The 71,835-nt window shown below is 40.8% G+C and overlaps 2 protein-coding genes and 1 long non-coding RNA gene across 3 annotated transcripts; 2 read left to right on the top strand and 1 right to left on the bottom strand.

The window, feature by feature from the left end:
* The first annotated feature begins 5,926 nt into the window (after positions 1-5,926).
* LOC148594185 (protein shisa-1-like) lies at positions 5,927-6,904 on the top strand. The gene is made up of 2 exons (XM_088527636.1): positions 5,927-6,173; positions 6,423-6,904. Exons 1-2 carry the CDS (start codon positions 5,927-5,929, stop codon positions 6,902-6,904), a joined length of 729 nt encoding a protein of 242 aa, XP_088383762.1.
* A 29,092-nt stretch (positions 6,905-35,996) lies between these two features.
* On the top strand, positions 35,997-59,014 carry CUNH8orf48 (chromosome unknown C8orf48 homolog). The gene is made up of 6 exons (XM_088527532.1): positions 35,997-36,271; positions 38,026-38,151; positions 44,642-44,883; positions 47,562-47,714; positions 49,515-49,605; positions 58,952-59,014. The coding sequence occupies exons 1-6, from the start codon at positions 36,025-36,027 to the stop codon at positions 59,005-59,007; spliced, it is 915 nt and encodes a 304-aa protein (XP_088383658.1). The 5' UTR covers positions 35,997-36,024; the 3' UTR covers positions 59,008-59,014.
* On the bottom strand, positions 55,509-63,662 carry LOC148594184 (uncharacterized). Its single transcript, XR_015913537.1, has 2 exons — positions 63,597-63,662; positions 55,509-55,641 (listed from the first exon to the last, which is right to left on the bottom strand). It is a non-coding gene; the product is annotated as an uncharacterized LOC148594184 (long non-coding RNA).
* Between the last annotated feature and the right edge of the window lie 8,173 nt (positions 63,663-71,835).

The following is a 71,835-nucleotide window of genomic DNA, read 5'->3' as shown; positions in this document are numbered from 1 at the left end:
AGCCAGAAAATAGGAGGACAGCTAAATATTGGCACTTTTGCCACCTTTTCTAGCCAAAAATCATTACAAAAAGCTCTTATTATTCCTAATGGCCATGGAGAAGAAGTGCAAAATAGTAAAAACACCAAATGAACAGAACTTTTCTGAATTTATAGCAAGGTTTTGATTCTGTGAGGGCAACTGTTTAGTTTACTGTTTATCTTACCCACACATTTTCCCTGTTGAGAGGCCAAATGATTCATTTTACCTCCAGTACCACTACATACAGTTGGGCACCGTTCCTAGTCGTCCTCTCCCCTGATCTACCCACTCCGTCTCCCTTGAGCTGCACAGATCTTGCTGGTTTGGTCCACAAAGTTGTCGGCAGAGCAGAATGGCCCCCATAAAAGGGTTGACCCTTTTTGTATCACACGGCTTTGTATTCTGCTGAGACCTGCTTTTATTCCCATTCATGAGACCGAGTTGCACTTTGAAGCTGAAGCAACAAAATACATTTGGTGTTGCAGGTTTGGTGGCACCTTATTATGGGACAAATCAGGACAGGGAGCCTGGGCGCTGAGGGCCACAATCCCGGCATTACCTCCTGAGTCTTCCCTTCCTCCTCCATGCACATTTTTGTAGTTTCCAGCCTGAGACATCCCCATACTTGCTGCAGGATACCTCTGAGTGATAAATCCTGCCTGTACAAATACAAAAAGAGAAAAAAAAGAAAAGAAATTATGGACTGTGACAGGTGGTCCCCAAACCACAAGCCAGTGAAGATAAAGCCAATTCCACAGCGCATGGATGAGTGGTGCAGGGCCTGCCAGCAAATTCAAAGCAGTGATAAGTGGCTGATGGCATATACGGTTTCTCTCAAGTGTCAGAGCAATTGCAGAGCTGCCAAGTAGATCACAACTTGAATCTGCAGCATGTAAGAAAGCGGCAAGAGAGACAATCACAGGAGACATTCAAGTAATTTGAGGAAAGAAAGAAAGAAGCGGTAGCCAGAAAGCACTATGAAGACCCATAGCAAGAAACAGAAGACTGAATGGACATCTCCTAAATCAATATTTAATTTAATTCCCACGACAGTGCCTATAGTCTAAATGCAGCACTGGCATTGAACTGTTCTAGGTGAGTTTTAGCTCTCATCCAACAAATTCTACTGAAAAACCTTGGATGATATGGCGTTTTTCAAGGCATTGACTTTTTGCTGTTTTTCTTATTTTCTGTCTATCTGGCTTTCACTGGGGCTAAGTGAAGTCTGGGACATATGGCTAGGGGGTCCCAAATCTTTATTTACTATGTCTCCTTGCTCACATAGTAATATAGAAAAAGAAAAAAATCTAGAAAGTCACCTACCTTCTCTTATCTTCTTTAAGTGTAACTATGAAGGATGAGTTTCTACATTATATTATCTAATGATTTTCTTCTCTTTATTTTCAATGTCTCAATGTCACAGTTCTTATGGGAAGCACAGCCAGACTTTTAACATACCATGTTATGGTTATCACCTTGATAAATATAACCTTATCCCAGCTGTCTGCTTACCCATCTCTCTGAATTTTTCTTGCTGAGTCCTTATTCTCTTTCCCATGAAGCATAAGGCTCTCTTCTTCATTTTCAGCATCTTCATAGTCTTTCCTCAGCTGGTCTCCAGAATGTTCATGTCAAGCCTTCACCTATTTCACCCTCTCTCATTTGCTATGAGAATATTTCTTGCAATTCCTGGCTAGTCCAGTACCTAGTACAGTTTCCTTAATTGAGAGCCATGTAATACCCACACGGAAAGAAATACAAATGAAATTGCTGTTCCACAACCTAGCACGGTCCTCCAATTAGGACAGGTTCCTGACCACGCTCTAATGAACCCAGATGCCTGTGAAGATTTTGAGTTAAGTTTATGAAATATGATTCAATGTGTCACATCTCCAGGACTTCAGTTCAGGTATTGGTATTAATGCTAAGCTTGTCATAGCAGAGTTTTTTTTTTTTTTTTTTACATATTTATATGGAAAATACCCCACCCCTGCTACTACAGAAATATTCAACAGAAAATAATAAGAGCCCAAGGGGTCAGATATTTGTTTAATGTGGAGCTGGAGAGTCTAAGAGCAGGATTTCCTGTGAGATTTCCAGTGTTTCAGATTTCTAATCCCTTTGTGAACTCTGAAGCAGATGGATTTGAAAAAAGAAAAAGAAAGAAAACCTTACAACTAACCAACTAAAAAATAGCTAGACTTGTTCGAACTCCAAAAATATTGTGATTTGGATTAGCAAGGAAATTTTGGATTAACTCTTACTGTGTTTGGTTCTTAGGATGAATGTGCAGTGATAGCAATGTTCAGTCCTGCCTGAGCCTGGTCTTTGGAGAGCCTGAGCTCCTGCAGGTCTTTGGAGAGCCCAAGCCTGACTTCCAGGGAAGATACAGGGACTCTCCCCCTCTTGATAATCAGGCCTATTGTATATGGGCAATCAAAAGCAATCAAGCTGAACAGCCATTCAGAAGGTGCACTCCACTCCGTAAATCACCATCTCAATAACTCCTGCCGTCTTCTTTTCTAGGAACCTTCTAAAGGCTGGGCGGTCTTTTTAGGTGACAAGGGCCGCTGAGCTCTCCAGATTCTTTCTGAGGGCAGGAATTCATTAAAGAGCAAAGATTCCAGTAGGAAAGACACAGGCACCTCATTTCCTTGCTCAGAAGAACTATTTTGTCCCAGAAAAAAGCAGAAATGAGGTTGGCTTTTCAGGAAAGGGAAAACGGGGAGGTAGGCAGAAGAGGGGCAGAAGAAAAGTCACCACCAGGGGCTCTGAAAAACTAACTCAAGGGAAATGTTAACAGCTGGATTTCTGCTAAAGACTTGCAAATTGCAGATGCTGTCAAAAGAAAAGATGCCCCAAAGACAGACCTAGTGGTGCTTAACTGCCCCATGTAGGCCACCTCTGTCCTAGTCTCTTTATTGAGGAAGAAGAACAACAGTACTTATGGGATTTAATAATTCCTGCACTGTTCTGTTTTTAAAGGCTTGGCAACTGTGAAAATGAGAATTTAGGCTTAGCTTGTGGTGAGTAGGCAACTCATTGTACATGAGTCACCCGGCTGCCCCTTTGGGAAGTGTTTTCATGCAGCTCTCTAAAAACAGATCCTTAAGATGCTAGTATTGTCTCAAAAAAAAAAAGAAAAAAAAGAAAAAAAAAGCATTTCTGAAATTGAAATTCAGTTTAATTTTCAGTTTGTTTTGAAAAGACAAAAGCCAAACTGCCTAAAGTATAAAAATAACTTGGGGAGTTCTTCAGTCTGACGGAGCATTGGTTCCTCCAAAGCAGCACCCCACTGGAGAGCCAGCAGGCGCCTAACAAGCAGCAGCTGCTGCTGTATAAAAGATGGAGAGATCCTGTCCCTTCCTAAACTCATAGGCTATCGTCTCCTCCTTTTCTCCTGCAGCAGCAGGATACATTTGCACTGATACTAACACTGCTCGTTCCCTAGTTTGCCTCCATCTAAAACCTGACCAAAGCATTTACCAGAACAGATGAAGTCACCCGAGTCGCTACTTTCCTGATAGCATAAGGCGAGCAAGGAGAGGCAGACGAAAATCTGATGAGGATCAAAATTGTATATTCAAAAAGCAGTTGGTGCTGCTGCGTTTGCTTCTTCGTTATACAGAATATTCAGGTAATGACGAGCTACTTCTGCAGCTTCTTCCTGACAGCAGCTTGCATCTGCTCGGGCAGTGGGGCAAGGGGAGCAGAAGGACAGACGTCCCCAAGCAGCTTTAAAGGAGCCGCCTCGGGCAGCAGCTGCTCCCAGCCCCGGGCAGCACCGCGCGGTGCAGAGCAACCCGGTACCCGGGGCGGGAGCGTCACCGCGCCGGGAGGGACGGCTCAGCACCCTCGGCCTGCGACAAGGACGTACCTGAAAGCCACCTCCAGCAACGCAGATTCTAAAATACTCATGCTGAACAACCATGCCGCGGGGAAGGCAAAGCAGCTGCAAATTAGGAAGTTTTCAGTTTGTACTTTCTGCTTGAAATAGCAGGAATTTTTAATCATCTTGCTGCCCACATAAAACTCACAAGGGGCAATGCACATTTCCCTAAATAAGAGAAAACAAATCTCACATGAAAAAAAAAAAAAAAAAGGAAGAAAGAAAGAAAAAGACTTCTCTCCAAGGGCTATTTCCATGGTAACTTCTAAATTCAAAGCTCAAGCTGTTTTGGCTGTAGGGACACTCAGGAAAGGTAGCAAGATTGTTTGTTGTTGTTGTTAGTGGTGGGAAACCATCATTGCTGCCTTTTCATGCAAAATAGGACGGGTTGTTTTTGTTTAAAACTTCCCCCAAACCAGCAAAGAACAAGCAAGAAAAAAATTCACCCTGGAAAGGGAAAGACCGAGAAAGCTGAGGGTGACTGAACATAAGGAATCAGAATAGAAATGTATTTGTGATTTACCCAAACCGTTCAGTCTCGCCTAGTCTACCCACATGGGTCTTCTCATCCCCTGGAAACTCAAGGTGGATCAAATATTTTGTAATGACATACACAGATGCATATATATATACACATATGTATTTATACATAAGTTCATCCTGTTTCTGCAGCAGTTAAGTGAACATCAGAGCACATGAAGATGAGAGCTTTGGGGCCAGGACACAAATGTCCCCTGGATGACACACATGAACACTCACCCAGCAGGCATGGGACTGGCATGGGAGCTATCATTCCATTTTCAAGAGTTCATCCCTGTTAAGTGCAGTTATGTAATCCTGTGCAAGAAAATAAATCATATATGACCACATTGTTAAAGATATCAGAGAAAGGAATGATGAACTGGCAGCATTCATTCATCATGGTAATTCAATAAACAGGTTTAAGTATTTCCTAACATTTCAATACCTGACTTTGAAAGTTTCTTAGTATTCTTTTAGTGCAGAAAATGGAAGGAAGGGAATGTATCTAATTCCCTTTACTGAAGTATATATTGCAGTGATGAACTTAGCAAATGCTAAGCAAAGCCTTCCTGAGATTGCTTTGGGTTTCAAGTATGTTTGGGTTTCAAGTATGTTTGGGTTTCAAGTATGGCTTCAGGCATATAAAAGTCCAATTGAAGATATCGCATCATTCATCTGTAGCTCAATAGAGACTTCATTTAACATTTCTGCTACTAGGGGTCTATATCCATGTTTGCCAAGGAGCCAATACAAAAGTGATGCACGGGAGATGACTGACTGGCAAAGGTGATGGGCACTGATGTCTCTGGTAGGCTGGAAATACGACTCATCTGAATCTTTAAAATCATTAATAAAGCACAAATATGCAAGCTGCTATCTAATATTATAATGAGAAGTATCAGAAGGGATAAAATTCTGTGCAAATATTTCTAAAAATGTGCATCACCAGACAACGTTCCTAAAACCCAATGGCAGGTGTCCCCCAAAACTCAGGTATTGTCCATGTTAAAGAACACGTTTGGTGTCTTAAAGCAACTTGCAAAGAGTGCTATGGATTACTGAGATACTGGTTCAAAAGATGCTGCCTTAACTCCCTGCTTTTCAAAGTGGTCAGCCTGGGAGAGCAGCACTGCCAAGGACCCTTGGCCATTTCACCTGGGGGTTTTAGCTGTGCAGCCAGAAATCGGAAGGAGACGGAGCTTCTGCTATTAACTTCTCCCGCACTTGCAGACTAAAATCCCATCCCGTGTGTTTACGCAGCTGATCACCGGCCTTAACGAAGGTCAAAGTGCCTTCTGCCCCATCACTTTTCTTGCAAAGTGCCTTTAGCAGCTGGTACTGAAGCACTTGTCAGCCGGTGGTCGCAGGGATCACCGGGACAGGGGAGGAAGGTGGGGCTGCCCTGCGGTGCTGCCAGCAAAGGGGATTAGAGGCGGGCAGGGAGATAAAAGCCCCTGAACTTCAGAGGCCCGGGCGAAGCCGCCAGCAGCTGCCATGGCCGGGAGGCTCCTGCTGCTGCTGCTGCTGCTGGCGCTGCGGGGCGGCGCGGCGCAGGCCGGCGAGTACTGCCACGGCGGCGCCGGCGGCTTCCAGTGCCCCGAGCGGCACGACGGCGCCGAGGCCACGCTCTGCTGCGGCTCCTGCCGCCTGCGCTACTGCTGCGCGGCCAGCGCCGCCCGGCTCGAGCAGGGCCTGTGCCCCGGCGCCGCGCCGCAGCCCGGGCCCCGCGCCCCGGGCCCAGGTAAGGCCCCTCGGAGCGGGATGGGATGGGATAGACTTGTGTGTCGGAGCTGCTCCTGCATGGGCAGAGATGGCAGTTGGCAGTGAGTGTCCCACCCGATTGCCTTTACTTGGGCTTGCTGCTCTACTGCAGCAAGACAAAAACTCGGAGTAAAACAAACTGCCCTGGCTTGTTTTTGCCTCGCGCACTGAAATACAACCTGATCCCACTGTAAATGTTGGCTGCCTAATGTTACTCTTCCTTTTTCAGTGCCCGTGTACCTGCCATTCCTCCTAGTTGGATCCGTATTTGTGGCATTTGTTGTTTGCGGCATCTGTGTTGGAATCTGCTGCTGCAAATGCCCAAAATCCCAGGAGGAGGAGCAGCAGCGTGGACTTGCCCCTGGCCAGACTTGGCTGCTAGAACCTGATCTTCCTTCTCGGCTCCCCGGTTCTGGTTCTGCTGCCAGAAGCGCCCTGGGCAGCGCTCCTCAGAGCAGCAGCATCTGCATGAACCTCGCTCCAGCCCTTCCTGTCCTTGGCCTCACTGAAGATGCTCTGTACTCCAGTGCTCTGCTGAGCCGCGGGAGATTCCTGCATCCTTCCTGCCCTGGCTGCGGCAGACTCACTGACCACCCCAGCGGGACTCCCGCTTCCTTCCTTAAAAGAACAGCGTATGGACACGCTCCAAATGCATCCCCTACCAGCGCAGCACAGGAGGACCAGAAGATGTACCTGGGGGCTCGTGTCTGACAAGGTGACTCCTCAGCATGCAGCCTGATGTGAGGAGGAACAAGTGGCTGAGACTCTGTGTGTGCAAAAAAATTGGAACTTTTTTGGCCTGTGTGATTAATGCTATTGTAAAGGGCTAGATCCTGTGTCTCTCAAACCTATTAATGGAACAAGTGAAACCACAGAAATGTGTTCCACCCTTCCCTGGTTCCTTCAAAGCTGCTCTGCCAGGCTTTGGGGAACACGGTGGAGGACTTGGCTTGAACTTCTGTGTCACCTTCCAGGCCCTCTGCCAGGACAGGGAGGCAGAGTTATTAACCCTAGATGCTTGACAGCCTGTAATACGGGGTAAGACTGTTCTCTACCTGTCTCTGCCAGTGGTGCTGCAAAAGGAACAGCTTGTAACTCTAAACTCTGCAAAATGCACTTTTTAAAAACTTTCTTCTTGTAATTAGATCAACTGCATGAAGAAGTACAGGGGAAATGTGACTCCAATCACAATTTTCCATTTTCTGGGAACACGCTGGGAAAAGCTCCCCTGCTTTGACTTAACGACTTGCTAAGACGCAGACATCCCCTTCCCAGCAGGACACTTGAGAGGAAAAAGCAGTCAAAATACCCTACCCACCAGTGGGCTGTTTTAGCACCTCTTTCCAGCACAGACACCCGGGCTAAGGCATGTTAAAAGAACTCCACAGGTGTTACCAGGAGGAGCAGAGGCCAAAGATTAAAATCTTACATGTACAAGAAACAAATGCTAAAGGCTTTATCTGCATTTACTGCCTATTAGACAGAAAAGTGGTACAAAAAGGAGTGGTAGAGACTCCTGTAAATCAGTGGGACTCATATACTTTGTGCACCAACTTGGGAGCTTGGTCTGCTTTATAAATATTTAATGCTGTAGAATATTATGTCTTAATTTTGCTGGGGTGGTTCTGCTGAAACACTAAAAAGCAGGTGCTGGTGCCCTAGTTCATAAGGGGGGGTTGGCAGTATTTGGGTTTTGCTTTTTCATGAGTATAAATCAGAAATTTCATGGAATTTAGCTAAGCCAGACTTTCCCCTTACCTTCACTAGACCAATTTGCCTTAAAATTGAAACTGAAATACAGGCATGAGAATAGAATATGCTTAAAAATAAAAGCTTCCCAAATACATGCTGCATCTCAAATATTGTATTTTTTTTTTCATACTGAAAGACGCTAACTTGAACTTAATAAAAGCTGTGGTCTTTATTAAACTGAGTGAAAGATCACTGGGATTAATGGATAATTATGCTGATAAGCAGCGCTTCAGTGTGACTGCTGATCTTCAAAGCCAGGTTTCAGACTTGCGCTGCTGACAGCACCCTAGGAAAGGGTTTCCTTTTTGCAAAGCGACTGCTGTGCTTGCAGCTGGTTTACACTGACCCACTCAGTTAAGGTTTTCTATCTAGTTAACATCTGATTTTGGTAGGACATAGCAACAGGGATTGCAGCCAGTTCAGGGAAACAATATCAAAGACATCCTTCCTGATGGTGTTTGTGCTGGAAAACATCTAAGGATATTTTCCTTTTAGGAAGATATATTTTATTATTGGTAGACTTGGTAGACAGGCATTAGAAATGGAATATATATAAATATCATAAAATATTGGCAGATGTCTTCATTGATACACGCAAATATATTTTCAAATATATATTAAAATTAAAATAAGTCAATCTCTTCTTTAGCAAAACATGATTGCTCTCTACTGTAGATTTCCTGAACTAGAAAAGCGAGTGAATATGTGACCTGACAGCCAGGATACCTAAGCCTCCCTCTGCAGTGTTTATAGTTTTCCTGTCAACTTAACAGAAATGGAAATCTCTCCAGCAGGCAGCTTCAGAATAAGGTTTTAAATTAAGTAAGAGATCAGATAAAAAATATCTTCCTGATACTACAAAACAAATAAGGGTCAAGAGGCTCACGCATGACCTTAAATAATTAAAAAAAAAAACAATGTTCATTGAAGAATAGGAATTTCCCAATTGGAAAATGAAGACAGAAATCCAAAGGGGCTTCAGAGAGCAGACATAGGCAAAGGCAGTACCGCGACTCAGGATTTCCTGGACTCCTATCACAGTATTTTCTGTAGGGCTAAGACAAATGCTTCCTGCAGCGCAGCCAGATCAGGTTCCCCTTTTGTTTGCTCTTTCCCAGGATACCGTTCTTTAGAAGAAACCAATTTATTTCACTACCAGGTTGCAAAAGAGATTTTTGGAAGAACAGTTGGCCTTAAGATCTTCCATCAAGCACCATTGTAAACTAGGATTATCTCTGTGGGGTTCAGCATCTGCACTAAAAGCAGGATCAGCTCATGTAGGCAAAAAGCAGAGTCTCTCTTATGCAAATCCTATCCCTTTACTAATTTGAGGGGCCCCCCGAGTTTAGCACATCTTTAGATAGATAGGATATGTTCTTTTCTCCCCTTACTAACCTGCTTTTCCTGGTTCAAGCTAAAGAAGTACTTAACAGGACCTAATAGTCTCCTTACCACATATTGTGCGGGTGCTTGGCTTTGTTTGTTTAATGATGCTCCAGCCCCAAGTCCTCCAGCTTCTAATTAAGAAATGATTTACACTCCTTGCTCCTTAAGCCTTAGTAATGACACAGGTGATCTCAGTTGTTCTCAGTGTATTCTTTCTGGATTTAGGAAGAAAGAACTTTGTTAGAATTGAAAAGGTGAAGAGCAGAGCTTTAGCTCTCAAAACCATACAATGCTACTTGCAGGATGGGCTCCATGTGATGTCTTACGGGCTTTTCACACTGAACTGTGTGTGGCCTCATTCGTTGCTTTGTGTTTTAATTGTCTCTAGCTTCAATCTGTTCCTAATCGATTTAAGATAAAACAAACAAACAAAAAAAAAATTGGTTGATATTTTGGCCATGTTTAACTAAACCAGTCTAGGGCAGGCCTGTGTGTTACATGTAGCTATCTCTCCACTCTATTCCTGTTGTACTCCTTTTTGTTGCACTGAATTAATACACAACCCCAACGAATACGCTCTGTAGTACTAGAAAATAAAAACAGAGTGGCTTAAACTTTAAAGCACTGAATTAAAAAAAAAATTAAACGCTTTCTGAAAATGTAAGTATCTCCCATTTACCACTGGGGAAAACTAAGGCACAGAGAAGTTATTCGAGATAATTCATGCTATGTTAATTCTTTAGGCCATTTCTACAAGCAAGTGAAGCTACTTACAATGCAAGCTCAAAGCTGTAGTGAAAACAGCATGTTTCTGTTGATTCAAAGCTCTTTTGATTGCCCTTATAGAACCACTTTATATTGTATGTTGCCTGCATTGGAATTCAAATAGCAAAACAGACCATGTCTAAAGGAAGCCCCACATAGCTGGCAGTGTCTATCACAATCTCAGCATCTTCATATAAGTGAAAGAGGTTTGCAGGACAAAATGAGAGCAGGCGACAAAAAGGACGGGAGACAGGGGAGAGAGCAACAAGTGCTGCGTGCAGGAAGGTGCATCCGGCTCCACCAGGAAACCTGGCAGCCTGCAAAGAATTTTTGTGTGTACCAATAAAGACTGGTGCCAGTATTTTATTATACCAAAGTGCTATGAAAGGATATTCTTGGGGCTGATTCAAACCGACTTTCTCGGATACCAGAGCTTCATTCGCTGCTGCTGTGCCTGCTGATCAGCCCCCTTGAAGGAATCAAGGGAGGGTTTTGAGGGCTCCTCTCCCATGGAAAGCTCTCTGTCCCCCTCCTCCTCATTGTCCGTCTTCGATACATGAGGTGGAGAAGCAGATCGTGATGCAGCCCAATTCTGCCATCAGAAAAGCCACTACAACCAAGGAATTCTCCACTGAGCATCACTGTGATCTCATTACTTCATTTATTAACTCATTTGCTAAGCTGCCTCTACATATTCAAATATAAATTTCTTATAACTTTTGTGTTATGTATAGAATTCACTGGTTAAAAAAAAAGGAGGGGAAAAAAGCAACATATGTGTACCAGGTGCTGCTATTTTCCATATTCATGTGGGAGAAATTCATTTTTAGACCACATTGTGTCACAGCTGTGAGCTTGTCGCAGCACTTATATTAACAGCTAACAGACAAGAAGATTAAATCAGAGGAATTAAGGCCTAAATCTCCTGGAGAGCTTCCCCAGGGATTCCTGATACTTGAGGCTTTCTGCTTTGGGTTGTCCACTTTGTAAAACAGCGAATCTAAATTTCAGAGGGGCTTGAGACTAGAGTAAGCAGAGCAAGCGGGAGCTGCAGGTGAGCTGAGCTGCTGCAAGGCATCCACAGGCATCGCGGAGTCCAAAAGCTCCCCAAATCAGATAGGGCCTGTGCGTGTAGGACTTGAATAAGTTTCCAAGAAGAAGCAGTGACAAAGCTTTTAAGGCTCTTAAGAGCTGTTCCTGGCATCATCTCCTCCGTGCAGACAACATTACCTTGTCTTGGAGGTGATGGTTCCACTTTAACATCAGGCATATGGAGTAGATGGTCTGGCAGTACAAACGTGATTGAATGAGGCAGGAGAACATGATCACATTTTTTGATCGGACCAGGCAGAGCATGCAGTCTGGTGTCTTATCATGTCTGCAGGCTTTCTGCAAGAGAAATGGTACCTAAGGTGTCATAAAGTCTGCTGAGACAAAGTTCTTACCCAACATTTTTAAGCAGGCCTGAACCAGGAGGTCTGTGCTGGTTCAGTGCTTTGCTGCGTGTCAGCAGTTTTTGGCACAAAGTACCCGCAAAGCAGATTTACTCCCTCATAGAACCGCAAGCTTAAGTTACCAAATGAACATACTGCCCTACGAGAGTAGCTCTGAACGATGCTTTACAACCTACATTATTGACTTTAGTAGAAATACAGCTGATCACCATGACAGTTTTTTGCACATACTGTGATCAAAACTAATTTGTTTCATAATTTGGTGCGCAGGGGCAAGAGCCACCAGTGGAATTCATGAAAGCTCAGAGCTCCCACCCAGGCTTTTCCATCGACAAGGTGTTTCTGCAGGGATTGACTGAATGAATCCTAGAAGAGACTCACGCAGCGCGCAGGGGGTTCTGTGCTTATGGGAGTTCGTTTTCCTTCTGTGCTCATTAAGCAGGGATGATCGGTTTGCTGAAAGCAAAAAAGAAAAAGAAAAAAAGAAAAGCTGTGCCTCATATAGCACAGATAACTTAAAAACTAATATTGCATAGGACAGCAGACAAAGCAAAATAAAACAATGACTGTCCTTTCTAAGCAGGCTTTTAACCCATGAGACCTTCAGTTGAACACTCAGGAGAATTCTCTCGTCCTACTTAATATATTTATGCTTTGCTTCCACTAAAAGAGTTATTTTTGTCCAAACTCTGCTTTCTGTCATTTTCTTTAGATATTCTAATGTAGCGCTTGAATAAAAGAGCCGTGCCACCCCGCATATCATGACACACTGCTTAGGAGAGATGGGAGCAAGTAACTCCAGAAAAAAATATTCCAAGCAGCCCATTTCCAAGCAGTGGTGGCCCTTGGAGGAACGTTTTTAGGGAAGAAGCTTCCCTGCATGGCCCTTAGCAGAAGGTGACTCAGAAGGACTCTGAACACAAGCCACCCACTTGTACAACCTAAATACTCTCCATGGATGAGGTGAGACAGAGCGGGATAATCCTGCCAAGGAATGTGGCTCTACATCAATGATAGACTCTTGAGGCTCCAAACCTCAAAACAGGGCCGCTGAACCCCAAAATAGCCTAGAAGAGAGACTTTATAGGTTTAATACATAAGAAGTGGCTACCTTATAAACACGTGAGATTTGAGGAGCAAAATGGGCTCTCTAATGAAACGCCAGCTGAATCTCTGCCAGCTGACAGAGATGGTGAAGGCTTTATCTAGCATTTTTTGCATATTTTTCCTTTTTAACCAGCTGCAACCCAGATGCTTTACTTCCTTATGAACTCTGAAAATTCACAAGTGTAAGGACTTTGCACCACCAGTTTGCACACTATAATTTACATAGGGTAAGTGGAAATAAGATATTGTTCCTTCAAGAAAGTGCTTCCAAACATATTCAGGACTAGTACCAGGCACTCTGGAGACAGCTGCCAAGCGGAAAGACTGTGCAGCATCTATCTTGTCACAGGACAGGCAGTATTTGTCATGCCAAGCAGTAGTTTTATGCAGACTACAGAATTTTCCTCTTTAATTTCTTCTTTCTCTTTTGTTCAAATTAACATTTGGCTTTCAAAGTCTCCAAATTGATTTTCAAGCAACAGTAAATAAATACACTGCACTGCGAAGCTCTTCAAGCTACAGAGGTCTTGAGATCTAATTCTCTGAATCACTTGGCTTAAGAAAACAGGTTCCTGGCACTCAGTGTAAAGAGAATCCATAAAAACAGGCTAGAAACTATTATAATAAACAGATGGACAGGTTTGATTCCTTCCAGAAGGGAACAGATGTGCTTACAAGCACAAGCATACACATTCACCCAAATTAATCATAATATTCATTTTGTATTTATACCATAGTTTGTCTCAAATACACGAATTAAGCACTCTATTAATATTTTACATGCTGCAGTTTGGCGTGTTTTGGTTTCCAGACTGACTTCTGCAATAATGCCGTTAACATAAAATTGCATCCGGGCAGCTGGGCGGCACCTCCAAATAGCTAGAATTAATTTGCCAGGTTTTTACAAAGCCAAGTCAAACCAAAGTAACTCACAAAATTAACATCTGGCAATGGAGAAGCTGCAGTGTAAATTATCACTTGCTCTTGAATTTCAGCCAGAGCTGTACCTTATATATAAAGTCATGGACGGACATCATCCCTGGGACTTCTGTCAGCACTAGAGCAGTGAGAGTGGTACTTCATTCGCAGGTAAATTTCTCCCTGCAGAAATAAGAAACTCTAGTAAAAGAGAAGGGGAAGGAAGAGAATGGAAGGAAAGGGAAGGGAAGGGAAGATGGAGAGGAGAGGAGACTATGGTACTAGTCCTCCATCCCCTTTATTGGACCTTGTCTATACCAGACTATTATTAATGGCTGCTAGATGACCTCTGTATTCTTCCTGCTTCTCCAACACAAGTTTTCCTTGCAGTTATATCCCCTTTCCAGCAGTGAAAAGGGTCACGTTGCTCCTGCTCTGCTTTCTCCAGCCTCCTGTTCTACTCTCAGAAAACCAGCATAGCAAGAGCCGGTGGAGAGCTGCTGTTCACGTGAACATGTGCGGATCCTGGGACAGCACTGAGGGACAACGCAGGCCATGCTGGATAGGACACCTAGTTCCACCACGCTACAAGTCTGGGGAGGAGGAGAACTGGCACAAGGAGATGGAGACTCACTCCATGGCTCCCTCAGATATTCAGCCCGTTTGAAAACTTGGTGGGTTTAATCACAGTTAGGTTCTTCTTTCAGTGTCTAACCCCATGTGGCCACTGTGATATCTCATCATCTTGAAACGGCATTATCCCCATGGCCACTAAAAATGACTCAATCCATTAACGCTGTTAATCGTAGCACAGACTTTAAGAGATAACAACAAAAAACAAACTAGAATTTAAGAAATCTGAGTACCACAGGTTTTAAACTTACAAAGATCTTACAATTTACATCACTTTCTCCCCTATAAAGAATTGGTGGAAAATTTTGTGATAATTTAATCCAAGTAAAAAATAACAACACAAGGACCAGGACAAGGGAACATCAAGATCAGTGCAACTAGGTTTGCATTACAATTTTTTTACAGTCCAACAATGACGGTGGGTGAATAAAATGAAGCCAAATAACATTATGAAAAGGAATTCCTTACTTGACATCTTGTTTGTGGACCGGACACATCTCCCCTTACACTTCAGGGTATCCCACCAATTTCAGAAGGGTCAATTGTGCTGCAGCTTCAGCCACGTGCCCAGCTGAAAAGCTCTGTTTCATTTAAAAGTGCATCTGCACTGTAGAACTATACTTTAAAAAAAGCATATTTCAATATTATGATGATTTGTTTCTGCAGTGATGTGCTGAGGGAGGCCATGGTAAAATCTGAGCAGGGCAGATAGATTACAGAGGACAGTCCTCTCATTTGTGAAATGCTGGGGACTTTTTTGGCACTAAGAGATCAGGCAGCGGCTTCCTCACCCCATGGCCCCGTTGCGGTTTGGGTGGCTCTGTTTCCAGGAGACAACACTGAAGACTATCGAGCTCATGGGGACAGCGTCCTGGGCTGACCAGTTTGCGGGGGGAAAATCCCCCCGGATTTTATGCTTCAGGCACAGGCTCTGGGATTGCTTCCGCAGGTGCTGCTGGATACGATTTCATTAACCACACATTACACATCTTCCCTAAACTTGTTCCGGAGAAAAATGACAACACATTGCTGAGCTAGACAGCTACGACAGCAGTAAGGGGTGCTGGGAATATTTGAAAAGCAAGGGAAATTTCCAGCAGTATCTGTCATCAGTATCTCTGTGTCTGGAGAAAGACAGTCTGAACGCCCCAATCCGCACTAATCGATTAGATGGTTTGCATCTGTTTCTCAGAGATAAATCATACGTGATTACTCCATTTCAGTTACAGAATTCAGGTGCAAATATGCTCATCCAGCAATGCTAATACCTACCAAGGTTGCATAGGAAGGTGATTATGACAGAGCCGGATTTATGAAGGAAACAAATTTATTTCAGCATGATGACTGCAAAGAGCATAAGCAGAGGTCCCATATGTACAGGGCACATTTTGCCAAAGAGGGTGTGATACACCTCCTGGGATGTAAGTAATTTTTCTTCATTGCTTCCCCTGGTACTTTTGCCGAATAAACAAGCCCAGTTGATTTCCCTGCTCCAGATGATCTGTCCAAGCAAATCATCTTTTCATTTATTTTCCCCTTGCCTAGGAGGAAATGTTTCTTTTATATTAAAAGATGGTTGCATGGGAATACCGGTCAATGGTCTATGAAATGAGAGGAAGAGTGAGAGCGAAATTCATTGCTGGTAATTTAGATGAAGATATAGCTAGAGCCATTCTTCTGGGCTTCTCTGCTGCGTGGCTGTCATCTCACCAAACACAGAGGGGACGTCATTCGCAGCACGGTGCGTATGTGCATTGCTCCTTTCTGACACAGAGCACCACACTTGCTCAGCTATGTGTCACAGGGTCTGCAATGACATTATCTAACGGAAATACGTCCCTGGTTTATTTGGAAAGTTTCCCCTTTTGGGAACAAGGAGATTACTTCTGCCCTCTAAGGATGTAACTAGCCCCAGTGGACACACTGTGACATCTGTGATGCATCCAGGAAGCTGCAGATTTGTTTCAATGCAAATCCCCAGTTTGTAGAGTAAAACAGAACCGTGTGGCACACTGGGGTCATATCCTAAGAAGACATTGGGACATGTTCTGGAATGGTCCCCAAAGGAGTTGTGTAAGAGGCAGAGCAGAAATGGGAAAAAGCAGATGGGCACGAGAGAGCGGGGACCATTTAAGCAGAACAGCCAAGAAAGTCCTCGCTTTGCTGACCTATGGCTTCAGCTAGACACCTACCTCCTTTGGTTCTCTTTAGAGTCAGCTTAAGGAAAACAAAACCCCTAAAAAGGACTGAAGACATCCAGATTTCTTCCTGTGAAGAGCCCTCAGAGATCTGCCTACCCTTTGCCTACCTCGGAATATTTGTCAGATACTTCTCTAAAACGGGCACCTGGGGAAGGACTAAAGATAAGCCGAAAGATAAAACTCTTCCTCCAGATCGTGCAGCACATGTAGTATTGGTACAGTGCTGAGAGTGGAGGGCTCCAAGTTCCTTCACCTCCAGTGCTAGGAAGCTATTACCACATACCTATATATAGAGAGATGTGTATATATACATATGGCAAAACTCAAAGCTTGAAGAAGAGAACAATGTGTTTTGAGCTCAGATCAGTCCTGCATGAGAGCCCGTGTACTTATGGTTTCAGGGGAAACAGAAAAAGGCATTCAAAAGCACGCAGCTACTTCAGACCTCATCTTTTAACATATTAAAGGAACCCAGGTGTCAGAAAGAGCCAAATCTCCAGAAAAACAGGGTGTCTTTAAAATATCTCCTGCTAGCAACACAGAAATACATCCAAAGTCACTGCTGCAAGAGACATCTCTGCTCATGCAGAGATCTCCTCCCTGATGGCAATGGTTATGGGATTTTTACCTTACTTGTATACCAGTGATGAATTTATAAGCAGATGCGGGCAGCTTGATGGCCCGTCTCTTTTTATTCTACCTATTCTTATTCACATAATTGTTTAATCCTTATTTGAAATTCCCTAAGCTATTTGCCTCAATAATATAAGTTTTATTCATACTCTGGGGTTTGGAGAAACAGAGCGTAGTCACTCCTGCAAGAAAAATCCAAATGATGCTTCTTTGTGGCTGAAATTTAATCTATTCTAAGTGGTGCCTCCACTCCCCAGTGCTTTGCTTACCGGCGGTTAGTTCTCTGGTGCTGAAAATAGAAGATATTTTAGCATTTATGTGCAAGGGTGTGCATGGAGGAATTCAGATCTGTAAGAGCTCCAGAGTTCATCTATGAGATTTGAGAATTACAGGGTTCCCAACTTGACTAACATACAGTGCTTGTTGCTGCTTCCCAAACATAGGACGTGTAGTTATAGGGCTATCTCTTTTTGCACTGGTCAGCAGAGAGTGCTCTTAGTTTTGGGGGTGGTTATGCAAAGAAAATGGCCTTGAATTTTATTCCAAGGGCACTGCTTAAATTCATTTCCTTGATCTCCAGAGGAATGAATTTCAGGCGCGGGAGCTGTTGCTCTCTGAGCAAATTTAAACATGCATAGTTCTGCTCAGGTAACTTTGCATCCAATTTACCACTCAGAATATCCCTCCATATCCAAAATAGGAAAGAGACAAAGCCACACAACTCTCTCAGACATATTACAGCAAACAGGGGAATGGGAGACATCCAACGCTGCTTCCAATGAAAAGGAATGTGCCACCACAGTGGCAAGCTCGTCTCATGGCAGAAGGGGCCATGAGTGTGGGGACAGCTCTGGAGGGGAAGGGAAGGGTGGGCACGGAGCTATGGGATCCTGCAGGACACCTGGGAGCGCACACGTCACCCTTCCCGGGCGAGGAAGGGAATGCAGGAGCTTGTCCAGAGGGCTTCCATCCTGGAGGGCTTCCATCCCAAAGACGAAAGTATTCCTGAGACTTGCACTGGGGAACAGGGGCTGGGAAGGCTGCCCGATAAGCAAGTGCGCTGCGTGAGAGCAATCCACAGCACCAAGCGCAGCACCTGCTCTCTTGTGTTTGCAGCTGAAACACTCTGATGGCGCCTGGAAACATGGATGATGTTGAATGAAACCGTTAGTTCTCTCGGAACTGGCAGAACATCCATGGCAGCATCTGACTCCCCTTTAAAGAAGGATCCTGCAAGGCAGATTAGGCACTGTAAAGTAGGTTTAGCTAATAAGCATTTGAGGTGAGGCGAATTTTAGATCTCTCAAGAGGCTCCAGCCACATCATTGTAAATAGTTCTTATTTTACCTGAACCTCATAACTCTAACTTGCAGTGATTAAATGGAAATTCCCATCCCAGATCTGCAGGAACATGACTTCCAATAACAACTGCTAAATCACAACATCACATTCAGCCGCCTTAGAAAATAAATAAATAAATAAATAAACCAAAAGCAAAGATCTGCATTCACATTATCAACCAGCCAAGGGCCTGAAATCTCCTCAGGGGATATGCTCGATTTAGAGAGAAATTTTGCTTAAAAAAATGACACTTATGTCAACGGGAGGAAAAATCTCAACCAAAGAAAGCAACAACGTGCTGTAAAACCTAACTGCAGTGAACAACAACTTTCTCTGGATCTCTTTACTGCTTGAATAGCTAATGTATAGGGTATGCTTAAATCATTTAGCAATGAAAGAGGGGCTGGCTGGGGATTCTTCTCCTTCTATATGCAGAAGCAATAATGTAGTCCAGTGCATTATAAACAGAAAAAAAGAAGAAGAATGCTTTGGGTTTATCAAAATGAGCTTAAAAATCCTTCATTGTGGCAAACACAATCCTTATGTGGATAAATAATCAAAAATAATCTCTGGCACTAGCACAGTCCCCCAGATGCCACCCCGATGAAGGTCCCTATGCTCTGTGCTATGCCCTTTCACTCTCCTCATGCAACAGCAGCAGCCGCCTGGGTGAGGACAGGTTTTCTTCTCTACTGAACACCAGAGAAACCAAATGATGAAGCTGATCTTGCAGAACGCTAAGCAGAACGCCCGGGCCCTCACTCGTGTTACAAAACACCCCTGAAATCACAGGAGATTCACATGGCTAACAGTGTTGCTTGGGCTTCCATTTCTTTCTGTCGCGAAAAAGTTTCTTTGGAAAAACAACAGAAATTAAGCAGATACCAGTAACTGCAATCACTTTGTAGAGGCTGTTTTTGAGCTTTGGTCAGAAGAGGGGAACTCAACAGTAAGGCACCACCTTTCAGTGACTGTCTGTGGATGCCCACCCAAAAGTGGGGTAATGTGGCTTGGCTTGAACTAAATGGTTTAATATCAGCTGGGTTACTTCACATGAGGCATCTGGCAATGTAACCTCCATCCTGATCACTTCTTTTTTTTTTTTTTCCCCTTCCTGCTGGATGTTAAAGCAGCAGCACACAGAGTTGAGCGGGCCAGACTCATGCCTCATCTTTTGTTTTCTGCTTTTTGATAAATTACACTCACTAACTCTATCATTTCTTCTTCAGCATTTTGTTAAGGATAAAAAAAAGGCTTGGATGGTAAAACTGGGGCTGCAAAGCAGCTTCCCAAAGACTCTATTTTACATTTTACATTTTCTGTTGTTTTTGAGTGACTCTGAAGTACAGAATGAGGAGGCTCAGCCTAGAAGAGCCAATTTAAGCCTTAAGTGCATACTAGATTGAGCACAATTACCCACCAACTCTTCTGAACATTTATCTGCAGCTGGGCACTGATGAAGCACGGAGAGGAGGGACAAGAGGAGCTTTTTCAAGTAACAAACTTGAATGCTCTTCATTGGGTAGCAGTACTCCTAAGAGTCCCTTATTTCCCTCACCCTAGGAATGTATCAACAATAAAAGGGACATTTACAATTAAATAATATTATTAATATGTTGTAACTAGTAGGTACAATGGATTCAAGCCACAGCATTGAAAACTGGGTATGACAAAACATGGGTTGTTCGTGTGGTGGGTTGTGCTTTACCAGGATTAAAAGATAAAACTGATTTTGGCTTTCAAAGACCCTAAAATGTGTTTTTGTTTTGTTTTGTTTGTTTCATTGATCATTTCATTAACATAACCCTCTGCATAGAGCTCATGACTCCCGCCCAGACCAGGAGGAATCCACGTCCAGGTGACACAAGCTGCAGTTAGAGGACAGCAAAACACGGTTCTCAGAGGGAATACGACTAGACTCCCTGTTAAGAATATCAGCTCCCACAGTTCAGGCATGGCACTGCTTTGCCATTGGATCAGAAAAGCCCAGAGAAGATAACTTTTTGATGACTTTTTCAGCACTAGGACAGGACATTACATCCCACATGATGAATATACATGCCATGCTTGACTCCTGTGGCCCCCAAGACACCTGTAATCTATGTATATTCTTTCTCTCCCTAATTCTTTGGCAACTTGAGTCTTTAAACAGGCCTTCCGCCTTATTCCAAGCTCCTGTTCAGCAGGCATTGCTGCCCTGCAGGATCAAGGTATTCATGCTCCACAGACGCCACAAGGTTTCAAAGTCTCATTATTCTTTAGCACTGCAAGCCAAGATGGTTACAAAAAGGTTTTTTTTTAATCATCCTATTCACTGAGAAGTGTCTTCAGTCTCTCACTTCACAGAATCACAGCATCATTCAGGCTAGAAGGGACCTCTGGGAATATCTTGTCCAACCCCACTGCTCTCAGCTACAGCAGGTTGCTCAGGGCCACGTCCAGTTGGGTTTTGAATATCTCCAAGGATGGAGATGCCACAGCCTCTCTGGGCAATCAGTACCAGTGTTTGACCACTCTCAGTGGTTTTTTACACTCTCAGTGTAAAAAAAAAATAAAAAAGAGGTTTTTTTCTTATGTTTAAGTGTAATCTTCTGTATTTAAATTTGTGCCTCTTGTGCTTTCACTGGATATCCCTGAGATGAGTCTGGCTGTCTTCTCTGCTGCCTCCCACCAGCTATTTATACACGTTGGCAACGCTGTCCTGGAGCCTTCTCTTCCCAGGCTGAACAATCCCAGCTCTCTCACCTCTCTTCGCATCCCAGATGCTCCAGTCCCTTAAGCATTTTAGTGGACCCTCACTGGATTCGATCTAGTAGGTCTATATCTTTCTTTTTAATAAAATTATCAGCAAATAGTTTTTGGGAAGACAAAGTACTCCCTGACTTATTACTGGTTTCTTTGTTTTGAAAAACAAATGAGGAGAATAGTTTTTTTTTTTTTTCCTTCACTGTAATGATTACTAAAGATGGCAAGAGCAGTATTTTGAAAGGGGCTGCATCAAGTGCTTCTAAATCAGATCATTAGGATATACAAATGTGATAATCAAAATTGCAACTAGAAATTCCTTGGTAAACTGCAGCACACATTACAACACCAAATCTCTCCAACCTACAATCATTAAGAAGCTAGAGATTCCATAATGACATATATAAGCGAGCTTTGTAAGTGTGTAGGCTTATTTTGTGCATATTAAGTAAGTTTTGCAAGCATTTTAGTGTGTATTACGATTTTTTATTCACTTGTTCTTTTGCACCACAGTACCTATGGTGGAAATAAGTTTCTGCATTATAATTGTGCAATAAGGATTTTTGCAGACTGTGTAACTTGAAGATTATTGAGCAATCAGAAAGTGAGGATACTGAACCGTGATACTGGTAACAGCCATCAGCTCTGTTCTGGAAAGGCAGAACTGTGCAGGATAAAATAAAGACAGCAAAGAGCAGCTGCTTTCTAACTTTGAATTCATCGGAGTGCAGTGGTGAGAAAGATCTTTGCATTTTAAATAAGCTTTTAAAAAGCAAATTCATTCTGTCATAGTGTTCATCTCAAAAGCCAAACAAATTAGTGACACATCACAATGTTATTTAAAAACATGACAGATTTTGACCCATTTTTATTAACAGTTCCACAATCATTTATTTACATTGTGTGAATCTGAAGCTGATAAATGTGCTTGGGAGTTGAAGCCTATTCTTCACTGTACTAAACCAGCAGGAGCTCCAGATCTGTAGGTTCCCTCACACATTTGCACTTCCATCCTTCTGTGAACAGTTCTGGACTTTGAGGAAGTTTGCACTTGAATTTCAAGTTCTCTACCTACCTCTATCTCAACAACTTTCATACTTTCAAGTGACCATTAGCAATCTCTGTAGATAAAGTCCATCCACAGAAAACCCATCCTTGTCTGCAGTCAGGTGAGAAAAGTACCCTCCTCAAGCAAAGCCTGGCTTCTTAGCCACGGGATTGTGCTGCTACTACTTAAAAGAGGATCATCATAATCAATTTATTTCAAAGCAATGAGCAGGATCCCAGAGTACGTAACTTGCAATATTTATTTACGTTGCTTTTTACTGTGGATGTTTGGCATTTTCATTTCAGTGAAACACTAAAATGAGATTATCTCCCGACTGGTTTATTTTCCAATTTTTATTATTCTTTCCTTGTATTATAGGCTTGTCTCTGATACTCATCTATCTTACATTTAATGCAGACTAGTAGTAAAAGGGAACGGCACTTAGTTTCAACAGGTTACTAATACAATCCTAAATAACGATCTGCACACATTTTGGATACAACAACTTTCCCATCTCCTTTTTCTCCTCTACAGAACCTAAAGGTTAGGCCTGCAAGACCTGCAATCTGCAAGACCTTAAAAAGGAGAAACACTGTCGTGGTTTCCATTCACTATTGCGAAAAGAGGGGACTCTGCTAAGAGCCAAGAAGCATTACTAAAAGGGCAAAAAAATACTTACCTGAGACTGGCCAGCATAAAAATAGAAATTTCTTCCAGGCTGACAGAAAATTTAACGAAGAGGAAACAAGGGAACCCCAGGCAGAGCCCGAGGAACTTCATTTGCAATGAAGCAAGGCTCTGAATTATGTGACTTCATTAAAACTACCTCTGCCTGCTCTACAGGTAAAACGTGAAGGGGCCAAAAACTTCAGCGAGTTCTGGAGAAGCTGCAGGAGAGCTGCATGGTCACCGCAGCACTGGGAGATGCCCTCAGGTCCCCGGGCAGTAGAAAGGACAGGCATCTTTCAGTTTTGTTCATGAACATCACATCAATTTCCCCCCTGATGGAGCTCATATTGCACGATGTATAGAGGAAACGTGTTTTCTAAGTTATGGAGGTAATATCCTCTACCCTACTTTTGCAATATTTCCCAGATGTTCCCTTCTACAGGACAAGTTCCTTGAATCTTGAGCTTGAAACTTAAAATTTACCCCAAATCAGCACTTCCATGAATCTGCTCTGTGTTTAACTCTGGATTGGCTGACTATAGCCAACATCTATCACTTCATATCCAATTTATGCCAATATAAATTCTGACACGACCCATCTAATGGACAGCAAACCATGTCTTAATATTTTACCTTCTAAATCATTTGCCTAGGACATGCTGCAGGGTCCCATAGACAAGCAATGGAGGTCAGTATGCTGCAGCCCTGTTAATGTCCATGTGTGCACCTGAAGACACAGAAAAAAAGAGGTGTGATATAAGATACCCATCTACGAAAATATGGTAACAAAAATGATCAAACAATAATTGAATTTTCTCCACAAATAATACAACTAAAAATTTACAAACAGCAAAATGATTCACTGTTCTTCCAGGACAGCCACTGAATCAGCTTATTTTCTCCACTCTCCATATGGATGCTTAAAATCACAGCTGAAATCAGAGGCAAATAAATAGGAAATTGGCACTCCAAGGTCAGGCATTAGGATCGTCTGCTTCTAGCAACAAAATATCTACTGCTCACATATGAAGAAGTCCTGCTTTCTGAACAGCAGAATTCAATTTAAATTCCTCATTTCAGCATCTGGGCCTCACTAGTTGGGAGATGAGCTAAAATGCACAGATCACAATCCACAAAATGGTCTGTCCCACTTCTCTTTTTACCAGGGACTGCACAATGTTGATAGGGAAGTGTTACTGATCATCTTTAGCAGCTGTAGCACTATGCAAACTGAAGAGTAAATAAGCACCCAAAGCCATCAGAATCGCGGTCCAGGAGCAACACTGAATTTGCTGTGTGCACTGGATCTTTCAAAGTCTTTTCCTTTGTAACTGAAAGGCCTTAAAATGTGTTTCCTTATGTTTGTGTAGTGCTTACACTTAGGCTGCATATTGCAACTGGGGTTAAGAGGCCTGTGAGTGATGCAGGTCTCACAGGCTCACACTGGAGGGAATGTGTTTTAGAGATAGCTGCAAAAATCCTAAGTGCCAGAAACAGCAGCTGTGTCCCCATAAATACCTGTCCAAGTCAGCCTACCTGTAGGGAAAGTGGGCAAACCCAGCACAGCTCAGAGGGACCCTGCACTTACAAGTAATAGCTGTAAATGCAACAAGAAAGCTTCTCTGTTCAAACTTTCAAGCCATTTTTCATCCAGGTACTGAAAATAAAGGAAGGTTTCAAGGTCTTAAATTATTTCCATCTACATATCAAGTCAAAAACTTCCACAGTAACTTGGAAAAAATATTTTAAAACAGAAAGGTTAGGTTGAATCAGTGCTGGAAATTGTTGGCATCATTGAAGCCAGCCAGGAAATTCTGCATCTGGCATCAAAACAAGTATGGAGAGGGCAGTATTTGTGCTAGTCCTCCAGTCCTCTGCCAGGGTACTTCAAGCTCACTGTTATTTATGGCTTGCATGGGGCAAACCAGCACTGTTAGACTATTTTTTCTCTGCAGAAATTCCCCAGAAGGAAGCCAGTGAAGAGCCATTATGTAGAGCAAACTCTGCAAGAGGCTTTCTTGTAAAATGAGTTTTTTCTTCTAAGAAAACTCCAGAGATGAGCTGCAGGTATCTGGCCAAAAGTGACAGTCCTTCCACACAATCACCGGAATATATTTTCCTAATTCATGGCTTCAATTAATCCCAGACATCTGTCTAATAGGTACTGCACTTGGACTTCTAACTTGTTTAATTTCTGTAACTGAATCACTACTGCATCATAAGGATTTTAAATTGATACAGTTATGAATAAAAGTTCAACTAGGAACAGAAACAGAAGAGGTCTGAAATCAGCAATTATGCTTCCTAGAGCTGTAGCATACCTGTTATGGAAAGTCAGAAAAGACAGGCATCCTTCAGTCCTTACAATCCTCATGTGTAGGGCAAGAATTTTTTTAAACAGCCTAGTAACAGAAGCAATTTGTAGGAGGCACCAAGGATCTGGGAACATTTGGACTTACATATAGCTAAACATAAATAAAAAGTAGTCCAGGTGAAAAGCAGCCAACTTGGTCCTCCTGAGAGCTCCATGGACTAGATCAGGACCTCAGATAAACAAAGACACTAGTGACATATAGTTCAGCTGAAAGAATTTTGTTAATATCTGTTTGGGAAGGGAAATTAGATCAAGGCGACTTTACAGAGAGTTTTTTTTTTTTTGGTTGGTTGGTTGGTTGGTTTTTTGTATTTAAACACAAGACTGCTCTCATGTTCACTGTTCCCTGATGCTGCAAAGGACCAAAATGGCAACAAGACACTGGTGTAAGGACAAGCAATTTTACTCAAGCAGACCAGGCTTAAATATGTAACAGCTTTTGTTATATCCTAATGGTGCCACAGTTTCACTGCCTCATCTTACTCTATCAACTTTGTAGCTGAATTATGGTTTTAATATCTTAGCCTCTTTTCTGACTATTATTTCTTCTGGTTGTTTTTCTGATCTGCATTTCAGTGCAATATATTGGTGAGGACAATACAGAGAAAATCTCTTCACTGCCATTCAACAGTCACACATGCACATGTGTGTATATGATCTAAACAGACTCAGAATTTATGTATTTTTCAGAACACTGAACATAAAACACAGAAATATTTCTTTACACCTAATTTGTAAATTAATACTAGCAGCTTTCCACCTAATGCGTTTCCCACTTTACATATTTTCCATCCAGTCCTTACAACTATTTTGCTTTGAGTATTTAATAATATGCACACAAAAGACACATAAACCATACGCATGCATACAGTTTAACACATAAATATGCAGCAAATCAGAGACTACATTATTATTCATAGCCCAGACATGACTGTAAATGTAGATCCTGTGCTGAGCTGTCAGAAGAGTCAACAGGTTTTCAATGAACAAAGAATTTGTGAGTTCAGGGCCTCACAGCAAGATATGTTTCTTATATTAAAGAATTTATAAAGGTAAATAGGTGCGAGAAATAACAGTGGGAAATTCCACTTAATTCAGGAAATGGAAAAAAAGGCATAGATATATTCTTAGTGAATAGTGAAGGGAATAAAACCTGGCAAGGAGCTGACAGACCATCCACAATCCTCAGTTCTTGTAGGCAGATAACCTTCCCCAGCTGGATCCATCTGCTGATTGTACCAGTCGCAGTGGGACAAAAAATTGCTTTCCACCAAAACAAGTCCAGCACATCTTTCCAAACCCCTATTCAGACTTGATACACCCTAAATGCCTTCCCATATATCTAACCTTCATCTCCAACCCATGAGCTTGCCCCACTCTGTTCCTTCATGAGCATTTTGATAACAAACAGAGGGTTACGATGACTCAGGAGATTCATTTGTTGCCGGGATGGGATTTTCAAGCAAAGATTGCCATGCTCTCAAGTCTATAATTCAAAATGCACTCCAGTGTAAAGATACCTAATCCAATTCCAGGCTAGCAGTAGAGAGCTAAATCCTTTATAAGTTTCACAGGAAAATAACTCAGGCTTCAAGTTTCTATAGTTTTCCAACTCAAGCACAATTTTTGGTATCTGAAAAACTGAAACAGAATGATGCTTTAATTGACACTTTGCCCATTAGATTATTAAGAAGATCAGTCCATTTGCTTCAGTTGGTTTTAACTATCTTCTGTGGAGTCATTCTGGTTTTATACTGGCGCAATTAAGCACATCACATCCCATGCTGCTTAATTTCCTTAAAGATTTTGTTTGCCTGTTTTTAATTTTATAAGGACTTTAACTTCCAGGTGTTTAAATCACCAGTAAAAGAAAGCGAAGATCATCTTAGAAAGAAATGGAATCAAACCAAAATGTATTTTAACTTTATGAGTGTTCATTTTCTTACACTGGCAATTCCCGGACACCAATCTCAGATTAGATACCTTGAAATTTTTAACCATATAGATACCATAATTTTAAAATAACTATAGGCTTCTGCTTGTTGTTGTTTAAGATTCAACAGAGGATACATTGTAAATGGGGCTTTAAGGAAACTAATTCTATTATTCCAGCTAGTTGGGGCAATAACTGCCATCGAAGTAAAATTACTGCCATTATATCAAGAAGCTAATTAGAACCAGATCATTGAGTTTGTTGTCTGCAGGAGACTTGGTCTATCAGCATAGAGTAGAATAATTGACTCAGGAGTAGGTATCAAGGCTAAGCCATGCCTGTAGTCTTGGTATATTTGTGTTACTCAAGATGCATGAAAGAAGCTCAGTAGTTCAAGGTTCATGGGTGCCTCTTCTGGTAGCTAGAAACAGGGTAGCAGCTCTCGCTTAGAGGAAGACTGGGAACACAGAGATCTTGGAATCTAACTCAAGTCTATCTAGAAATCGAAGAGGAATCAGGCTCAAATCTTTTTCTATAATCCAGATGCAGCTGGAGCCTTCAGATGACTGCATCAAAGCCCAGCATAATGTCTTTTCTTTTTCTTCATGATCAAATTGAGAGCCTTATGGTCTGCTTGTGATAAAAGAGAATCATAGAATCATAGAATGCTTAAGGTTGGAAGGGACCTCTAGAGGTCATCTAGTCCAATCCCCCTGCACACGCAGGGTCATCTAGAGCACGTGGCACAGCACTGGGCCCAAGCAGGTTTTGAAGATCTCCAGAGAAGGAGACTCCACAACCTCTCCTGGCAAATCATGTAAGCTTTTACAAAACAAAATCACTTCTTACTTTATTAAGTTTCTATTTTGACTTTTTACAGAAAGAGGATACTTCTCTCTGGTTCACATAACCAGACATTAACTGCATTTGACAGTATCTGTGAGACACTCTTTTGTCATGCTGAAAACCCCCTTTCACCCAGACACTGGGAATCCCCTGTGCACGTCATCATTTAACCTGTCTGCCAAACTCAATATTTGCTTCCCACTGCCTACCTTTCCCTGTGGGTGGTTCAGCAGAGCAAAAGGCACATAATTATCCCATAAATACTCATCGGTGAGTTTATTAAACTGGGGAAAAGAGCACTAGCCTTGCTAAGTTCTGCTCTTGTACATACTTGTGAATTGCATAGGACAGCAATTCACCATATGTAACATACCCCATTAGACAACATTTTGTTATCAAAGGGCAGTAATGAAAGAGACAGTGAATAGGAGGACCTGCCTTGCCCCAGCCAGAAGTGGCAGGATTAGATTCCAGGAATCTTGGCTGTAATTCTGTCTGACCTTAAAGGAATCATTTATTGTCTATGCCTTTCTTCCCTCGCCTGTAACATGGCAGCACTAAGACTTACTTTATACGTCTTTTGAGAGTAATTAATGTTTTGAATGTACTTTGAAATTATATGATGAGTCAGTGCAAAACATGCTCCCATATGGACACTTAATTGCTTTTTAAGGACATTTTAGACATATGCATGCTAATATGCTTAATATGAATGCTTCCCAGCCTATGATAATTGGAGATTAAAGGAATAACAAAATCTCACATATATGAAGTTCCTTCTGCTAATGTGATCTCTGAGTTAAGATTTTTGCAATTGCTTTTTCTTTATATCCAATATGCACTGGAGGGAATGGTAAATTTACTCAATAGTTATTCAACACAAAGCCAGTGGAATGCACAGAAAGGGACCTGGAGGCACCAAACATTTGTCTGGTTGTCTCCAACTAGCTATCCTGCAGGTGCTAGAAACATCAGCCATGCTTCAAGTAAGCTACTGTCAAGAGTACAATAGCTTTACCAATGCAATAATGATCACTATTTAAGATTATAGTGGCTATCTTTATTAAGAAGGCCTATTTTAGTCTAGGACACAATAGCATAATGTCACAAACGGGTTGCCAAATTTTAAGATTAGTTTCAATTTACGGAGTTGTCAAACAGCCCCAGAAAATTGAGAAGCTCCTCCTTCATAAATATGATTATCTGAAATCACTCAAAACCAGCAATAAAAGGCTCAGTACCAGCACTGATGTACCTTCTGCTAGGACCATTAGATTTCACAGAAATAAGTCCATCTTCAAAAGAGATTACAAAGAGTGTCTTCTAAAAACAAAACAAAACAACAAAATAATTCCATCTTCTCCAGTAGAAATAATATTCCATCAATAGTTAGAAGAAAAACAGACAGAACTTCCTGATGTGACTTACAGCATCTGTAACACGCTTCAATAACACAATCATTAGCATTATAAAAGCCATCTTAAAACTGAATATTGTGTTTTTACATGTAGCAGGATATATGATCAGTTAAACAGTGTTAATATAAAAGTCTGCAATTTCTAAATGAAGGAATTTTCTGAGGTGTCGAAATGATTCAGCAGTTTGAAATAAATTCTGAAAGATTCCCAAAAGAGTTGACCTATTATTTTAGAAAACTGATTAATAACTCTAGTATTGATCTGTGGAGAGTGCATGAGGAATTGGCCTTTCCCTTAAAAGCTCTGCTCACAGCAAAATGCTGCAAGTTCTTCAGGATAGTCTACAGAGACATTATCAAGCAAAAATAATAAAAAGAGAAAAGAACATGAAGAAAATTTCAAACATGTACCATAGAAGGTTCTGAGTTCACTTCTTTCAGATGAATTAATGTCATGTTCAGAAACGATTTCAACCTGTCCCTCTAAGGGAAAGAATTAATGCTCACAAGTGGTCACGGGTCCGAAATACCAAATATCTAAATGAAGGGTCTCCTTAAGGGAACTTTCAGGACAGCAAAATAAAATAAATAATTTATATAAACATATTATTATATTATAAACCTGTATATATATATACAGGTATATGAGAATGCAGATCATGCTAAAAAACACAGTGTGTCCCTGTAGTAAATGAAAGTAAGAGGATCAGATACTAGAAATTTCTCATGCTCCAGCTGCAGCACTGACTCCATCCAGACAAAAACAATCCAGACTCTTAAGAAAGACATGATTTAGAGATTCAGTCCCAACTCATACTGTCGTATAACTGGCCAGTCTCCACTCTGTTCTTAATGCCCTTATTGGACTTACACTCTTGCTTTGTGTCTCCTATTTGTTTAACTACATTATAATTGTAAGGAGAAAGGACTCATAAAGCATTCTACAATCTCTATATGCTGTTTTCATTAAAATGTGGCCAAATGTGGGAAGGTGCAGATTGCTATTTAACAGCGTATTAGGACAGAGTAAGATTATTTCTCAAAATCAAAGAAAAACCAGGAAGCCAGAGTGCAATCATGCTAACTAGAACCTAGCATTTGCACTGCATGCACTGAGCGTAATGCCAGCCCTGAGAAACAGCTGTGACTGCTTCGCAATCACAAGTGGTAATTATTGTTTTATGTTCTCATCCTGAGGGCCACCTTTCCCCAGGAATACAGCACTTTCTAGCAAATCACAGAAGCAACAGATGTGTACAAAAAGCTTGGCACAGAAAAAAAAAATAAAATAAAACCCCACTATTTACAACCTAGTTGTTCGTTGGATGTTTCTCCCCCAGGTAGTTATCAAGTCTGACAGAGATAAAAGTATACTTACCTGAAGAAGTCATAGTGTGACTAAGGGCAAGATATAAGAGACAGTTTATTCACAAAAGCCTTTTAGCCCTCCCTTCTTCACCCTGAAGCTTAGTGAAAATGCACCTAATTGCTGTTTCCTACAACGAAACAGAATATAAGTGACAGCTACCTGTTAGTCACTCTCCTATTTTGATAGTGCAAAATTAATAGTTTATAAGCACTTGTTTGTAACAAGAGTATGGTATGTTTTCAGCAGGAAATCTTACTTTTCCTTGTGCCAAATTCTCCTGAGTTGGAGAAATATTCTGACCAAGACTCTATGAATGACATACGGGGTTTTTTCCTGTGTGCAAATAATTCTTTATCAGTAAAATGCAAAAGTTCTAAAATTTATCTTCTGGAAAGGTAGTATGTACAAGTCTGAAATATATTTTTTCTGTCTGAGAAACTCAGCCTACAGCTTTCATTTAATTTATACTTATTTAAACTTACACAGTGGTCACTTTTAGCATTTCATTTGTATGCACACTTCTGATCTACCATGGACACCAGCCAGTCTCTAACAATGTTAAGCAAAAGATCAATCTATTTCCTAATTAGAGATGTGAATTAATGGAAACAGAAGCCACCATTTTAAATACAGCAGGTGCTAAACAAAAACTGCTTTAAGTGCCCCATCTCCCACAGCATTCCCTGTGTAATATTTTCAAGTTATCCATTCTCATCAATGATTTATGGCATCTAGATGCTACTTGGCAGTACTTTCAATGTCTGCCTGATAAAGGAGAAAACCTTTATTGTACCTTGAAATGTCAACAGCTTGTTTCTGAAATTTTCTAAAGTTTTAGCATTTGTCCTTCATATGTAGAAAGCCATTTTCCAAGGGGGAAAAAAATAATAATAATAATAAAACTGCCCGCGTTTTCACACATAAGGATACTTTAGGAGCATCTCATTAATGAGTTGCATCAACTTTACCTGTCATCAGACTATGCTTAGTTCCATTGGCCTCACACCATAATTCACCAACTGGTACCGACCCTCAGTGTGACAGCCCAATTAGTTCTGGTAGCAATGTTAATGAGATTATTTGGGAAACACACTGAGCAAGTGCAAATTCTTACACTGCCCTTTGGTTAAAAGGCACATTACAACTTTAATAGAAGGAGACATCAGAAAGCGTTTACCCTCACAAAGGCATTCAACAATTGTGTTCAAATGTAATATAACATATAATAAAGAGCTGTGCTTCAGTAAAAACCGCTGCCACTGCTTTTCACACAATACTATTAATGCTCTCTATTCAAACAACTATAGGATACTGGCAGAATGAAATCCAGATACCTTCTGACACAACAGGACTGGGGCATTTATTATCACTCATGAACACTTTAAAAACAAATATGGGTTCAAATAATTATTCTGTTCAACATATTAAATTCCCGGACACCAACCAGGGTAAGTATAATGATAAAATGACCTGTTCTAGGGAAGACCATGAGAAAAATTATCTGTATGCTGATCTTAAAATCAAATGCATTTAATATTAGCGCCACACTTTCCACAAATAAATGTCAGAGAAATAAACTTGACAGAACAATATATTTTCCATGCTCTAAAATTATGAATTTTAAAAAGAATTGAGCACAAAATTGTGAAGTATTTAACTTCTAGGGAATAAATTCAAATACCAACCAGGTCAGTAACAATCTGATGTCAACTACTACCATAAAAAAATGGACAATGATAAATAATGAAGTATCAAGCTGCCAGAGAAGTATTTAGTGGAAACTGTGAGGATCTGTGTTATTCTTTAATATTCTGTGTTACACTTTCTGTATCTTGATTAGAATTTTAAAGAAAAGGTAATGTTTCTCCCAACCCTATTGCATGATCATTTATAACTTGGAGCATGAAAACTATCAGCCTACCTCTTGAGTTCTTCCATAAACTGTTCTTATTCAGTCTGGGTATTTGCTAGCTGGTCTGCAATATTACCATCTTAGGAAGGAAGATACAACACAGAAAAATCAGTAAAACGTGAACCCCTAAGTTACAGAGGTTTAGCAGACACTGTAGATTCTGCTGATCTAAATGGCATGTATTTTCTTAATTATATTTTGCTCCCTCTATAGTGCTGTCATCCTAAATAAAAGCCTGTTTTGTGCAGATCTCTCCCTCTCATTGGTATTCATTTGACTCCCACTTCTTGCAGTATGGATAATTTCCCCTTCCATTCACAGCTGCATACCTCTCTAATTGCTATCATAATTTGTATAGATGGAAAATATAAAAGAAATATTTACCATGCATATATTAATTTTTTGTAGCAAGCTTGATATGAAAGTAAAGGGCCAGCACCACATAAGCAGGCCACTTTCTGCAGAAAGCAATAAAGCACTGAAGTTTAAAGCATCTAAATGATATGTAGGCAGAACTATTTAATCAGCTTGGCCTTACACTCTGCTGCATCACGGAATTTATTTACTCTTCTGCAATCTACCTCACTGCACTGGCCAAAAGTGTTTTTTCTGCAATATATGAGCAGCATATGGATGTCTCTTTGCAGGAAGACCACAGGGGCTGCCAGGTTCTACCTGATGGATGATGGGGGAAGGCCAGACTCTCCTTAAGAACCTCAAGGCCAAGCTGAGACCTGGACAGCTCAGTCCCGGGGCAGCCTGTGGCAGTTATCATAAGAAAAGCCCTTAGGGACATACACATAAGGGTAAACACTACGTGCTGCAGGGAGACTAGCTGCTGCCATGTGAAAATAAGGCTGTTTTTTTGGGTCATGTCCTCCCTCGACTCCCATCGAGGGAGGACTCTGCCATGTCACCTAACAAGAGCCTCTTGCCCCACCATGTTGCCACACCAGCTCTCCTGCTCTCTCATCACCTCACCAGGCCATTTTCTCCATCACGTCACCACGGGTGAGACTCCCTCACCCGCCATGTCGCCTCACAAGATGCCTCTGCAAGCCCCGCCATCTCAGCTCACCCGCGCCCCTGCACCCCGCCATGTCGCTCCTCGCTCGCCACCCCGCCCGGCCCGCGCGCGCCATGGCGAGCGCTGCGGGCGACGGCCCGGGGGGAGGCGGAGCCGCGGCCGCCCCGGCGCCTTCCCCTGGGCGGAGGCGGCGGCCTTTCCGCCCCGTGCGGCCGCCCCCTTTCCCTCAGCGCGGAGGGGCCTGGCGGGCTCGGCGGCTGCCCGCGCGCTCCGAGGCGCCCCACGGAGGCCGTGCTCGGCTCTGCCGTCCCGGCGCGGCCGCTCGCCTCGCCCCGGGGCCTGCGGGGCCTCGGCAGCCCCTGGGCCTCCTGCGGCGGTGGAGGGTAGGTGTGATGAGCCGCCCGTCCTCGGCGGGAGGGCGGCATCCCCGAGCGAGCTCTGCACAGAGGAGAAGTGTGCGGGGGAGAGTGTCCTATCTGGCTGCTATTTAGTGTAAATACAATTCCACCCCCCTCCCCCCCCGCCCTCTTGAGGGAAAAACAGAGCTGCTTTTCCTCACGTTTTCCTCCAGGGTGCTTCCCGATCCCCTGGCTGCATATTTTGCTCGGCGAGGAAGCTTTGCTACCATGTCTATGAGCCAAGTTTTCTTTTGGTGAGGCCGGGGGGAACAAAGGAATTGAACCAGTTCGGTAATTTCTCCCCTTTCCTGAAGGATGGAGCTTGCTCCTTGGGCCTCTTGAGATTTATAGCACCTCATCCTCGAAGGAAAAGCAGCTTTGTGTTGACTGTGGCATTAAAGCAGTTTCTAAACGTGCTCACTTACAGGTCTATTTATTCCCTGTAACAAGCTTTTATCTTTTAATGTTATAACAAATACCTGCTTTTCCCTGTGGCAAATCAGTTTGTATCAATCGTAGCTGGCATTATAAAGTATCTCTAGTTCAGCAGGTCTCACTGTTTGCCAAAATTCCTGTCTTGTTCCTTTTCTACCTCAAAACCTTCTATCCTTTTCAAGCCGAGGAAGAAGTGCCACAACTGCAAATGTGACTTCTGAGGTCGGCCCTGTGCCGGAGAGCTAATTTCTCTCAGTTTGTGTTTCATGCCATTTTTTCTCCAGGAGACCTGATCTTATTAAAAAGATTCCAACCTGCATTAATGTTCCTGCAACAAACAAAATAATTGCTCAGTGCTTATTAATATTTAAAGTTTAAATCAGTTTTGATCAAACTTTAGATAGAAAGTTTAGGTTAATGTTCTTTAATTTGGGAGCATTATGCTAAAACAAAAAGAAAGCCTCCAAAAATCAAGAAATTTGTGGCTGCACTTGTGGTTTGGGTGCCCAGCGATGTAATAGAGATAGGTGCAATAGAGGAAATGGCTAAAGTCAACACCTTTAAAAAGAAATTAACTTAGAAATGACCAATAAACACCGAGTACAGCATTATGCCAGAAATTGAGGTGTCTTAGTTGAGTATAAACTGTCTTTATCTACTCAATATCATAGTGTTGGGGTGCCCTCCCTTCTGATGGAGAAGCTACCACAGTCATTGCTAAAATCATCCTTCCAAAAGGCTATTTTGCACATAATTACGCTCCTTTCTCTATGGGTGTAGGGAGTAAAAATAGCACAGTGTTATTTAGGGCAAAGTTATTTGGGTCCTTAAATTCAAAGGCAGATGGGCTATAGTGCATCGTCATAATGGCAGACGGCAAGATAAGTAGACTCTGTTGAGGGTTGTACTTCTTTTTTTCCTGGAGTTTGATTCTGGATGACTTTTTTTTTTTTTTTCTCTCTCTCTCCACCCTGAGAGTAAGACTGTTAATTTGAAAGCATAAAGTGGCTGATGCTTATTACATTTTCTTTCTAATTTTCTAGACATGAAATCTAAGTGGAGATGCTTTTTATTTCTCAGTGGTGCAGAGTTTAAAAGTAATAGCAAAAAGATCCAAGCTGTCTTGTTTTCATGAGTGATTTTATTCAAATATTACCTGTAATTCACCACAAATTTGAAAAGAATGGTGCTCAAGATTTGTTGTTATTGTTCAGTATTGTTATTATATGCTTATCCTGCAGAGATTAATGATACACTACATTTATCAGCAGTAGTGCTTTGAAGAATGTTGCCTTGATCAGCACATTGATTAAGTAATTTCAGCCTCCTGTTTTGGCAGCTAAATTTGGTTTGAGCTGTAATCATTCTCCATGTGAGCCCCAGGACTATAAATAATCCACTTCTTCCTGTGTAATTGAAATTGCTGTGTACTTTTTTTGTTTCTTTTTAGTGGCAGAGCTGCACCCTGATGACCACCACAGCTGATAACTTTCCTGACTATGAAGAGAGGCAGGTGGAACTGGGCCAGAGTTGTAGTAGCTCCGTTTCGGACTATTCAGAAGATACATTTGAGCCATTCAGCGAGGAGGAAGAAAGCTGCTTGCAATATGAGAGTGAACCATTTGAATCTTACTGTTCCACAGAAGATTTAGAGAGTTCTGCAGTATCAAATGTGTTGGAAAGGCTATCACAGCTGGCAGACAAAAATCATGCAGGTATGCAGAGTTTATCATGAATGAGACCTGTCCTTTACAGTTTTGCATCTGTGGAAACTTGAATCAGCAAAAATAAAGATGTAAGAATCACATACATCGTTCTTGTTTTTCAAAGTAACACAGGTTCAGTATGTTCAGACTAGTTCTGCTAGGTATTTTGCCCTCCAGAACCCCTGTGTGCACAAGGGTAATATTTAGCCATGGAAATTCTTTTATAGCAGTCTTATGAGGTTGAAATTCCGTTGGTATTTTAACGAACTGCAAAATACTCTGAGTGAGTTACCATACGTGAAAAGTAGCTGGGAAGTTAGAGGGTTTTTTTACCTGCCTCCCTGCCAAAGGGCACAGGGGAAGTTCCCAGACCTGAAACATTTGAGGGTATTTAATACCTGAAAGCTGCATCAGGTGAATGATTAAGAACAGGCAACAGAGTATAAGTTAGCAGACCTAACTTTGTTTGTTAGTTATTTCTTTTTCCATTTCGGTGGGGTTCTCTGTCATTGCTTTTCATTTTCCTTTTCTCCAAGGCTGGTCTGGAAAGTATAGGGAGTACTTGAAGATGCTGTTATTTTTAAAAAGTCTATCTTCAGAATAAGGGCTTGTCAGCATGTATAAAGGGCATAGTTTTAAAGATTATCTGGGACAGCTTAATATATTTTTCAAAGTTTTGTGTGTGTATATTATAAATACATAATGTATATACACATTATATATAAATGTATAAAAATGTATATATAAAATGTATTTTAATGTCTATTAGCTATTACTGTTATAGTCTCATTCTTCTGAATTCAGCTTGACCAATTGGCTTTTATGTGATAAGCCTTGTCTATAACAGACTTTTAAAATTAGAAAACTTTTCCTGTTACAGACAAGCCAAGTACTCAAGTCTCTTCCTTCCCTCATCCACACAACACTATTATTTAATACTCCACAGTAATAATCAAGACTGTTACTGTTAGGAATTGAGATATTTCTATAGTATACATTTTTTTTTTCTGAGAGCACTATTTATTCATAATAATAATAAACTACAGAAAGCCTGTCATGTTGGTGTCTGATGGGGACATGTTATTTCTATGTATAAGCCTACTGAATTTCCTGTCTATTCCTGAAAACAGTTGAGAGAACTCCACTGTTTGTTCAATGTGCTTAGTATGTTGAATGGGGACCTTGTCTTGTGTATATTGCTGTCACTCCCACTTCTTGGCAGTTTCCTCATTCACTGCAGGACTGAAGTTATACTGGAAAACCCTGCATAACAGGGAACCGATGGGAAAGGAAAAGAAACCAAAAGTTGTATTTTTCCCTTGGTCAATTCCTGGGTACAGTTCACTTAAGCTGTCAGGAATACTTGTGTGTCATGAAAAAAGAGGCCATGCGGAGTTGAAAATAAGTGATGGGACTGAGGGAGGAGGTAGATTGGTGTTAAGGTAGTATTGCAAACAAAATGGAGTATGTTAATGGCCCTAAGCATTAGTATCTGCTCTTCACAGCATATCCGATACTGTCTTTCAACGGGGTGATTAGAAATGACCAATATGAGATATTTTGTGTGATAGAAGCTTGCTCAGTACAGATCACACCCAAATCATTTATGTGCTCTGCAGTCATGTTTCTTGGGGTTTCTCTTCTTTCAGTGGAGAAAACCCAGTCATTTGGGTGGAGAACTGTTTTCCTCCTCTTTTATTTCTGTTTTGTCTCAGTCTTGCTGTTGTCACGGTGCGTATTCTGAGCTACCCTTTTCCTTGTAGATGAGCGACCTGAAGTAGCAGAACCTGCAGCTGTAGAAAGAGATTTCTTGGGGAAGTCTATTGACCTTATAAGAAATAAAGAAGTTGGCATTAAGCAAGACAAATCTGTCTTCAGATCTCAAGCTGGTGAGTTCAACAACTCTAGTAGAAGTTATAATTCTTTTAGAAGGTGAGGTATTTTTTTAACTGGACTTAATATTACATACAAGTTATTAAAGTCAAGCGAAGTAATTAACAGTGTTTTTCTCCTTTATTCTTTCTGAGAAAACAGTCCGTCTGCCATTGCTCATATTGCTTGGGAGCCCCTGATATGACATCGCCCTACTAATATCTAGGTTGTCATAAAGGCTGGATAAATGTACTTTAATAAAAAAGTATTGATGTTATAAACTTACCTTTAAAAACTCAATTAGATGTTTAGTATTTCCATCTTTTCTCACCAGCTATACAGGTGCTAGGACTTGTCTGTTTGTTTCTTCCAAAATAAATACTTCAGAATTTGTCCTCATGTCCCCCATTCCTTGAACAATTCTATTACTTCTGTCAGCAATATTTGAGTTCCTTTCCCAGACTGAGGGAGGCAGCAGGATACCAACGTTGACAGGAACAATGAAGTAGCTTTCACCAACACCACGATGGAAAAGGAGCAGGAAGGAAGAAGGGTGCTGTTTGCATGTACTTGTTCTGAAAGCCATGGCAAGAGCACAGGTTGCAAGTCCTGCTCAGGTTTCCCTATAAAGTGGTCCAGAGATGCTGCTTTCTTGCTTTTGTGTTTAACTAAAAATAGTAACTGGGCAAAAAAGTAATTAAAGCAATAGGAGTGTCTTAGTCTATATGTATGTGAAATTTGAACAAACTTAAAGTGTTTTAGGTCACCTTTAAGAACGATTCATTGATCAGAGATACTTTGTGACATTGTACCTGACTACAAGCATCTTCAGGTCCTCCATATATCATTAAAAAAAGGACATAAGATCATTTTAGGTTATTCTTAAGTATAGCTTACTCACAGCAGCAGTGAGTCAATGTTATGAGTTCCTCACTCCATCTTCAGCATTTTTCTTATTATTACCTGCAAGACTGCCATGTAGTCAGAGGCAGAAGACAACTACATAGATCATCTCAATCCCAATAGAGAGTCTAGTTCCCTAGACTAGACTTTGTATTTTGTAACCTTTTGATTCACAGAGAAGTTTAAGAGGAGCTGATGAGTTTGGATTCACTTAATGAATGATAAATAGTACAGTGTTAAAGAAGTTTTCCAGCTAGACAGGGTTTTTCCTTGAAGGTTAAATTTGGGAAGATTCTTCTCTTAATTTCCTCTTGCTGTAGTTCTGCACAAAGAAACGTTCTGCTTTTGTTTTTTGCTCTTTCATGGGTAAGAGGAATCAGTCCGGTCACTGAGTCTGAGTCGCCAGGCCTGTCTCATTAGATTGAGGTGACTTATGAGATGATGCCAGTTCTGCTACCTGCCTGCACTATCACTTTATCATCCTAGCAGCTAAGGACTTCTCTATTTAATTGTTACAGTGCTTCCAACTATTAACAATGTGAAGAACAGAAAGTAAAGTTCATGCTTGTGCTTCTTCATGTAAACAGTACTTTGTACTGTTTGACTGGTTATTCCCAAATCCATCAGCATCAATCAAGCACTTCTGTGTGCACTGCGTCTTGTAAGCTAGAGTATCAACATATACATAAAGTAACCCCAGCAACTTTCATATAATGACATCTACAAATGTCTGCCTCCCCTTGCCTTAATTCAGCACTCAGCAGCTATGAGACTCTTATCTACTTCAAGTGTTGCAGTTTGTTTTTCTTGTTGTTTTGTTAGTAATAGTAAATCAATAAATAAAGGTATATGCATTGAACATACATATTACTTTGGAATCTTCGTCAGGTAATATAGCAAGAAGTTTATTATATCATAACCACTGATAGGATTAACTGTGAATAAATGCTTGGCTTGCCTCTGAGAATGCCCTGGAATATAATTTTTACTTTTTGTAGTTTTACTTGTACCTTGGAGGAAAGCAAACCTAGATGTTGACTTCAAGAAAAATGAGAAAGTTTTGACATTATTGTTGTCTCTTTGTTCCCTGCCTCTCCATCAGCTCTCTGCCAGCTGGCTGTTATTAGGCAAATGTATCTCCTAAAGGATTGTCATTACTATGAGTCCCTGATTCAATTTTTCCAAAGACCATTAGTCTTGGAGTGGAATAAACTTTAAAAATTACTAGAGAAAACAGCAATTCTTCAGCTTAGATGTTTTTGCTCTCGCATTTGTGTGTTCCTCTTTATGTGGAAACAGAAGGCTTTACTTCTCTATATCAAATCTTTTTCTCAGCTTGTCCAATATATTTCTGTCTGCTGAGTAGACCTAGTTTGTATTCACTTGAGCAAGTTTCCGCATGCCCAAGCATTTAATTATTGACTTAGCACATTAACAAGCGGGTTTAAGGAGCTGGAAGGCTAAGAGCTAAAACGTGATAAACCCTGAGACAGTCTGCGGTTCTTCTAAGAGACTTGTAGCATTTAATAACCATAAAAGAATAGAATTTCATTTAATCTTTTTGACATGGTTGGATCTTTTATAAGGTCATGTAACAAATGAAATCACATTTTTTGCATATATGTTTTGGTTCTAAATATTGAGCACTGCTTGGAGCTAAAACCGATACATACCACTGGGAAATGGTGACTACTGTACTAGTGTATGGAATCACAGAAACAGTAAGTAACTCACTAGGTGCATATAGTGCTTTATGTAGGCTGTGGTTGATATTCTGGTTCCAAGAAGACGGACATTTGAACCATTTGCTTCAGAAGGTCATTTTTGGTAATGGTACTTGTCCTTTTTTTTAGGAATTTGTAGGAACTAAAACTTGCTGCTTAGTAGTATGCAAAGGGTGCATAATTCGTGCAGGTCTAGTTAGGCCTAGAGATTCCAGGCTTCTGTTCTAATTTGTTCCCTACTAGTCTGTTAAAAAGTCCTACTATTCTATAGTAAAATAATATTCTTAGATCTGTTTTATTCAAGCAAATTAGAGCATGTCACAAATTCATACAAACCCACTGTGTGCCCTGTCTGGCAAGCTGAGATCCTATAGGCAGATAAATCCCCACTTCTTAGATAGATGCTGGAAGGTAAATTTCAATTAGCAATATCCGCATGGAAAGTCTTACCTGTAAAGAAAGTTCACCTGGTTCATTAACGTCTTTATAGAGCTGGGAAATGATTTGTTTCTTTCTCTGGAAAAGAATGAGTGTCTTTGGAAAGAAACAGATCTGCTAGGTCCTCAGTGTTGTCACTTCTCTCCAGTAGAAATTGAGGGAAAAATGTTGGAGGAACTTTTTTTTTGGCTTTGAATTAATATTTATACTTAACTGGTAAAGACCTTTTTTATTGGACCATTTGTCTCAGTTCTGTGTTATCTGCACAAATCTTTCAGACATGACTTTTGCCTGTTAGGCTTATTTGCCTAGTCTAAACTATTGTACTCAGCTGTACAAAAGTAATTTTAGATCACTGTGAAATTCTTATCTAGAGATGTAGTTAATCTTTCTGAAAAGTAATTATCACTTAAGTTTGGCTACAGCCTTTCACGATTATCTTTCCATTATCCATTCAAATGGAAAACAAAACCCCAAGAAAATGTTCAGTTTTCTTTTTGTTTTTCGTATAGGTTGGAAATGTCATCTTTAAAAATAGTTACATACAAAAAGGAAAGTTCGTGTAGGTTACTGAGTTGCTAAGTGCATTTGAGGGTTTAGAAAGTAGACCTAGGGATTAGTGATCTCCATTGGTGCATGTTGGATGCTTCTGTAAGCAGAGCAACGTGGTCCAGTTTGTTGTGCTTTAATGCCGATGTATTCTTGTTGTTTGTCATCTTAATATACATGGATCCAGCCTGATGTCCGTTCTGGTGTCTGGTTTTGCTTTTCATGTCACCTCTTTCTACCTTTGCTCTTCTCTAAGAAAGTGATATGGGAATGAAGGATTTTGGGGCAACCAAGCAGCAGCGGAATGCGCTTCAGCAACAGTAATTGGCACTGGCAGGGATCCTCTCCAGGCAGACATGCAGTGACATTTAAGTCTGCCACCACAAATGGAGATTAGCATTCGAGCATGTCTCACCCAAAAATGGAAAGGAGAGAATTTATCGTCTGAAAGATGAGCAAGAAATAAAACCAAACGCCAAAGCTTGTGCATACATCAAATTCTGTGCATCTGTGTCTCCTTTTGACTGAAGGGAAGGCAATTGTTTGCCAATGAGAAAACCTGAAAGTGTAAATAATCAATGTATAGTTAAAGTACTACTTTTTATAAATTTAACTGTGTTCTGACTCTCCTCCTGTAGTCCTAGATCTTTCTTTTTTTTCTTCTTCTCTATTTACTGTTGATCTGTTGATCTGAGTTCATATTAAATCAGTACTTCCTTTTTGAAATAGGTTGTGCAGTCGTGGTTAAAATCCCTGTTTGCTTTGCTAGAGTTGCCTGCAATGCCTATAGCGGTATATGAGCAAATGAGGGGTATCTGGTAGCACGCAATCCATGCATTGTTACGACCACTTTGTAATTAAATTGTAATACTATAAGTCAGAAACAACTAAAGTTAATGAATTAGGCTGGTATTCAGCTGTCACTAAGTGTTCAGCAGACCCCATGCATTTTACTCACCTGTCTGGGTTCTTAGTACATGCAATTTTTTCTTTTTATTCTCCTTTCTTTTACAGTAGTACTTGAAAATCTTTTATTCACTCAATATGCAGGATAAATAAATATGCATATACTTTATTAGTGTGAACAAACCCGGTGTTGGCATGGCATTTGCGCTGTGCTAAAGGGATTATGCAATTCACTTGTAAGGAAAATGACCCTACTACTAGGTGATCTTCTTCTGCTCACATGTTCCTAATTTCACAAAAATTGATATTTTATAGATATTCCGTATTTTTAATTCTTGTTCATCTGCCTAGGAGGTATTACCTTTGGTGTTAATGAATTTGCACAGAGTCCTAAGGAGCAATAAATTGCTTGATGATGATTGATTCTGAATGTGGCAGTTGTACTTAAATCGCATGTTTTTCTTGTCATCATAAAGCAGGGCTCACTGATTGCTACTTCACTTTATTTTAGATACAGATTCACTTACTCATTACAAGAATCAACTTACACTTCTGAAGAAATATTTTCCTTCTCTATAAAATTCCAGAGCAATATCCTAGGTACTTAAATTCATCACTGCCTATTTAGGAAAAGTTTTACATTGTTTCTTCCTGTGTTTTAAGAATTTGTCTTGTGGTTCTGCCAAAGTACCCCAAGGGCCTGGGGTTGCTCATGCACTAGTTGTCATATAAGCAGTGCTTGTCCAGAAAGAAAGTAAAACTGAATTTAAGTGAATCCATTGCAAATAAATGGAACAGACAATAGGGAAAGCATGTTTAAGTGATATAATCTTGGGGCCTAGCTGAGCCGGCAGCATTATTTGGTGTTTTTGAATACTTTGAATTAAAACAAACAAACCTACCATCCTTAACCCCTCAGTCACTATTAGTTGTCTGACTATTTTGACTCTCTTTTAAAAAATTATTTATTAAAAACATATTTTTAAAGCTAGAGAAGTGTTCTTCCTGTTGTGTTTTTTTTTTTTTTTTTTTTCCCTCTCGCCTGTTTAAAGGGCTGGAGAGCAGTGGTGACTCTTGTGGCTGTGTAGTGCCCACACAGCATCATTGTAGGCTGCTGCTAATGAAATACTGAAGTTGTGCCATGAGAGAAGAAACCTCTTATATTAGCTAGTTTGTATTGATTGGGTCTTTTTTAGTTGATGAAAAAACACCCACTAAGCATTGAATGAAGTTCTAAATCTCTCCTTATCCATCCATCCCAAATGCAATCTCTGTTTTTATTTATACCGCTGGAATGAAAGAAAATGAGAGTGTAAGATATTGTTTAAGCAAGGTCACATAAAGAATTTATAAAGTGATCACTGAAGCCTCAGAGGAAAGTGTTTTCCAATATAATAGCACTTCCTCAAGAAAAAAAAAAAAGGAGAAAAAAAAAAAAGTGGCATGATAGCTAACTATAGGTTATGTAATACAGCTGACACTCTTTCCAGAGTTTCCTCAATTGGCACTACCCTAATTTTCCAGTGGGGCTACAGGTCGCTACTCCGAGTTCCCAGACAAGTAGTTCTGTCCTTAAAAGTGAGTTTGTTATATTTTAGCATGATGCAGTTTCTGTTAGGAGGAAAGTAAATCCGAGTTAGGCAGTCATTGAAAGTCAATTTATTTAATATCAGAATATTCAAGTATCTTCTTGCTTTACTAATATATTTGTGCTATATCAAGTAGCCTTTATCTTTAGGCTTCTTATCTCCTCTCCACTTTTGATTCTGCTCATAGACGTTTACGGTGCAAGTTTCCATAGTTATTACCAGATTGCCATTTAAATTCTGTGCTGCTCTCTTATGCGTAGCATCGCCTGCAGACTTGACATTGATTTTCTTTTTTATTAGCTAGATGATAAGAAGCCACAGAGATAGAAGACCAGTGATACTTTTCTTTCTCTGATGTAGTAATTGATATTTTTGTTTTGTTGATGTATCCCTATCAGAAGTTACTCAGGTGCCAGATGGAGAACTGGATGCTCTCTGCTCTTTTTGCACCATTAAGATAAGCAAGATGCATGACCAGCTGATCTCTAAGCAGTCAAGTGGTGGCAAACCAAGAAAGCTGCAGCATGAATCCACACCAAGGAAACTGAGGAAATTGGACACCAGTGACTCGAACTGTGTTGTTCCTCTTCAGCTCATGAATAGAATTCACTTGAAAAATATCAGGGAGACAACAAAGCAGGTACTGTAAAGAAGAAAATATAAATCTTGTCTGCACTTTAGGGAGAACTACTGAAGAAAAAAAAGAAAAGACAACATGATGTAAGGACCAAATTGTGCAGACTTTACTCATGCAATGCTCCCTGGCTTCTAGATGAGTTTTTTTGATTGGTATTTCAAGATTTACATTTCTCATCAGTTTGTTATATGCTACTGCCGAACTGTTGCTAGTGAATAATCAAATCATTGTGAAATATTGTGCAGTGATGAGATGATAATGGCTTGCATGATTGAGAGAGGCTGAGATGGGCATTTACTGGAATCCACAATAAGCCCCAGATTAAGTGGAGGAAAAAAAAACCATGTCGCTCTCTGGTTTTATTTGCAGATGTTATTTACAGAAATATTTTGCATATTATGTGATTGTGGAGTCTTGGAGAAACAGCTGGGAGGCAGTTATCTCCTTGGTGTCAGACTTTGGTGTCCATACCCCTGTGGTCTTGTCACACCAGCCCAAGGGGCCTTGCAGGATGAAAGACCATTCTTGTTGCCTCTCTTTTTTCAAGGAAAAAAAGGCATCCTGATTATTAAAAGCATTCCAAAAGTCACAAATCTTTCTCCACCACCTTTCTTTCCTTTAGTCTTTAACATTTGCCTAATGTTTGAAGCACGTCCAATAGATTCTAGGTTACATATGTTCATTTATTAAGACGTCTATATGGCATCTTTACAGTACTTGAAGAGCTTTTATTTTTTGGAGGCCATTTTTTCCCCCCAGTAGGATAGGCAAACTGACGTACCTCCTCACTTCAGCTCTGCATCTGCCAGTAATCTCAAGACTGGTATTTCTTCTTTTCTCCAGAATCGCTTGGAGATCGCTTTTTTTGGCCTTGTACTTGTAAATGGATGTGAGTATGCTATAGCAGTGATCACCTACAGATGACTTTAGACATAAATCTCAGTCTTGGCAAATGTCTGCACTATTTAAAATTGGTACAGAATGCCTGTATTCAGGAAAGTAGTTCTGATTAAAAAAAAAATGAGCTTCGACTGCCAATTACAGTAATTTATTTGGCTTTTTATCTCTCGTGTACACCCCCTTTAAGTTTTTGCTGTAGAGCATGTTAAAAGTGGTTGTTAGCATATTCCTGTGCTAAGCCTGTGTCAGGTGAGCAGGGAATAATACTTTTCAAGTCAATTCTAGGATAGAGATTCTTTCAGATTTCTTGTTCACTGTTTTGTACTTTTATTCTGTTACCATTATCCAACTGCCTGCCCCCAAATTTTGTAGAGTTTTTACCATTTCTTTCTTTCTGTAACACTTTAAAAATATATGTTTCCTTTAAAAAAAAAAAAAAAAAAAAAAAAAAAAGGACTTCGTTTGAGCTCTCCATCATCTCCTGTGTAGAACATATTTATGAAGAAGAGCTCAGGGGAAAAGGAGGCAGAGAGGGATTGAGACATAACTCTAGGAAGCCAAAATGATTGGTTCCACTGCTCTTACAACAACTTATTACATCTGTGTAACCGCATGGATTCTGTGTATATTAGATTAGATAAAAATAATTGATACTTCATGAATACCAACACCGAGATTTGTGTAAAGCCATTAAATATACTTGAGGTTCCATGGTAGGTAACCTAACATAGGAATTGCTAAGTAGTGTTGTATATCTCACAAAGAAAATTGCCTGCAGAATTTTATTTCTGTTCCAACTCAGAGTTGGGCCTAGGTGTTTGAACTCATTGCCTCAGTTTATTTTTTCTCATAAAATTCGTACAGTAATCATAATCACTGTGGCTGGTACTTAAGGCCTTATGTATGTTGCCAGCATGGTTCCAGACAAGGTGTTACTGAAACAGCCCAGTTCCTGACAGACAGTTGGATATGAGTTATTGCTGATTAACCATTGCTGATACTGAGCTGTGCTGATCAAGCATGTGTAGTCTTTTTAGTCTCCTGGAAGTATGGAGTAAAACATGTTTAGCTAAATCCATCCTTCAAGAGCTGAGGGAGAAGGCTGGTTAATCAGACACCGCCTGTGGCTTCCTGGCTGATCAGCTACTTCTTAACCAAGATAACTTAGGGTTGCTGGTGCTCTAACCACATTTTAGCACCAGCAAAGCACGTGTAGATTTATCTTGGCAAAACTGTAATCTGTACTAAGCATCCACCCAAGGTCAAACGAGCTGGACTGATCAAAATAAATTTTTGCCAGTATAACTGTCTTCTTTATTGGCGTTGGCTGGTCACAGATGTGCTGCTTGGGTCTTGTGTCACCCCGTTTTTCCTGCCCTTATAATTACTCTTGAAGAAATGGGTCCTGTGCACACAGAGCTTCAAGCATCCAGCAGAGCTTTGAAGGAGCGTTTGTCTAATAAAATAAAAACTTGTAAATATATGTCAATGCTCTGATTCTGAAAAAGGAGTAGGTGATTTAAAATTAAACCAAGTTGTTATTACTAGAAGGGGTAATACATGAGGAAAAACAAATGTATTTTGATGCGAATACATTCAGATAGGCTCAACAAGCCTGTCTTCATAATCACAATGATAATGAAATAATTTACAACTGTTTACAAAAGCAAATATTTGTCTTTAGACACTATCTATATCAGTATTTTTATTGATTATTCTTAATGGTGAAACCATCTTGCTAGAACAGACCTTACTCCTTGCATCAAATTTTCATCTTTCAGGTGACAGAAGCTGTAGTGCATAAATCCTCACTGTGCCCTGACTGTATGAAGAAAAAGGCAGAGCTGGCCAAGATTAACTTTCTCAGACAAAAGAAGACTCTAGTAGAAAGAGCTTTGCTTCAGGAAAAAATGGAAGAACAGATTTACTCCAGAGTAAGCAAATGTTGTTAAAAAGAATGCTGTGATGCATTTTATATACATACTGCAACTAAAGAATCCATAAGCCAGACTCCCTCTTGATTTATGACAATGCAATTGCATTGACCTGAATACAGAGTAAGTAGAAAGAAAATTTGGTTCCCTATCTTTGATAAAATACTTGGGACTAGCATGCTGATCAAGTCATTTGTGCTCACTTATATAAGCAGAAAGTCTCTCCCATAGGGTCCTGGAATTGTTTTGGGTACCTCTTGAGGAATTCTCAAGAGTCTGTTTTCTGACAGGATGTGCAACAGAAAAGGATAAATAACAAAATGATATAATAATAGGTAACTATACCCATATGAATCACCCTCACTCATCTTTAGAGTTAGAAGACTCAGAATAGGAGACTGCAGCATACTGTGGAGACTAAAGCAGATTACTGCTCTCAGGGACTTTTTCTAAGACTCCTTCTTAACCATGTCTATGATGTGATACGGTCACTTGAACATGATTTAAAGTGAAAAAGTGATTCCTGGAAGAAACCTTGACCATTTTTTAAACAGTTGCATTGAGATCAAGATGGCAGCTTATTATAGATTATACAGTTTGAATGCCATTTTTTTTCTGTCGCAATATCTACTCCGGGACATGTATATTTACCTTGTGGGTTCCTAAGCCCCTACTGCTGAGTGGCAGCAATATCACTTTTTAGAGCTTTTAACTTTGTGCTTTGAGCTTCTGCATGTGGACTTTTTTTCCCCCCTCTGGTGGGGGAATGGTGTGTGCTTTTTTCTCTAAATCTGTTTAACATTTGCTATGTGATTGTCACTTCCAGACTGAATAGGAGGGCAGAAAGTCAGGGCTAATGAAAAATACCTGAGAACTCGTAGAGGAAGAGAAAAAGTGGCTTTACAAACAAGTACTCTTTAGCTGTCAGCTCTTCAGAAACGCTTTGCCCTTGTAGATCACTGTTCTCTCTTCCTGGTTATGCTAGACTTAGGATATGATTAGTTTGTACAGATACAGTGAGATTTCCCCTTGGAGGACCAATCGGCCTACTGTCACGGAAAATCGTTCTTGTTGGGAAATCCCTTGGAAATAGATTGTGGGTAAGGTAAGCTGAAATTCATGGGAACTCCTGGCTTTCCTGTGACTCTTCTTTAGGATGATCTATGTTTCAAAGGGTACTTATATTGGAAGCAAGTTGTTTCCAAGCAATAGGTAGGAAATCCCTCAAGCATCCAGACCTTTATTTCTGTGTTTGTGAGCAGGGCAGGAATTCGTGGGATGCCCAACACACTCTTTTTCTCCTACTAATGCCACTTTCCTGATTTGCTTTGTTGGTGTGTTCATTTACTCTCTCTATAAAAACTTGCCTGCATTCCATACCTGAAGAACTTCAGTCTAAAGTCAGGCTTCTTTTCTCTTATTTTCCATCCAGCTTTTGTAAAAAGACCAGTCTTCCTTCCCTCCTCTCCCTAGGGAAGAAATGCTAGGGCAGCAGCCAGTGCAGTGCATGAGCCACATGGTATCATCGGGCTCTGTCATCTATCTTGGCAGCCATCTGCAGAAAGCAGTAGTGACACGTGGTCTCCAGTGACCAGCATAGATTTCTGCATGCCTGCTTTAGGGGGCAGATCGCTGTCCACGCTCTTCAACAAAGTTTTTAAAGATGATGCTTTAAAAAGGCAGTAACATTGTTGCTTTTCAGGGACTGGGTATAGCTGCCAAGATAGGGCTATGATAGGACAAGACAAATAGCAGGAATTTCAAAATCAAATAATATTCCGTGATTTGTTTTTATTTCAGGATGTGCTCACGCTTATAGGAGAAACACTCAGAAGTCTCCCCAAACTTTCAGAGGATCCCAGCAACGTATGGCAACGGCTGAAAGAGAAAGGTCAGAAAAATGTAAGGCCTGAAACTGGTAAACATAACTCAAGGACATAAAGAACTGGGAAAGTCTCCTGCAGGCAGCCATGTACTGAATGCCAATATTGTGGATGTAACCTGTTTTGTCAGTGATGAATTGAGTGGTGGTTTAATATTCCTGCAGGTGGAACCAGATATGCCCAGCATGCTGCAGTTTGGGTTGTGATTGAACTCCCAGTTCTTTCCAAATGCAAATGCTGCAATACAGTATAATCCAGCTAAATGCATTTTTCAAATTAGGGAAGCCAACATTTTTTATTATTAATCTGACAAGCAGTAGATATTGTATTTTTTGAGGTCGCTTGTGGGATTTCAGAGCAGCTCACAGCTGCTTTCATCCATAAAAAAAAAAAATGATTCCATTTTTCAGGGCAGGGAGGTGTAATTACTGGGTTTCAGCTTAATCTTTGCCCACTGCCTCCTGTTAAATTGAAAGTGAGAGCCCCAGGTGGAGGAGAAAAAAAAGGTGGCAGAGTAACCATAGAAAGCAATAAAATGATATGCAGTATTTATAGAACTGAAATAATGAGTCTATAACAGAAATTAATCAGTAACACTGAGGATGTCAACAGGATAAGTAATGATAATAAATTAATCATAGAACCTGTCTGGAATAGGTGTCTAGGAGGAGAAAAAACACAACATAGATTAAAATTGGAAGAAAGTCAACACTTTTGACATTTTTTTTAATGTACTATGGAATTGTTGCAACTTTCTGTGCTTTTTAAGATGGGGAAGCCACTATCTTTGAAAAAGGGGAAAGTTTAGTATCCAAATAAAATGACTTCATGCTGGGGGTCTCAGCAGGTAAGACAAAACTGAAAACATCTTCACTGTAACCTTAAGACAGAGTGTAGGATACGGGCTCATCTGTAGTGGCGGATGTAGCCCACCTTTCTGCTTGTTGACAGCAATCATTCACTGCATTGCTCTTGCAGTGGTGGGCTCCAGTTTCCTGGTTTCTGTCCATTCAGACCTCTGAAAATGGTTGAGGGATTATCCAGGTCAATCAACTGTTTTTTAGGAATGCTGAGGGCCTCTGTTTTTTTAACCTCAGGTTTTCACTTCCCGTAGTGACTACCTGCCTTTTGTCGCTTAAAAACTACCCTGAATAATTTTCCTGGAGGGAAATCCCAAGTAGGTTGAACACAAAATGGAAACATAACTCAGCCTTAAGTTCTTTAAGGTCGTTGTCCTTGTTCCTTCATTGGCAGTTTATTCCGTTTTTTTGTAAGCTGATGTTTTTAGCAGTCCACCCAAAAGTTTCCCCTAAGCTTGACTTTAAGTTTTAAATTATGACTGCAAGTTACGTCGTTACCTTTTATAAAATGTAAACTGCTGCTTGGTTCCTCTCATTAATCTACAATCCTTAGAATGTTCAAATCCCTTAAATCTCCTACCTTCCAATTCCTTTAAAATCCCTTAAATCTTTTTTTCTAAATCTTTTCTTTTTAGATACTCCATCTCTGTTCCTTGTTTGTCTTTGCACTAGACTTTCTGTTTCTGCAGACTCCTTTGAAGTCTGGCAGTCTGTTTAATGCCGGGCAGAGGACACCCGTTATTCCCTTGGAGGTCTCCTAAGGACTCTGCCACATACCAAAATGGTGATCAGGACTTCAGTCCTTTGAAATGTAATTCTGTTTTTATTTCCCATGAATGCATCTCGCAGCCCATAGAAAAACTACAGAAAGTGATTTTCGTACTCTAAATATGGATTGATTATTTTTATACCAGAAAGAAGTTTTGATATTTGGCTTTCAATACCTTGATCCTTCTAGAAGTACCGAGAATATTTGTCTTACTCTTTTGTCAAATATTTATGTAAATACGTTGAACTGAGAGTTGTTAGGCATTGGATGATATTTGCTTGTCTGTAAAACAGTGTTTGTACTTGCAAGGCACAATGGCTACACAGTTCTTGTTTGTATGCACAGTGTTTAAAAAGGCAATTCAGAAAGCTCGTGTGGAAAATCAAAGCACATTTTGCTTGTGTCTGTTATGTGCCTCTTCCCACTGCTTAATACAGCTCTTCTTTTCATTTTTTGTCAGGAGCTCTCTGAGATCTGAGTGTTTGTTTTCTGTTTTCTTGTAACAGCTATTAGGGATGTACAACAGAATGAGTGATTTTGAGCTCTAAATAATTTATTTCATAATCCTGCAGTGCTTGAGACTAGTCATCCAAAAATTCTGACTTGAAGGAAAAAAATGTACATCGTGTCTCTGCCTTTTGTCTTCTCGCAGGAGCTTCCCCCGCCTTCCCCAGTGGTAGATTTTTGTTTTGATCCAAAGAAGCACTATAAAACTATGATCAAGAAATATTTATTAATCTGCTCTAATCTGCTCCCTTGTTTGGGCTTGTTGGGGCATGAAAGGAGCAAGGTGGATCAGGGCTGATCTGTACGGTAAGCAGCTGTAGTACTGAATCAAATTAATCCACCTATTGTTAAAAAAAGGGCTATGGTGCTTTTCCTTTCTAGCTTTCGCACTAGACGTAGATACTATTTAATCTTCTGAGTGATTTGCAGTGTACTAGAGTTTATTGCTCTGAGCTCTGCACAGGTGCAGGTTTTTTCATATAGCATTAAGTAGCATGTACACTAATAACGGGTTTTGTGATGTTATAATTGTTATGATGGTGTGAGAGGTGCTGTTATGTTATTTTTGACCTTTTGGAGAAAATTATATTCCTCAAATTATCATTAAAAACAGTTTCCTGTGGATTGTGGCAGTATCACTTCCACTTTTGCTTGCCCTGGCTTTCTCTATGGAAGAAGTTAACCTGGCTTCCAGATTTGGTCATTCCTTAATCTTGCTTCTAACTGCTTGTTGTGACCTTGGAATTTCTTCCTTTCTGCCGTAGGATAAACTGTCTCATTCAGAACAGGTTACTAGCACATATTTGCCTTAGCATGATGCTGAAGCAAAAATTACCTTGTCTGGTTATGTACCAGGTACAAACATAATCATGTCTGGGTAACCATTGTCCAAATACCAATGAAATACATAATTTTTGCTGGTGCAGTAATCCTTGTAACTGTCTTCAAGCTTTGCTTTGAAGCCATGCGAGGAGAGTGCCATGATTGAAGCTCCTTTGGGGCCTCTGCCTTTTGATAAATCTCTTTCCCAAACATGGTTTTATTGTGGCCAAGAAAAAAAAATATATATTTTTTTGCTTCAGCTAATTTGATTGTTTTCCAAAAAGTGGAGCTGAACCCGTTAATTCTTGCTTTGAACTGGTGACACTGAGGATGAACTTCCCTGCTGGAAGAAGGGCTGGTGCCCGCACTGGCACAGTGCCTGGATTCTTCTTCAGTGCAAATCTGAACTGTTGATTTCGGAGCAATGATTCTGAATCATGTATGCAGCTATCAGCAATACTGGAACACTGCTAGCTGTGTATTGCTTATTATAATGGAAGCATTTTGAAATATCTTGCATTCTTCAAATTGTGACTTTTTTTGCTATTCAGTATGATTTTTCAAAAATGACTTATTGTCTCCACTCATGCAGCAGAGGTGCTGTTCTAAATGCTTTTTCTTTTTTTATAGCCTTTGTGAATACATACATTAATGTTATGAATTTCCATTTGCATTGTTTTTATTCAACTAACAAATTGCTTCTTTTTCCAGCACAACCTTGATGCTGGAGATCACCAGCATGATCTATATGGGGGCAGGTTGGGAAATAGAGGGGACTGTATCTCTGCTGTCATTAAGGCATCAGGTCCTTTATCTTTCAAATTGCCTATAGAGTTGATAAGGAGAATTTCAAACAAACAAACAACAACAAAAATTATCCAGCGTCTGGGCATGGATATTCATAACTTATTTATTTTGTAATAAAATAGTACTGTTTGTTCTCACATAGAATAGTATGTATGATTCATAAATATGTTGCAAAATATATCTGTAGCATGTAACAGAGTCCTCTGCGAAAATTCGTATCTTTAGTTCATAGCACTTTAAGAACATTTAGGTCTTCCATTTTCTTGACATTTTTAAATAGAACATTTTTTGCCTACAGAAGTAAGTTTACGCCATCATCACAGTATTATAGCTTGTTTAAAAATACATATGCATTAATGGTAATTGCAAGCAAGCTATATACTTGAGCAGGGTTTTCTTTGTAAATTTACATGTTTTCTACTTTTAAGACAATTACTTATAGTAATATTGCAGCCAACACTTTGTTAGAAAATAGTACGTATATATGCTACTCACAATAGAGCTGTCATTTTTCTAGAACATAATAATACAGGCTAAGAAAATAGAAACACACCGTTGTATGGTTGGTTAAAATAATTACAAGCCAAGTTAAAAAGGTGCATTAGGTGGGCCTTGATAACTTGGGTCCCATTCTGTGCTGTTGAATGTCTTTAATCCACTTACAGTTGGAAGCCCCTAGCACCTCTCAGCCCTGAACCTTATGCAAGAGAAGCTTCAACTTGCAGCCCTTTAGGAAATGTAGAGCTTGATCCGACATGGTTTTTACACTGGACTGTTGCTGAAGACATGAATGCTTCAGCTAAAGGCATTCAGGATCAGGCTGCTGCTTGCTGAAGCTCTGGGGATTGGTTTTACACAGGACTCCAACTGCGATTCGAAGTCGTCAGGTGGGTAAGTGGATTCGTGCAGGGCAACATTGCTCCGTTGCTTGTCAGCGTGTGTTGGTTTGCACTCACCAAAATCTCACCCGTTGTCCCCCACAGGCCAGAGGATTGAAAGAGTTGGAGCAATGGATTTTAGGTTACTGTTTTAGTTAAACAATAAAGATTAAAAACAAATGGTTGCATTGATTTTTACCTTGCACGAATGAGACTGTATATATGTATTTATATATTGTATAATAAAGCTGTAGGAAATCTCCGAACTACTAACAAAGCTTACAAATGAGATAAAACAGGGCTGTATTTGCTTGGGAATTTCATAGTTGCCATTCTTTTATTATTTTCATTTTCCGATAATGCAAGGCTATTCCATGGTGGAGCCATTTTTTATGAAACAAGTCCAGATGTGCTTTGGAAAATGCTCTTTTCATGGTCTTTCTGATACTCCTCCTGTGCTTTCTGCAGTTTTTTACCTCTGAGTTTCCACTTGTGAAAGCAGTAGGTTACTAGGGATGTCATTATCAAAGAGAAAATAATAATCAGCACTACTATCAGTGCTATAGTAGATGAGAGGGACCCCTCTAGCTGCTTAGTTTCAGTGTCTCTCGTTGTGTTTAGTTGAGTAAAGTTTTCATATTCTGTCGAGGCTAAAAGTGCAGGTACAGAAACAACTTTGAATTTGGGCCTCATTGGGATGTTGTACTTGTTCTCACTCAGTCAAAATTTTGGAAGAAGCAAGAGCTACGATTCCCTCGTCGCTGGCGTCATTCATAAGACGTTTTTTCCCTGGCTGCTCCGGGCATGGATGAGTCTCAGCAGCGAGGTTTGTTCGTGAAGCCGTGTAGGACACGAACAACAAGATGTGTCACAGAGTTTGCAGGGCAGGTCATCTATATCCGAGCGGTGAATAAGCCAGGGGCTCGTGTGTTGTTGCCCTCTCTGTCTAGAGGGGAAAAAAGCTGCTTAGTTGCCTGCTGGTTTGGTTCTTTTTTTTCTTGAACAGGTAATTGAAGAAAATGAAATCAATTTTCCGGGATTGTTGCAGTGGCAGGGCTCGTCCTCAGGCTTAAAACAGAAATGAGCACCACAATAAGTGTAGTTTATATCTTATGAATTTGTTCAGTGAGTTTTTTCTTCGCCTGAGTATTCCCAAAAGAGAGTGAAATCAAAGCAGATTTTTTACTGAGGGGCAGACTTGGTTTTGTTAACATCATAGGCATTAGCAAAGTCAGCTACAAAACAGGGAATCTCATTTTAATGAAGGATTCCACTTCCTTGATTCTTGCTCTCAGACTTGGTTCTTCTGGAGAAGGTTTGGGGTTGGGTTATTTGTTCTTGTTATACTGGAGTTTATGAGATGTCCTCACTGATTGTAAATCTGGAGTCTGGAAAAATGACCTAAATGAAGAAAAAAAAAAAAAAAAAACATAGAATTATTTCAGAGGTGAGGTCGCTTTAAGGCATGTGGGCCTTAGAATTTAAAAAGATTATTCTCTTTTACTTTGGATAGAATTTTAGATATGTTTAAGTCATTTGGTTTTGATCTGCTCTGTAGCTATTCTTTTTGTGACAGATCCTACAAAATGTGCTTTTCTGAGCAGATCTGCTGAAGTTAAAAGAGCTGGTCCTGGAAAGGAGGAGAGCTGGTGTGTGGAAGGGTGTGTATTATCTGCCCTGTACATGTCATCTTGGAGTCAGAAGTCATGAGGAACAAGGCTGGGCTGTTCTTGTTGATTTTTGCTTACAGTCAAGACAGCAGGATTTGGCCCCAGGATATTTTAATTTCAGGAGCTTTAAACATTTTCAGAGCTATTTATTTCAAATAACAGATTGTTCCAAACCCCCTCCACCCTACTCCCAAATGCTTTGAGGCCAAAATTAGGTTTCAGGGACCTTGCAGCATAGCTGCTTGTTCTGAGATGCTCTGTTTAATAGGATGCGATTGTAGTTCTTCCTTCTTATGGAAATCTATGGTTCATCCCACTCAGGCTAGCAGAGATTTGAGGGTCTCTTGCTAATTAACAGCATTTTCAAGCCATTCTTATTTGTAATAAAGACTATTTACTCTAGATTACTCTAGATTAGCATTCTGTTGATGTTAAAAGATGTAAATGAGCAGTCCTTGCCAGTTATGAACAATATGTTCACATAGTCAAAAATAAATGTTGATTTCAAAGTTTTAAAGCCATTTTTTACTGTAGTTCAGGAGAAAAAATGTCTTTATAAAGCTGATTGAAAGTTTATTTCCCACAAGAATGGATTGAGTTCAATATACCATACTTTGCCAGTTGTTTGCATGTTGATGTGGTGATGAAGGAGCTGGAAGAGATGAAGGTGTTCGTTGCCTTCTTCAGTGTGGTTTTTAACAGTAATGTTTGCCTGCAGCAATTCCAGGAGCTTGAGACAAGTGGGAAAGCTCAGGGCAATGAAGAATTTCCTTTGAAACAGGAGAATCAAGTTGGGGCGTATTTAAACAAAGTGAACATTCCCATGGGAACTGGTAGGAAGCAGCTGTGAGCAATGAGGGAGCTGGGCCATGTCATTGCAAGAGTCACGGTGTTAGGAGAGGCTCTTGACTGTGAGCAAACAAACGTCACTCCGGTCTTCAAGAAAGACAAGGAGGACCTGGGGAGCTACAGTACAGTCAGCTTCATCTCAGCCTCTGGGAGGATGATGGAGGATGTTTCCTGCTGGAAACAATTTATAAACATGTTAAGGACAAAAAGGTATTTGGGGATAGTTGTCATGGTGGAAAGTATGCTTGCTCAGCCAATAGCCTTCTGTGATGAAATGCCTAGTCTGGTGAATGAGGAGAGAGCAGTGGATCTTGTTTACCTGGAGTTCAGTGAAGCTTTTGACACTATCTCCTCTAATATTTTCATAGTCCAGCTGCTGATGTTGGACTAGATTAATGGCCAGTGAAGAGGACTGAAAACTGGCTGAATTGCTGGGCTCAAAGTGTTGTGATCAGCAACGCGAAGTCTGGCTGGAGGCTAGTCACCAGGGAGCACCCCAGGGATCCGTACTGCAGTCAGTGCTGTTTATAATCTTCATTAATGACCTGGATGATGGGACAGAGTGCACCCTCAGCTGTCTGGTGAGTGATAGGAAGTTGGGAGGAGTGGCTGATGCGGCAGGTGTTCACGCTGCCATTCAGATGGACCTGGACAAGTTGGAGAAGCGGGCAGAGAGAGGAGCCTCTTTAAGCTCGACGAAGGAACTGTGAAGCCCTGTGCCGGGAAGGAGTAACCTTGTGCATCAGTATAGGCTGGGGCCTCGCTGGCTGGAAGGCAGCTTTGCAGAAAGGCAGCTGTGGCTCCTGGTGGAAAACAGGCTGAACCAGCCAGCAACATGTCCTTTCAGCAAAGACGGCCAGCAGCATCCTGAGCCGCGTTAGAAAGCGGGTAGCAGGTTGAGGAGGGGGATTATACTTCTCAGCGCTGGAGAGACCACAGTAGCAGTAAAGGAAAAACACCTTGTATCAGCTCATACTGCAACGTTCCTATTGGTATTTTAGTTTCTGAGAGAGAGTTGGACCTTATGCTAAAATCTCTTCCTGTCATCTTTAATCATTGTATTAAGTGTGCACTCATACACACAGAATATACCTTCAAGTTGAGTCAGAGTCCGTTTACTGAAGTCTCAATGTCAACATATTCTCAGGAGGAAACTTTCCGTTAGGAAAAAAAAAAAAAAAAACTTCAATATCTATGCCCTAATTTAATTTAAACAGTAGAGAATAAATTATTCCTACATTGTTTGGTTGCTTTTATATGAGTCATAAGTCTTCAGTGTACTTTATCTGAGCATTATGAACATGCGAACTAGTATCTCAGGAATATACACATTTAATTCCCATTAACATTTAATAAATATATTAGAAGGGCTCATATATTTACAAAAATAATTTGAGTCATTTTGGGGCTGGAAATACTGATTTGTTGGAATAAACTCTGCATGTAAGCATATTAATATATTGGGAAACTCAACATATTTCTCAACTTTTTAATGAAAATGTTGTAGGCTTGATACTTACATAAGAGCGGGCTATTACTGTAACCCATGTCCTCATCTAGAGATGTGTTTTGCTACCCTGGCTCATGTTTTTGTATCTCTCTCTGTTAGCAAGCTAATATATGCAGGAAAGCTTCACTTAGTATAAGCTGTTGGGGACAAAATCTGCTCCTTGTTTTATAATGTCCTTAGGACAGACAAGGATTTTCAAGCTTGATCTCTGTGCTTCTAAGTAGAGTGCTCGAGCAAAGTAGAGGCAAATGGATATTTTGAGGTATTTGTCAGAGTTTTGAAGATATAAAAGAAGAGGAAGTTGTGTACAATTTACATGAAAGGAACAAAGGAACATTCCAAACATATGGCAACAAGCATTAATGTCTAAAAACATATTAATTGAGGTTTCTGGTGTCTGATCAAATGTTGGATTACTGGCCAGAATTAAGAATGTTAATGAACAGTTCCTTGACTTCAGTAGGATCTTTGCCTTTTTATAAAAGCTGTTAGCAAAATTGACTTACTGTATTTTTGTGCCTTAGTGTGAACGTAGTATTAAGGTTAATATTAGAAAGAACAATGTGGTATACTGAATGCTTGAGAGAGAAGGGGAAAAAAAGACACAAATGCTGGGTGGAAGACTGGGCTTATCTAGAGTTTCAGCTCTCTCTAAAAACTGTTTTCTGGTTCTTTGTTACAGTTAACAGGACTGAATTCTGCAAATGTCTGAAATCTCCAACTTCCTTGGAAGGATGAGGGCCAGAAATCATAGGTTAGGTACTGCAGCTTTTTTGTTTTAATATGAAGTTCATTGTACATAGGCTGCCCTTTGGTTAACGCACCCATCCCTGCTTTCACTTCCTGCTTTTATCCATTGAAGAGGGCTGGTTGCCAGAAACGTAGAAACCAACAGCAAGCAAGAATATTGTATGTATTATGCTTTTTTCAAGTGAGCACAGAAACATGTTTCCAAAGTAAAGAGCCCTGGCCTGAAACTGTAATCCTGCCCCTTACAAACCAATATCAAAAATCTCTTTGATTTCAGTAGGAGGAGGATCCTTGATATCTGGTTAGTGTTTGCCTCTTTCATGTGTTCACACAGACTCATAACACATGCTCTGCATTTTCAAATCAAATGTAGAATTACTTCTAGCATTTATATAATCTTAAATATGTATTGGCTTTTTAATAAAGTTCTAGGCTTTCTTTCTGCCTTCAGCTTGCTTCTAAATTTCCCTGATGCCTTTTAAATGCATCTTCTATGTTTATTGCAATTGCAGAAGAATGTGCCTACTTCTTCTGCATTTGCATTTTTTTGATGTAGACATCTGTATGAAATGTATCTATCGGGTTGTAAGCCTGAGCTGGAAATGATTCTTTTCTCGTCCTCTAGAGCTAGAGCAAAAGATCTACTAATACACTTGAGCACAAAATTGCAGATGAAAGCCAGAGTGGGAGTGAGAGCAAGAGAAAGCGGGAACAAGGAGGAGGGAGGGAAAGGGAGAGGGAACGGGGAGAGGAGAGAAAGGAGAAAATTTAAGCAGCACATAGTGAGGTGTGTCAGATTTGCTACCTCTGTTTCACTGTATCTTTCCTAAATTCAATTTTTCAGGGTTTTTCAAAGATGCAGATAGGGCCAGCCATTTTCAAAAATACCTGTACACGCTGCAGACAGATCTGTCTTCATCTGCTTTAAATACTTGGGGGGAATCTTAAGGTTCCCAAACTGCAAAGTGCTAATGAGCCTTTCAGCTGAGAGCCACTGAGGCTTCATACTCCTCAGTTAGCTGTGTGCACTTTGAACATATTCAGTAGTAAATATTTGGGTGTTATGGAATGGCAACATGCCTCAAATAGGGAATGTCAACAGGTTTGTAGGTGTTAAACTCAGCAGATTTATCTGAGAAGCCCTAAAAGCAAATGACTTGTTTTTATCTTTGCCTTCCTAACCTCAGATAAAAACATTTGATCTATTGTAGATTTTTTACACTTAGTTGTACTTCAGAAACTTAATTTGCTTATAATCCTTGCTATGATATCCAATCATGTAACAAGCAACTTGAATGGAGATTTAAGCAAGCCATTGCTTTAATTAAGTGTCTAAAATTCAGGTCTGAATCTCTCAGAATGCTTTACCTTATTTTTATCTCCGTGAATCAGGAGGAGTTAGGCAGTTGTTCAGCCTCTTCTGTCTTCACTACACTCTGGAAATATGATGCAAGTTTTCTAGGCTGTCTAATTGTTTTGTTCTGAGGTTTTTTCCTCCCTTTTACAAGAACAGAGAAAGCCAGCAAGTTTTGGATTCACCTGTAATAGCTGGGTGCAGCATTGATCAGATACATAAATCATCAGTAAATCTTGTTTTTATGAAAGGACCAATATCCTGTGGTTTCCTGAATCAAGACAGGAGTGGGAATATTCTGAATCTCTTAAAAGCAGCAGTAGGCTCAGATAATGTTGAGGGACAGCCTGAATGCGACAAAAGCAAGAAATTTTTCAGCAGCTGATGCCCTCTCTGCACTGGGAGATGCTGAGGAAAGGCAAAGGCGCCGCTGCTGTTTCTGATGGAAGTTGGGGATTTTGCTTTTATGTCACAGAACTGCCACCATGGGCACGTCTGTGTGTGATTTGTGTGATCCATAAACATAGTACGTGATTTCTGGGGGCTTTGGTTTGCAGAGGAATTATGTACAGCTAAGGTTTTATTTTAAATGAAGTAACCCGTGAAATAAGGGCAGTTGAAGCAATGGATTTGTTGTTTTGTAGGTGTTCTCTGAAACTGATATTCACCCCATTGATTTTAAGGTGACTTCTCCTGACATGTTAAGTGTGATTCAATAAATGCCAGTAGCTTCATAGACGTGGTTATAGCCTTCCTCTAACTGCCTGTTTTGGCAAACATTATTTTTTGTGTGTACACTGTACAAGTACTTGTGCAAGTTGCTGGTGCCTATTCCCAGGAACAAGCTACAAGTAAATCACATTACAGATCAGAGTTTGAGGTTGGGGATTTCTGTACTCAAACCAGCGCTACCAAGATGTAGCTGTGATGTCCGTTTTAGTCTTCTTCCCTAAATCTTGCTGTGAATAGAGTTGATCATCCTGATCAGTGAAATGGTCATAAAAACTTTTTCTGCAGTTCCTTTGAAATTCGGTATTAGAAGCTCCTAATGGATGTGCTGACTGAGGCTGTGCTGATACATGCTGCAACAAATCATGTTAGGAAGAGACATCAAGTTTTACTCTTTTCATCTGCCCCTATTTGGGGGAAGGTTTGTTTTTTTTTTCTTTCTTTTTTTTTTTTTTTAATTTTTAATTTGGAGAACAGTGCCACATCAAAGTGTTATTCTCCAAGCATTTGAGCAGACCTGTTCCTTAATGGTTTGCTTTGAAGTGGGCTTTGTTGCATTTTAAAAACTATGTTGAGATTTCTTTTCTCTCAACACATCCCACAGTATTCCTTTTCTCGGAGGCTGGATCTTGCAGATAAGCCAAGGTTTGTTTTTCCTGCTACAGAAACGGTCGCATAGGATCAACTGAAAAAGAATGTATCCCATAAAACCTGGATTTTTTTTCCCCTTTGGAAACTGGCTTTGATGGCTAACTTTTTGCTAATTCAGTTCATAATTTTCTCCTTTTACACAACATCCTGCATGGTTCTTCCCACATCCGTTTCAAGTGGGGGCAATTACAGCCTGTTATTACAGAGGCAGCCTATGAACTTCTCCAGTTGTCTCTATTTTAGGTGCTTTTCTGTGAAAATGCAGCTCCTGAAGTGCAAGCAATTCCTGAGCTTCCACTGATGCTCAGAATCACTCAATGACTTTTCCATTTGCCTCTTTCTAAGATCAGTTTGTCCTAATGCTCTGTATTACATTTTTTTGGAGTCAGAACAAGTACTTACCAGTCCAGATACAAGTGGATGGTTTTAATCATCCTCTTGAATTACAGGATAAGTGAAAACTGAAAGCTCTTTGGAGCTGAATTCAAATGAACAAACAAAAACCTAAGATGCAGGAGCTTCATAAAATAAGATCTTAGGAAAGTTGGTGTCCTTTCCATTAAATCCTCATTTTCTTTGCAGGTGAGGAAAGGTTTTGGTTCAAGGCTAATTAGTTGTGAAAAGGGAGCAAATGAGATCTCTGTTCTTATCCCTCTCCCTTTTTAAATCTCTACTCCCCTTTTTTTCCCTCCTTTCCTACTGCTAGTGAGGGATGTCATTATGGAGAGGCAGCTCTGCAGCCTTTCTCGTGGAGCTAAGATTGAAAATCCTGCAGGGAAAACTCTTTAAAAAAAAAAAAAAAACTTTCCCAAGAGCAAAAAAAAAAATGTTTGAATATTCAAGCATTCCTCCAACTTATTATAAAAGAAAAACTCTCCTCCTTCCAGCCAGCGTGCTTGTTCTTGGGAAATAGTTGCAGCCTAGGACGATGCTGAATTCTGTACTTGGGCAATTTCACCTTAAAATTGTGAGAAAACTAAGTCACGGGTTGGGAGAAAGCAGGGGCCAGAGAGGGGGAGTGAGGAAGGTAATTTGACATGCAGCTGCTTTGTGTCTTTACACTTCTGGAAGAAGCTCGTGGCTGTTTCCCCAGGGCTGCCGCAGAAGTGCCCTGGCGTGGGCAGGGAGCTGCTCTCTGTGCCATGCCGAACCCCAGTGCCACTGCGAGGGCAGGGGGCTAAAGACGCCCCTTAGGCTCTGTGCCCTGCAGCGAGGGTTGACTTTCCTTTTGACTTAAAATCGTGGTCTGACTCGCTCAGGCTACGCTCCAAGACAAGGAGCAAGTTCGGGGGGACGCGTTTCAGCGAACCCGGCGGAGAGCCGCGCTCAGGCACCGCGTTGGCCGCGCAGCGCTGGGCAGGGGGGGCCCTGTCGCCTTCCCCCCTTGGCGGGATGGAGCCTGCGGTCCCCGCGGGCAGCAAGAGCTGCCAGCCACGCAGCCGGGATGAGTAACGTGGGTGATGGAAGGTGGAAGGGGACAGCGCGAGGGCTGGGTGCACCCCAGGTGGGGGGTATGGATGGCGGGAGCGCCGCGGTGCCTCCCGCTGCGGTGGCAGCTCCCGCTGCGGAGCAGGGAAGGAAGGGAGGAAGCAGGATGGAGGCGGGGGCTGCGGCCGGGCGCAGCGCGGGCAGCCCGTGGGGGGCACCCTGCCCGGGGGGGCCGCATGCCGGCACCGGCCGGGAATTCACCTCCTTCCCTCGCTCTCCTCCAAGAGGGACGTGCCGATCCATTCCCCTTGCACAGAAGAGGGATTCCTGGCTAATCATTATTATTTTAATTGTGCCCGCGGCCGCCTCCCTCCAGTTCCGCACAGAGGCTCCGTCCCCACCATGCAGCACTCACCTCCTCCGGCCACATCGTCCTCTCGCCAAAGCGGAGGCTGCTGGGGGGCGGCAGGACCGAGAGCCCCGGCACGGAGGTGCCCGCGTCGCTCGTGCCCTCCTCGGTCCCCGGCGAGAGGCAGCGGGTGCAGCCGGGCGCTGCGGGCTCGCCGAGGGCGCGCGAGCTGCGCGCTCCGCCTGCCTTGGCTGCACGCTCTGAGCCCAGGCAAATTTTTCAACTTTATTTAGGGGGAAGAGGCGATCACATGGGGAGCTCCACGGAGCTGGGAGGAGCGTGTCGGTGCAGAATCAGGTCACTAACATAAAAGCCCAGGAGTTAGTCGCAGCCTCGGCGATTAATAGTGTTAGCATAAGCCCAGCATAAAAAGGAGGCTGAGACAAAGGCAGGAGATGCTTATGGGAATTAAAAACATCCCTTGTCCTCCCTTATCTGTGTCATTAAGCAGGGTAATCTCTTGCTCTGGCTAGCAGGTGAGTTTTTTGAATTCAGGAAGAAATAAAGTAGAACGAAAATAAATATTTTCAGCTTCTAAGTGATTTTGAGCACATTCTTCCTGGCTGTCAGTCTAGGCTTACTACAGCGGGGGAGAAGGGGATGTTCTTTCTTTCATATCTCAAATGCTTGGTGTGTCTGTATCCTGCCTCAGTTCAGTCCTGGATAAATAGATGCTACAGACTCATTCCAAAACATTACCCGTGGCTGCATAAAATGACCTGGATTGAACAATGCTCCCTGATTGCAGTCTTTAATTTACATCCCTGACTCAGACAAAGGCAATAAGGCAGCTGCCTGTTCTCTTCTTGTCCCACTGATGGAGAAATCATCTGAGAATTAAGTTTCTACTGGACTTTTTCTGATCCCTGTGTCTCTTTCATTAAGAGATGGCAGAGCTCCCAGTAGGAGCGTAGGTAGAACAAAAGCAGTCCATGCATGCAGAACCGATCACTGCCAGGACTGCAGCGTGAGACCTCTAATATCTTTGCTTATTTAATCATCAGCTGCACTGAACAAGCCTGGGAAGGATTTAGGCTAGTTAGAGGCCAAAACTCAAATGTGGATACCTAAATATGGGTACCTAAGTACATATCTTGTGAAGAAGTAGGCCTGACTTTCATAGGTGCTAAGCAACTGTTCTTCTGCATTTCCATCTGCTTTTAAGTCACAGCCCACCCTCTGCCACCTTCCTCATGTCTGCATTTTTAAAAAGAAATTAACTTTGAAAAGTAGGCAGCATCTTGCTCCTGTGCTTACAGAAACAGCCTGCCCAGAAGAAGCTCTGTTCTGAGACTGTGATTCAGACAAGGGGGAAATCAGATGGAGGCACAATGAAGACAAGAGGTCACATGTGTCCAGTTAGTATAAAACTGTCTGCAAAAGATTTTATCTGCACCTCACCCAAAAATAACTCATCTGGTCACCTGACAAGCTGAACCTACCTGCAGAGTAACTATCCCTTCTTTCAGCTTGCAAAAAAAAAAAAAAAAATAGCGTTGACATTAAAAAGCTGAAATGGGCAAAATGTTAATTCCTGGCAACTTCTTAGTGAAAGCTTCAACTGAGCCTATAAGGGGGTGGGGGTTAGAAATGGTACTGAGTTGCATCCCATTAGGGAAAGCAACCTTCACCTCAGTGTAGATGAAAATATGCAACTGTAAATACCTTGGGGTGCAATGCAGTTGTCTGCTGCATTATTCATGGGCGATAACTTGCAGTTCTTGCTCTCACTCCTCCAGGCCTGGGGTGCAAAGAGGGAACTTGTGCCCGTTGCAGGCTCCCTGGTTACTGTGAGTATCTTAAAGGAGTGAAGGGGATTGAAGCTGCTTCTGTTTGGGAAGAACTGCAATTGCAATTCCCTCTTTTACAGGACAAACAAATGGAGTAGAGAAAAAGCACATTACAGCTCCACTACAATGCAGACATGCTGGAAGGCTAGGACCTCTCCTTGTGCTTGTGCTTTGAAAATGGGATAACATCTCTGAAGTGGTCTTCTAGAGAACCTGCTGCTTATGAGCTGGAGGATTTGGCCCTATCTATAATATTTATTTCAAGTGTTCAGATGTCTAATAATATTTAATAGGGGAGCCATATTAGAGATATTTTCTTTGGTTTTATTTTTAATAACATATCTTTATTGTCAGCTAGCAATGAAAAGTAAGGTAACAAGGCCAACAACGACAGTAACAGGTCCTTTTAGTCCCTATTCATTTTTTATCCTCAAGTTAATTTGTTCTTACTGACTGAAGGTTTCTGTCTTATCCATTCTGTAAGACTTCTCCTTATATTTCTTTTTATACATAGTTTTTACTTGAGTGTCTTATTTTGTGCAGGAAGGACATGTCTACCTCTACCTACCTGTCTATTTCTATTTATATATTTGGTTATTTTAGTTAGTTGCAAAGGCATTGCAGTACAAGTTTCTACTAGCTTGTATTAGTGAAACAGTAGTTTTTCCTCCATCTTTACACATACATAACTTTTCACTGCATTTTTTGCCTCTGAACTCATAAATAAGCCACATTTCCTCTGAAGGAATGTATAAAAATGTGCTAATTTATTTTTATGCTACACTGATGGTGTTTTTTTTTTTTCTCCCAAACACTTGATCTTAATCCAGTATGACTAATAAACTGAAATTTCTCATACTATCAAATTTGTCATTTCCTAACCCCTGTTTTTTTCATGACTTGTAACTGGTCAGGGACTAGATCAGCCCATTTGAAGATTGTGGCTGTGTTAGAGAACTATTGACCAGCTATATGGATGATATTCAGAGGATATAGCCCTGTCTCCTCCAGAAAACCTGTCTTTTCCAGAAATCAGTGGGTCAATAAACACTCTTTATCATGCCCAAACCCACAGGTTCAGATCAACAGTGACATATAAATGTGAAACTCTCACTGATTTCAGGAAGACTTAGACTAAAGTATCTTTGTGCTTATGGTCTCATGACAACAAATGCTATGCAAAGCTCTTGGAAGCCATTAGAAAGACCACAGTAAGTTTGACAGTAATTGAAGGGATTGAGGAAAAACGACCATTTGAAACTCCCTGAGAAATTCTTCAAGCCTTGAAAAATGACCCAAAGCTGCTCTGCTAGTCTGCAGTGAAATATTCCCTATTTAACATTGTGAAAATCTCTGATGTCCCAGTCAGATTGTTGACATTTCCATTGCTGCTTCTATTTTAAATATTATAATTAGCAATTTTTCACCCTTGCAGGTTGTCCTTTCTCCTAGAAATTTAAGCTGTAAACACTAATTGCATCATGTCCCACTCTACTATAGGGGCAAGATACAAACAGATTGCTCTCAAGCCAATGTGTTCTCTTATTCTACCTTCAATCCTTGTATCCTCAAGCTGTTGCCTCATTATGAAGAAATTGAAACAACAATCCCACTAGATATAATGGGTCCCCATTTTATGTTGGTACAATGAGAAAGGAGTCTCAGTCTGGCTTTACCTAGTTAGAAGCCATTGGAATCCAAAAGTGAGGAGGCAGGCATTAAAAAAATGAATTATTGAAAGCAAGGTTTCTCTTCAAAAGCAGGCCATCAAATTCTTCTTCATTCGATAAAGTTATAAATATGAACTGCAGGGGAAGAGCCAAGATTTATTACCAAATATAATGAAGTGAAAACACATTATGTAAAAAGTTTCAGTGCTTTGTATTCTTCTCTTCAATCCCAGCGAGAAAGTTTGATTTTATTAGGCAAGATAAAGTTTACTCAATCAAAAAATCAGTCAGCAATCTACTTCTGAATGAGCACACAATTCCAAAGTGACTTACCCCAGAACTATTACTACATCTTGCAGTATCACTAATTTTAATCACATGCAGCCTAATCATAAAATGTGGAATGAGTTTTAAATTTTCCAAGGGCACTTTTGGTTGGAGTTATCACACTACTCCAGTAATATTTTGCATGAGTATCTGTGACATTGTTCCCAAAGAAGACTGACAATCACTGAATTCTTTATTCCAGAAAGGAAGCAAACAAGAGGGAGCATGACAGAATATATAAAATAAATAAAACGTAAAATATAAACCGGAAATTTCTAATGAATCCATGCCGTTTTAAGAGTAGGGAGAAATTCCATGAAATAAAAGGCATTGCAGATAACATCTGTGGAAGGAAATGCTTTCTTACACAGCACGTTAGTCTCCTGGAGAGTCCGTTGCTACAGAATTCCCTCATGGTTGAAAGCCTGGAAGGACTCGGCAGAGGTGTCAGTGTTCTTGTGGGAACGAGAGCATCCACAATTACAAGCAGAACATTTTTATCATGGCCTCTGGTTTTAGACATATAGTGCTTAAAAGACATAAAGAAGAAATCCACTTTTTGGCAGGTTTCCTCTGTTGATTTTATTTCTTGTAAGCGTAAAAGCCTTTTTAAAAACATTTGGAACTGACATAGGGCTATATAGTCAACAGGTGTGATCTGATATTTGGTTTTTGTTTTCTTACCGCGTTTTCTTTGTGATTTTTGTTTTCTTACCCTAAAACAGTTATAGACTGACCTTATTGCATTTTGTTGCACATCTATTAGGGGGAAAACAAATTCTGGTTCAGCAGCAACAGTGTAGATCTAGGCTTTCCTGCTAAAGTTAACTCCATGTGTATATATACATAAATTTCTATTCTAGAAAGGGTCTAGAGAGTCACTGTTCCTTTTACAGCTCCAGAAATCTCCTAGATTTGAGCTTGAGTCAAATAATGAATGTTCTGGACGTTTGAAATATAGTAAGAGCATTTTAATGCATGTAGACACCACTGCATTGCAAAGGTCAGATGTGTTAAAGAAGCTGACGTGTTCTTAGAAATGACCTGAAGCAATCCCAGAATAGATGTCTGCCAGCACCAACCTTGTCATTTCTTGGAGTTTCTTTTGCTGCGTCCCTTGCCACACGTAGAGTGCCAGTTAAAATTAAACACCAAACGTGTCTCTGGACAGTAACCCCCATTCGTGGAGTAGATGTATTTTCTTAGAAATAGATTTCCATGGCCCGTTCATAACCTCCTGTGTTTCGTATCTGTGATTCCTTCTCCTTATTAGGGTTTGCTTTTAATATGGAAATACAGAAGCTTTCAGAGCATGGCAAAGCGCAGTTCAGCAGTTGGCAGAGCTAAGGTTAACTGTCTCTATCATTTTATTTTGATAAGGAACCTGCAAGAGCTGCCTGGTTTCCTACAGAGACTGCCCAAAGGCCAGCCAGGAGGGACTGAGGCCGGGCTCTTCTGCAAAGCATCCCTTCTGGGATGAGATCATAAGAAAAGGGAATTCTGGTAAACTCGTTGTTATGAATTCCACTTTTCCATCTTTTTATCTTGCTTCTACCATCACAGCAATATTTTAGAACACAAAGTGAGGGTAACATTTTTGCTTGCTCTGCAGAGGAGATTCTAGTTGAGTTACTGGGATGTTCTTCAGTGGAAGGTACCATATGTTGATGGACACACCATGCTTTGTTGGTAATGCAGGCTGCTTCTAGCTGCAAAGAGTCCAGATTTCAGAGAGAGTGTAAATGGCTGAAACCCTGTAATGCTAAGCACTTTACAAAAAGAGTTTTCCGAATTAATTAATAGTTTTACAGCACAGAAACTTCCTAGTCATTTTTTCACCTGCCAGTGGAGATAAAATGGAAGTTTGGGGACAGTAAATTCATTAAGAATGTCTTAGTAATGTCTCATGTGAACCCTAGAAAGGATGTGAATAAATAAACTGTACGGGCTCAGAGTAGGGTTTGACTGTGAGGAAGGAAAGTGGGTTAAACTAAGCAGAGATAAAATGACCTTGTTCAGTAAGAAGGCATTCAAGCAGAGAGTTGTTCAACTGTTTGTGAGTAACCCCCTATGGAGACGAGCCATCAGGAATGGGCTACCCACCAAGCAACACATAATGAGTAGCTGCTCATTAATTGAACATCATCCACTCTCTAGATGGAATGAGGCAAGGGTCCTGTGGAAGAAAATAAAATTTGATCATGTAATAATTAAAGGCAGTGGCCTGCTGGGTGACATGAGGGATTCAAATCGAGACCACAAAGGCAATTTTATTTCTGGAATTTCTGAACTTTGGAGTATTTGACTTAGCATTCTCAATGCTGTTCTTTCAACTTGGATTATTGTGTGTAATATATATAAGAGTTGTTTTTAAATAAAACTGGTTTGTCTCCAAGTCATGTCATACTCGCACTGCCTGCTGTCGCCGTCTCTGAAGGAGAAGCAGCTGGTGTGCTAAAAGGAGTTATGGACTTTGGAATCGTGCAGGGTTAGGAACTGAGGAGTTGGAGGGGGATAGCTGCACAAGATGCCATCCTTTTTCTTTTGGCCTGCTAGATCCCTCCCACTGCTTTCCCCACTGTATTTTCCCGAGCAAATTGTAAACATTTGATTTAACGTGTTTGGTGGCCCTAGGCTGGAAGTGACCCTAGCAGGATCTTGGTGGGGTTCCATGATTGCGGTTTCTCACTGGTTTCTCTATCCAGTCTTCTCGATTAATAAATAGAGAGGTGGAGCTCTTTGTAATTGCCAGCTGCAAGCTCAGCATGGGATCTGCGAGTCCAACAGCTCTGCTGGCTCAAATACTGCCAGCAGGAAAGACTCAGTAATCAGGATTTGGGGAACTGCTCTGCTCCTGCCACTTGAGCCGGAACAGAATCCAGCTCCCACTCTGAGAGCTGTGCAGGCTTCACCATGCTAAATAAAGACAAAATAGCTAAAATGGTGATAATTATTAAAGTGTGCAGGTACATGTCTGGCTACAGGAAACAGATGTAGTAAATAGTGTGGCTTTTACTTATTTGCTTTGGAACAAATCACATTTTAAGACATGTATTCAGTTACTTTTGGAAAGTGTTATCTTACAGGAGTTTTTTTGGTATATTCATAGTTACACAATGTAAATGAAAAACGATGAGTTTCATGGTCATTAGGTGTTCAGTGTGTGCCATGGTCAGAGAGTTCATGCAGGATTGCTCATTCCTCTTAGCAGGGAAATACATTGATCATGAGAGTAAGAGTCAGCAGGAGATGTCTTGCCCAACACATAACACTGCCCATCTAGCTAAATATGTTGGGTTGAAGGATTGTCTTCCTCTACTATGGTTTGCATCATCTACACTGCCATATCCTGAAAACTTAGCAGCTTTTAAGCCAGTCAACATTGCAGTGATATCACTGAGATAATCTGAATAAGAACAGAATGGGAACTGAGTCATTCTCAAACTCTCTCCATTATATAAACCAAATAGTATATATATGCTGTTAATTCATCCTTTGACCAATGTAGGATTCTTCTTGTACTTTTGCAGTAGTGAATCTCCTGCCTTTGGCCTAATTTGCTGTGCAAGACACAGTGTTGGTACTCAGGGATTTTCACGAATTGTAGCTTGAGGGAAGAGAAAAAATGGCCATACTGATGAGTTTTGGAGCCTCACAAATTGCATGTGCTCCCTTGTTATGATATATGCACAGATACATCAAGAAGAAAATGACTCTCCTTAGGAGGAGATGTTATTCTGTGCCCTGTTGAGAAATTAATGTCTCATTTCACTAAATACTTAAAAGAAACTGTCATTTATAAGCTCTCAAGACTGCTGGATGGGAGCAAATTGCATGTTTCAGGTGCTGCCAGTGGCATTCAATCACAGCATTTCCTAACTATCTTTTCCCCGTTTTGCCTTATTTCTAGGTATAGGTTTAATTAATATTGAATTTGACCACCTTACAAGAGGCAGTGTCTTAGGGCCCTGAGCAGGATGCTAGAAATGAATTCGAAGTACAGCATGAGATCATACTGCCAAGTTGATTCAGGTTCTGTTAGCATGGCTAAATTTGTCCTCAAGGTCATTTAACCCACAATGTAATATTACATCACATTTCTGTGGAGTCTTTTTAAGTCAAGGGGCACATTTTCATCTCCCTTTTGTGTGAGTCGTCAGGTGTGTAACAAATGAGCTAACGCCAAGTTCCTTTTCTTAGCCAAAAAAACACCTTGCTCTAAGAGTTTGCTATGAGAAGACAATTTCTCTTGCTCCATCCAACCTCTTGTTTTCATGACACCTGCTCTTCTTTGAGCCTTTGTCAAATTGGATTTAAATTGGCCAAAGGGTTCAGAAGGTATTTTCCATGGGATGGTTAGGTGGACATTTGCAGATGATCACTGAAGGAAACAGGACTAGGAATCAGGAAGGCTTGGATGAAGATTGAATATTCTTGGAAGAGAGAAGAGTGGAAGTC

This window comes from Tinamus guttatus, unplaced genomic scaffold, assembly GCF_059628265.1.
Source record: "Tinamus guttatus ecotype Peru unplaced genomic scaffold, ASM5962826v1 Tinamus_guttatus_pri_ptg000287l, whole genome shotgun sequence".
NCBI classification, from domain to species: Eukaryota; Metazoa; Chordata; class Aves; order Tinamiformes; family Tinamidae; genus Tinamus; species Tinamus guttatus.
The sequence above is the reverse complement of the archived record's forward strand: the minus strand, read 5'-3'. Positions and strand labels throughout refer to the sequence as shown.

Excerpts from the sequence above, each read along its gene's own strand:
- LOC148594185 (XM_088527636.1), top strand. The coding sequence starts at position 5,927 with ATGGCCGGGAGGCTCCTGCTGCTGCTGCTGCTGCTGGCGCTGCGGGGC. Across the intron at positions 6,174-6,422 it reads GCCCCGCGCCCCGGGCCCAG|TGCCCGTGTACCTGCCATTC; the intron begins GTAAGGCCCCTC and ends TTCCTTTTTCAG.
- CUNH8orf48 (XM_088527532.1), top strand. The coding sequence starts at position 36,025 with ATGACCACCACAGCTGATAACTTTCCTGACTATGAAGAGAGGCAGGTG. Across the intron at positions 36,272-38,025 it reads GGCAGACAAAAATCATGCAG|ATGAGCGACCTGAAGTAGCA; the intron begins GTATGCAGAGTT and ends TTTTCCTTGTAG. Across the intron at positions 38,152-44,641 it reads TGTCTTCAGATCTCAAGCTG|AAGTTACTCAGGTGCCAGAT; the intron begins GTGAGTTCAACA and ends TATCCCTATCAG.